General features: G+C 40.8%; 4 protein-coding genes across 5 annotated transcripts; all 4 read left to right on the forward strand.

Moving 5' to 3' along the window:
• Positions 1-5,450: 5,450 nt before the first annotated feature.
• LOC131226022 (uncharacterized) lies at positions 5,451-5,933 on the forward strand. Its single transcript, XM_058221675.1, has one exon. It carries the CDS (start codon positions 5,451-5,453, stop codon positions 5,931-5,933), a length of 483 nt encoding a protein of 160 aa, XP_058077658.1.
• A 6,191-nt stretch (positions 5,934-12,124) lies between these two features.
• LOC131225403 (uncharacterized) lies at positions 12,125-13,356 on the forward strand. Its single transcript, XM_058220930.1, has one exon. It carries the CDS (start codon positions 12,234-12,236, stop codon positions 12,816-12,818), a length of 585 nt encoding a protein of 194 aa, XP_058076913.1. The 5' UTR covers positions 12,125-12,233; the 3' UTR covers positions 12,819-13,356.
• An 8,106-nt stretch (positions 13,357-21,462) lies between these two features.
• LOC131225378 (COP9 signalosome complex subunit 8) lies at positions 21,463-37,379 on the forward strand. 2 transcript variants are annotated; one of them, XM_058220908.1, is made up of 6 exons: positions 21,463-21,645; positions 21,852-21,967; positions 22,125-22,204; positions 32,587-32,772; positions 35,920-36,023; positions 36,826-37,379. In XM_058220908.1, exons 2-6 carry the CDS (start codon positions 21,911-21,913, stop codon positions 36,963-36,965), a joined length of 567 nt encoding a protein of 188 aa, XP_058076891.1. In that variant the 5' UTR covers positions 21,463-21,645; positions 21,852-21,910; the 3' UTR covers positions 36,966-37,379. The 2 variants fall into 2 exon arrangements, with proteins under 2 accessions (XP_058076891.1, XP_058076890.1); XM_058220907.1 differs by having other exon boundaries at positions 21,464-21,645; positions 21,843-21,967.
• Positions 37,380-56,819: 19,440 nt separating this feature from the next.
• LOC131225411 (probable beta-D-xylosidase 2) lies at positions 56,820-71,816 on the forward strand. The gene is made up of 7 exons (XM_058220945.1): positions 56,820-57,254; positions 62,201-62,488; positions 65,768-65,937; positions 66,035-66,132; positions 67,670-68,020; positions 69,170-69,583; positions 70,814-71,816. The coding sequence occupies exons 1-7, from the start codon at positions 56,871-56,873 to the stop codon at positions 71,401-71,403; spliced, it is 2,295 nt and encodes a 764-aa protein (XP_058076928.1). The 5' UTR covers positions 56,820-56,870; the 3' UTR covers positions 71,404-71,816.
• The last annotated feature ends 273 nt before the right edge of the window (positions 71,817-72,089 follow it).

The following is a 72,089-nucleotide window of genomic DNA, read 5'->3' on the forward strand; positions in this document are numbered from 1 at the left end:
ACACATCACGACATCCGAGGCATCATGCAGTTCCATGTACATTCGAAAGCATTCGATGTGTTCCGTTGGGTCGGTTTTGCCTGTGAAAGGTGTAATCTGCAGGAGGCGAAATCTTTCCGGCAGCCAAGCTTGCATCACTTCATCGACGAATGAGAACGCTTTTGTTTCTGTCCTGGTTGAATATGCATCCCAACTATGCTTCATATCCACCATCTCCTCTAGCACTTCTTTTTTAAAGTCCTGAAGGTTAGCTTTCCAAGGCTCGTTACTTTCTGCCACCCCTTTAACCAGAGGCCGGCCGCGCCTCCTCCGATCTATCTCGTGTCGGAGATCAGTGGAAGGTAGCACGACAGTCGCGGAATGAGCGGGTGCTGGCTTGGACGGCCCATAGGGCTGACTCAGCTGCGCCAGCAACCGCGGGGCAGTGGGATGAAAGTCGGTAACTTGTTGCAGAACATTCATCGCCTGTTCTTGTTGAGGCTATTGAGTCTGTTGACAGTGCATCTGTTCCAACATTTGTTTCATAACGTTTATATCGGCTCTGAGTTCCTGGACCTCCCGATCCAACCGTCCATTTCCTCGATTCCGTTGGGTATTCCTAGTTGCGGCAGATGCTGCAGGACGAGCCGCGAAACCTTGTTGATCGTCAGGTTGGTTTTGAGCTCCTTGGGCCCCGTCTGGACCTGATGATCCAGCGTTATCAGCCTCATTTAGTTCGCTAGGACCGATTTTTCTGGTTCTCACCATTAACGCTCACTTGACACTTCTGGATAGGGTCTGGAACACGACTTTTTGTGTCGTTTCCTACAGACGGCACCAAACTGTTGATGCAAAAATCTGGTTCACCCTCTTTATACCTTCGAGTGCCTGCACAAGAAGAAGACAAAGGAGACCCTGACTAGAGCAGGGGACCCTTCGATGCCAAAGTCAGGCTAGGAATCTGGGTCTTATAGTATTGAGGGTTTAGTGAAGAGAGTTTTTGCGTACCTTTTACCCTTGAAGTGTTTTTCATTTGTAGGAGAGGGAGGATCCCGCCGTACTGGGATTCTCTCCCTGATTTCTAGGAGATTTGATTTAGCCGTAATCTACTTACGGATGCTTCCATATCCTGAGATCCTTGGGATCTAAAATCCTTTCTCAAGATTTTTGGAACGGTATTTAAGCTTACACCGTTTCTTCCTCGCTCGGCTCGGCCTTGACCGACTCAAGTAACAGACGAGTCTCGGCTAGCTACAAGGATAAAGCTTTTTGCTTCCTGTCGGACGGAACAGGATCGTCTTATGGCCGACATTTTTCCTTAATCCGATAACTGACACTGTAACTGGCCTTGTATGGGTCGGTTTTATAGTCGGTCAGGTTGCTTTTAGCTTCAGGGCCTCAATCGGCCTCTTTAGACATTGTTACCTCGTTAACCGAGCCAACTTTATGTGTCTTACTTTGCCTATGGGTCCTGACCCTTAAGGTCTCGATTGGGATTCGTTTCTCAGGAATCCGAGCTAAGTCTCTTCTCTAGGCTTTGTCTCGTCTCGGTCCAACACGTTGCCTCGGACTCTCGGGCGGTGCTGATAGAGTTGGTCCATTCCATAACCGAGTCTCCGGACTTGGTGTCCCAATATATGTCATTAGCCACACACGCGCATGCCAAAGTTTCTTAACATGTCAGTTTTCATTGAAACGACAACAAAATTTAGGAAATTTGGAAAATATCCGATTTTAGTTTGAGAAAATAATTTTTCTTGCTTGAAAATTCATTTAAGGATGAATTTTAGTTCATAACAAGTTTATTAGAGAATTTTTGTGAAGGTACCTAAATTTATAGTCTCAAAATCCCACATCTAACTTAATATTTCCAATGGAGAACCTGAATATAGGTTTTTAATTCATCAACTTCGTAGTTCCTTTAGGAATCCAATTAAGTATATGTATCTAATTCATGATAATATCTTAATCGCTTAAAGTTTATAATGGTTCATTCTCTCAGGCCCAGTTAATTTCATTCCCATGCTATGATATCAACTATAATATCCCGAATTTCCGCAGCCCGAGTACATACTCGTGTCCAAAAATTTTGAATGTTAATAATGTATAAATTGGATGCTTTAAAAATCGCACAAATTTTTTTTTTCCATTTAAATCACATCCAGTGCGCCTTTTCGTTTTAAACTAGAGGAACATGATTGTTCGATTAGTCACACTTGTTGGGTTTAAACACAACGAACCAAAACCTTTCGAAAAAGTGCTTAATGCACCACTTCGGGGTCTATATAGGGACTTTCGTTTCATTTTCGAAACACGAAAAAAATCCTCTCATTTTTGTGAAACTCTCTGTTTTATGGTTTACAAATTTTTGTTACTGAGTTCGTCGTTAAGTTAACTCAGCACTTTTCGAGTTAAACTGCACGTGGTTCGAGCCAGCATATAGCGAATGGGTTGCTGGAACCGGGTTATAGTCGTTATATCCTGGAAGTCGATTGTTTTGAAAACTTGTTGCGACATTGTCCAAGGAGAGCAAATTCGATTTCAAGCCACTAACTCACATCATTTTGATTTTAAATAGTATAATTGATTCAACCAAATATTCCAACATTTTATAAACTTAAAATTCTTTAATATGTATTATAATATGCTTCAGCGCTTGAGCCCAGTAAAGACAAAAACGTAATCCCAGTTAATGGATGGTTCCGATCACCAACCATGGTTATGCAAAGGGGCCTCATACAATGACATGTCCCGCAACACACGATGCCAGTCTTAGAAATTTCTAGAAGCAAGTGATGTCACATTTCCTTCAGAACCACGTCTTACATAAGTGACAAAAGGTGACTGGAAGCTGACTGGACATTCAACGCGATTTGTAAGTAGGGCTGCGGAGAGAGTCTCCCTTTTGACTCGACGACTCGTCTCGACTCATTAGACTCGCCCGATTTGGACTCAATGGGTCCGACTCAGAGCAGTCAGGGGTCTATCGGGGCTAACTTCTCATGCCGACCAGCACTGGTCCCAATCATTCATCGGTGCAGGGTTGGGCCAGGTTCGGCTTTAGCCTGCATTTTGAACTATTTGGGCTGGGCCTTTGGGTCATGCTTTTTCAAAAAAAAAAAAAAAATTTATTTGGAGTGGGCCCGGACCATTAATGGTCCCGTATGAAAATCTTCACTTCCACCCACCAACAAACGGACCAACGTGAAAATGTAATGGCCCACCTTTCAATAGTAGTGGCCCACCTTTCAATAGTAGTGGCCCACTTCATAGGTGGACCCACCTGATCCTTTCATGTGTTCGTCTTCGAGGTGGGGTCCACCTTACAGGCCACTAAAATGTGATCACATATCAACAAAGTGGGACCCAGAACGGCTTTATGTGGGGGTAGCGATGGGTGGCTGGCCCACTCAATACGGCTGGCAATGGGTCAACCCAACACCCAAACCACCACCCTTGGCCTAACCCGGTCCATCAAAAATTCATCGAAACCAATGTATCTATATCCAACGCAATGTCTATCAATTTATTTTGGGTTCTGGGCCATGTTAGGCTTACTGAAAAAGTATATTGCCAGGTCAGGTTGGGTTGGGTTCAACCCAAGCTGGGCCCACTTATTTAAAATAGGCCACACTTTTAAACCCACACCTGACTCACCACCCACTACATTAGGTAACACATCCTTCTTTCATGTGGATGTTTGGTTTCAGTCTTGTAAGTGTCTATTGCTGTCTGATATATTTCAGCTTGTGTGGTCCACTTATCAACGGAAGGATCAAGAAGATTCACGAAAGTACGTTCTGGAGCGTAGAGCTGATGAACCAATCCTTTCAGGCTCGGGTTTAGGACTGCCGTGCTAGGCCATACTAGAGCCCATGGTTAGAAAACCTGGCCACTTGTGTTGACTCGTTGTCAGTCTTGAATTGAGTCAGGACTCGCCCGATTGGAGCTGAATCAGCCTGGCTAACAGTGTGGGGCCCACCTTGATGTATGTTTTGTATATCCACACCGTCCATCTCATTTTAGGACTCATCACAAAAGTTAAGAACATCCAAATCTCAAGTGGACCACACCACTAGAAAAAGTTACCAGTGACCATTAAAAATATTTTGTGGGCCAAAAAAGTTTTGAATCAAGCTGATCTTTGTATTTTCCCTTCATCCGGGTCTTCTTAAAATTATTAATAGGTTGGATGGCAAAAAAACATTATGAAAACCTTACTATTGGCCTTTTAGAATTTTTAATGAGGAGGCACTCAAGCACCACTGTTTCCTGTGGTGTGGTCCACCTGAGATCTGGATCTGATTAATTTTTTGGACCATATTCTAAAATGAACTGAAGATATAGATGCACGGCATAGATATACAACACATCATCAAGGTAGGCCTCACAATAAGGGTAACACCCAACACCTAATACGCTCCGAACTGGGTCTCACCTTGAGCTGTACACAAGTCAAGCTTGGCACAGTTTAGCTCAGCCAGTGTTAATTTCAACTCGAACTCAGCTTGGCTCGATCCTTGAGTCTGTCTAGCCAACTTAGCCTGATTTGATCAACAAATAAAACCAGTTCAAACTCAATTCAAGCAAGTGCGGCATTTTTTTTAACATATAAAATGTATCTTCAATTTCACACATAATGCAAAATAATAATAATTTACACATATTGCATCAAACATTCAGCAAGTAACATCAAAATTAAGATATGAGGTCAATATTATGATGTAAATTTTTTTTTTTTTTTAAATGATTTATTTTGTATTCGTTCCTTCTTTGCCACTAGTTGATTCCGTGCAGAATAAACCACCGAAAAAAAAAAACACTTCGTCAAGCTATTTCACTAAACACTTGGTGGGCAACATCAATATCAAAATTACCAAATCACCGCGCTGATTCGATCCCAGTATATTCAAGTTGTTGTTTGATCCAGGTTGAGTCGCGCTCGGGCGAGCTTGAATTCAGCTTGAAATTTTTTTAGAGCTCCCAAACCCAACTCAGCTGGTTGGAATCTAATGTCAAGCAGAGGCCAGTCGAGCTTTCATGAGTCAAGTCGAACAAGCTCACTGACAGCTCTAAATCCCACTCAGACCAGGTCACATCAGACCGTCCACGTCTTAGAACTCTGCTTGAGCATTTATAGAGTTGGGGCCAAGCCAGTTGGGCCAGGCGCAAATCGGGCCCACTGCCATGGTGGGACCCACATCTAAATGCGCGTGAATACCCGACGCAAAAATTCCGCGTTCTGACCACTATTCTACGATCAACCAGAAAACACCAGTCTTTCGGTCATCCGCGCCATTCGCCAACTGTTCCTTCACGCCTATACACCTTTTGACCATCTCCCTATATATACCTTTCCCTTCCCTCACTCCACGCATATACACCTAACATTCAGTGTCTCTTCCTCTCAACAACTTGAAACCATCAAACAACAGAAGCCAAAATCGAGAAAATCATAAGGACTAGTATTGATGGGAAATTACTCTTCCTGCCATTTCAAGGCCCATAAGCCCACAGCGAAATTCGTCGACTCTGATGGGAATCTCCAGCGGTTAGAGATTCCAGTGAAAGCTGCGGAGCTCATGTTAGAATCGCCTGGTCACGTGATCTGTCAGGCCGAGGAGATAAGGCGCACGCGCCGAGTCTCGGCGATGAGAGCCGACGAGGAATTGGAGGCTGGGAAGATTTACCTGCTTTTCCCGGTTGGGAGAGCGAATTGCAAGGCTTCGGATGCAGAGATGGCTAGGATCGATGCCACGTGTCGCCGGATGAGAAAAGGGAAGAGCAGGGGATGTAAGAAGGTGTTCCCGGATGCAGAGCAAGCGAGAGATAGCTCGCTTGAGTGCCACGTGTCAGATGATAGTCGAGAGAGTGATACCGGCTTTCCCGGTCATCAGCTGAGTAATTACCGACCGTGGACTCCCGTGCTCGAGACCATCGATGAAGGAATTTGAGAAGCAATTCATTTTTAATTTTTTTGCTTTTTTTTTTTCATTAAATATTTATTATTTATTTATCTGGGCTTCTTCCCACTGTAAACCGAGTGCGTACTGCGCACAAAGGGACTGAACCCTTCAATGTATAAAATTATAAATTGGATTTTACATTAATTAATTCTATTTTATATCTATATAAAAAAAACTACATCCAATTTCGGTTTGTACAGGTGGGTCCCACGGTTCAATGATCCAAATGGTTTTTCACATCGTGGGCCCCTTGGCATGCGAATATATGATTAAGAAAGAAAACACAGCAGCTAACGAAGTTCCAATTCAACGAATAATAATAATGATGATAGGGCAAAATCCTATCCAGAGTGTATTCCAATCTCAGATCATGGGCCATTGCGTTGAGGCCCATCATATCAATGGTTTGGATCATTGAACCATGGCCCCTGCTTAGACAAACAGAAGCCCGAACACCAAGCCCGCCCGAGCATTGTATAGTACTTGTTCAGGGAAAGATACCATCATTAATCATTTTACCATGAACTGGTCTGGGAGTTGGTAATTCTATGTAAATGGAAATAGAAGTGGAGGTGTTGATGCAAAAATCCGGTCCCATCATTAGATCTTTCGAGTATCTGCACAGGAAGAAGATAAAGGAGACCCTGGCTAGAGCAGGGGATCCTACGATGTCAAAGTCAGATTAGGAATCTGGATCTTATAGTATTGAAGGTTTAGAGGAAAGAGTTTTTGCGTACCTTTCACCCTTGAAGTGTCTCTCATTTATAGGAGAGGGAGGATCCTGCCGTACAGAGATTCTCTCTCTGATTTCTAGGATATTTGATTTAGTCGTAATCTACTTACGGATGCTTCCTGATCCCGAGATCATTGGGATTGAGAATACATTCACAAGATTTTCGAAACGGTATTTAAGCTTATACCATTTCTTTCTCGCTCGGCTCGGCCTTAACCGACTCAAGTAACAGACGAGTCTCGGCTGGCTGCAAGGATAAAGATTTCCGTCTCCTGTCGGACGGAACAGGATCGGCATATGGCCGACGTTCTTCCTTAATCTGATAACCGACACTGTAACCGGCCTTGTATGGGTTGATTTTATGGTCGGTCAAGTTGCTTTTAGCTTTAGAGCCTCAATCAGCCTCTTTAGACATTGCTACCTCGTTAATCGAGCTAACTTTATGTGTCTTACTTTGTCCATGGCTCCTGACTCTTAAGGGCTCGGTTGGGATTCGTTTCCCGGGAATCCGAGCTAAGTCTCTCCTCTAGGCTTTGTCTCGTCTTGGTCCAACACGTTGCCTCGGACTCTCGGGCGATGTCGATAGAGTTGGTCCATTTCATAACCAGGTCTCCGAACTTTGTGTTTTTTCCCCAATATGAGGTAAATGAATTGAGATGAGATGAGTAAATGAAATGTATTTAAAATTTAAATATTTTGTTGGGACAAGAGTAAATAATAGAATTAGAATTTTTCTACATACTCATGTGATGTGAATTGATATCCCAAATCAATTCTAATATCTTAAAATTGTGTAGATATGTGATATGTAATGGATATTGTAATAAACTTATTAAAATCTATAATTTAGCTTTTTTTTAAAAAAGAAGCTTTGGATGGGCTATAAACATAAGGATCATAAACAAACAATTCGCCAATGCTTTTTAACCATCCATTTAGATGGCTAACCTTTAAATGGTTTGAATCATTTTATAGTTGTGATTTTAATGATATAGCTGGTATTTAAATGGTTTTAGAGCATCATTAGCATGTCATGTATACGGTAGACCTATGTAGCACCACCTTTGTTTGGTCGCCTGAATTTTATGCTAAGCTCAAAAGGGCATTTCACTTCATTTACCTCCAATTCTTTTTTCCTAATAGTATTTCGTTTACAAGGTTATTTACTCTTATTTTATTTCATTTGCATTCATATATTTTTATCCAAACACATTTAAAAAACCATTTACCTTCATTTATTTCCAATTCCTTCCATTTACTTTTATCCAAATGGCCTCGTACACTGCTTACCCCTTCCACCCTACCATTATGATGATCTCGGCCCTTCATATAGAAGGTCCCCACCAAAGATAATCCCGCCTATGGATATCCTCACATCTATTGAAATTCGGACGGTTACCTCTTTTTTACCCATGTATATTGAGGATTTCTCATCGATGTGAATTTTGACATACGGCTCTTATATGGGGGGGAAATCAAGATTAATGGCTTAGATCACCTAGTGGTGGGCACAAGGAGTTGCTTTAACATATTCTTGACTATTATTGGGAATATATAGTATGTTAGAGATCTTTAATGATGCTTAGAGTGTTTTTTTCAGAATCATAACTGATAAAATAACAATACAGAAAGCAGTTGAAAGGAATTTAAAAACAAACTAAGCAGCCGAGAGTCATCCAGGAGGATGACTGAGTGGTTGAGTAGAATGTGCTCTAGTTAGTAAGGATGCCCGGAGCGATTACTATGACAAGTGGCAAGGAAGTAGGGGTGTACATCAAGTCGAGTTGGCCTTAGCTCAACTTGGCTCGAACACTGGCTAACCTCAGCTCGAACTTAGCTCAGCTCGATCCTCGAGCTTGACTGGCCAGCTCAGCTCGGTTCGGCCAACAGCTCGGGCTAGCTTAGGCCGAGTTTGAGCCAAGATCAAGCCGAGTTCTCCATTGAGGCATTTCCACAAACACCTGAACTGCAACTTCAAAATCCCACTGTTTTACAAACGGAGGCAATGGTTTTACAAGTGTTTTATCAAACACCTTCTAAGTAACATAAAAAAAAATTAAAAAAATAATAAATAAAGAGAAAAAAAGGTATTTGTTTAATGTACATACCTTGCTTGCCACTAGCCAAACCTTCCTTACCACCAGCCAAACCTTCATTGCCACCAGCCACATTTCGTCGAGTCATTTTATCAAACAGTTGGTGAGCAACATCAATGGCAAAGTAACTGAGTCACCAAACTGGTTCGATCCGAGTTCGATTCGAGCTGGATTCGAGTTGGATTCGATCCGAGTTGAGTCGAGCTGGGGCCTGCTCGAACTCGGCTCGAACTCATTTTTGAGCTCAAAAAATCAGCTCAACTCGGCTCCAACTCAGCTTCGAAACAAGTCGAATCGAGTTTTTTCGAGTCAAGTCAAGCAAGATAACCGAGCTAGCTCGGTTCATGTACACCACTACAAGGAAGTCTTCAGAATGTCACGTAGTGTTGAAACGGTTACAACAACCGTCGAAACATAGAAAGTCTCTACAAAGTCATGCAGTGTTCAAACAGTTACAACAACCATCATAACGTGGGAAGCATCCATATGATAAATTTAAGGCTATAAACAGCAAGAGAATTTAGTAGGAAGATATGGTCTCATACCAACCAAACTAACCCAATTTTATCTTTCAATTCTCCTTTAAGTTATCTATAATTTACATTCCTTAGTGTAATCCTTTCACTTTTACCAGTCAATTACATTTCGTAGCGTAATCCCTTACTTTTATTTATTATTTACATTCCTTAGGGCCTATTTGATTTTCCAAATCGCATGTAAATGCAATGGGAAATAGTAATTATTACTAGTTCACGTGTTTGTAAATGCATTTGCATTTGTCTTAAAAATCGAGTCAAAAAGTTTGGTTTAAATTTATGGGCCCTACCATGATATATATGATATATCTGAACCGTCCATCAGTTTTAGCGTAACATTTAAAGGCATGATCCAAAAACTGAGCCTGATCCAACACTCAGGTAGTCCATACTAAAGGAAACAATGGCGATGATACATTTTTAACGATAGATATTCAATTCCCTAAATCTTGTGGTGTGGCCCACTTGAGCTTTGTATCAGCCTCGTTTTTTTGATCCAGCCATAAATTCAGCTAGCATAATTGATGAACGGTATGGATAAGACAAAGACATCATGGTGGGCCTCACATATATTTCACAGTCTCATTGGATTTAGAGCTAAAAAAAGTAAGTGTCAAATCAAACATCGATAACAATGCCCTAATTACCCAGTGAAGTAATTATTACTCACTTACAATTCGTTTACCAAATGTTTGAAAAATCAAACATGCCCTTAGCGTAATCCATAGTGGTGATCAAGTATTAGTTAAACCTTAGATATAATGCGAATTTATGCTCATACGATAGATTCAATTTAAGGATTAAGCATAGCTTTCCATCTAGGAAGATGTTTTGTAGCTGTTCTTAGTAGCTAATCATAAGAATTTCATTTTTATTGTTCTTTTATCTGAATTGAAATGTCATTTTATACGGAAGGCAAAGGTATAACCCATTCTCAGATAATGAACCCTACTCTCTAACTATAACCTAATTACTTTAAAATACTATGCAAATTGAGGCAACCAATCTTATTCAATTTCAGTAACATACTATGTATCTACCTGTTTTGGCGCCTGAGGTCATAATTGTTCAATTTGAATTAAGTCACGTATTCAATTACGACCGGATATATAAATTGACCACAATACGACCAAGCAGCGCAAGGCAACATGTCAAATGAAACGTGCTTCATAAATCACATCCAAACCTTCCATTTCTAATCACCACCAGTCCACAAATTGGTGGCTATGATAACCCGTACGTGCAGTGTGATTTTTAGGCTAGAGCCTATCATGATAGGGCCCAATGGATGAACTGCCGATATTCCATACACGCGCCAAATATATAATGATGAAATGCTCGAGAGCTACCATTCATATACATATATGTAACTATGTAAGTGATAGCACCAGATACTCTTTTCATGTGCAGTAGGCCAGTAGCCACAAGCCGTGTGATATGCCAAACGAGCCCACTATTTAGTGATATTATAAGCCAATTAATCCCATCTATTTCGTATCCATCATCCGACCGTTAATCCACCACCACCACCATCATTATAGACACATCATCTAAACCGTTAATATTGCAATGCCAGTGATTGGACGGACAAAAATGACCTTTACGATGGTGAAATGCACTGTATCCCTTATGCCGTACTAATCAATGCAGTAAATGAGGGGCCATTTTCCTGCAATCTGGACAAGTCATGTAGTGGGTCGGATCGTGGATGAGCCTGAGTATATTACTTGTTTGCATGACCCGAGCGGCGTATTTATTCCTCTGTACAAACCCCTCTCTCAATTATGGCAAGTTCAGCACAATGCTAAGAGGATTCTGATCTGAATCGTTCATCAGATGGGTCCCATCTCAAATGGTAGTAAACGAATCTGATCTGCCGATCTTAATCCTGGCAGCGGTCACAAATTGAGCAGGAAAAATCCACCAACTGAACCATTGGATTTTGTCTTTTGGATCAGTGGGCCATCTGTAATCAGGCGCATTTGATGAATGGTCTAGATCACCCCTACCCTATCCTAGTTGGACGCGGATTTGCTGCTAAAGCCTTTAGCAGCAAGTTCCTACGCTGGAAACCTATGTGGGGTCCACCGTGATGTTTGTGAGAAATCCACCCCGCCCATCCGTTTTTTGAGCTCATTTTAAGACACGGGGCCAAAAATGGGCCGGATCCAATACTCAAGTGGGCCCAAAACGTGAGGATTGAACTTCTATAGTTGAAATATTCATAGGGACACACAAGTTTTGAATCAGGGTAATATTTGTCTTCTCAGTTCATCCCACTAGGAATGACGTTACGAACGGTATGAATGGCATTTAAACATCACTTCGACCCTGGGAAGGTTCCATCGGTAAGAATTTCCCTATCCACACTTTCCTTTAGTGCAGCCCACTTAAGTCTTGGATCATGCTCACTTTTGATCTCAAGTCCGAAATTGAGTTCAGAAAACGGATGAATGGGGTAGATTTCTCAAAAACATGACGGTGGACCCACCTAAGTTTCCAGTGGAGGAACTTTTATATATTACAAACCATAAAGGAAGTTATTTGATACTCCGGCTGCATCTGACGCTTGATACTCCGTCCAACAAATGTATTAATCTGTAAGGATTAAGGAATCAAAAAGTATAACTTTTTGTTTATGAAACATACGAACTTATACAGGTTTGATTTGAATTACTTGTATTCCATATATCCAATTTATAAGTATTTTATAAGTGCCTGTGTATCATCCATCACACTCCGCCAGAGTATCAAAGGTGAGTCAGATGATAAGGGCTCACAAGATGTTGCGACGCCCACCGCACCCATTCACATGTTGGAGCAGTTTAACAAAAACACAGACTCTTCCACCATTTAATACAATCCATTCAAACCTTACCTTCATTCATTCCTCACCCTTCATTTCAATTCCTCTCTCTCTCTCATGGGCAACTACATTTCACGGCGTACATGCGCGATTGCCGGAAAAGTCATACTCACCGACGGCTCGGTCCACAAGTTCGACGAACCGCTATCGGTGGCGGAGCTAATGCTCGACCACCCACAGCAATTCGTTATCGAATTCCAGTCCATCGTCGCCGGACACAGGCCGGCCCCACTGCCGGCCGACCAGATGCTGGAGATAGACAAGGTCTACTTGATGCTTCCAATGAAGAGAGGGAAGGCGGCGGCATTCTCGGTCGATGAGACACGTCGGATCATGGACTGGGCTAGATTTGCATTGGGTTCCCGGTCATTTTCGACTACTGGCCGGATTCTTACACTTCTCGCGGCAGTATGTCCGATGGCCCGTGGGAAAGGAGAGGAGACTATGTTAAGGAGAAAAGATGGTTTGGTGGAGAAAGAGGAGGAGGGCGAGGGGCCGGAATTTCTGCCGGAGAATTTGGACGGGAGGCCGGAGTTTTCAAGTAGGCAGCTTTCAGGGAAAGGGTGGAAGCCGGCTTTAGATACAATTAAGGAGAAGGGAATTGAGAAGAAGGTTTCTCATTGGCTTTTTCATGTAGGTTAAGCTTAAACTAAGACATGATGTGTGGGGCCCACCAATATGTATGCATGGCATCGAATCCGTTCATCATGCACATCCGTTCATGCTCTCCCATGCATGAATATGGCCTATCTAAAACTAGGGTGGGATAGGGATGCCCGCCATTAAAAGCTATGCAGATGTTGTGTGGGGGCCACCGTATTTTGTATATGAGATCTGATCCGTTCATAAGATGCACCCGGCAGTGGACACCCCGAAAATCAGCCATTCCAAAACTCGGGTGGGTGACACCACCCATTTTAGAGGTTTGAGCTCTGGATCGGCTGATTTTTGGCTGACAAGGAGAACATGATGGGGCGCACGTGATGGATGGATTGGATGTGTAGACATAATAGTGGGCCCCACACATCATGTTGTATAAGCTTAACCTACAAAGCTTTGTAGTGGGTCCGGCCTCGTTTTAAAATGGGAGCCGTTAGGGTCTGCATATTACTGGATTAGTAGAACTTGTATGTATTGCATGATGATAGCTATGTTTGCTATGTATGAATGGATGGTTGAAAAAAAAATCAGTAGTCCATATCTACATGTGGCCCACATGATGAGTGATCAGCTTGATTTTATGGGTGGGACAAATATACCCATGCATGTTTTCATTTTGTACATGTGGGCCTATATTTTTGTGGTCTGGATAATTAATCTGATAGGCATTCTCATGCATGGAGCATATATTGAAAAAGGTGAATAGACACTTCCAACTCACACCATAAACACTATTATGGAAGAATATATGAGGGGAATTCAGATCCTTTCCTTACCATTATCGGAGAAATTATTTTTTCTGCATTGTGATTGGTCTGTGTCATCACTGACATTATTAGCGCTGCAGCATTAAATGCAATGTGTGATGATGTGGCTCAATAAAATTGCAACAAGAAGGATTCTCCTGCTTATGTCAAAGTAGAGGATCAGGATTCATATTAGGGAGGCATAAAGCACTGGTGTATGAATGTATATAAAGGGACTTTAACATTTTTCAAGTGAGATGTCCAAAACCCTTCAATTGGTGGGCCCGCAAATAGACAGACAAGAGAAGGAATAGCAATGGCTGGTGCTCAACTGAAGGAAGGCTGAAGATTGGATTGGTGGTATCTTCAAATGCCTTAATCCAGGTGGGACCAATGAAACCATTGTTCTTCATCACTGATAATGGGCTCCACTGAGCAAATGAATTACCCGATGATATTGCGGTTCGGGTCCACATTTTCTTTTGACAGGGGTGGAAAATGGGTCTTCTTTGGTCTGAGCCAGGATAGGCCCAGACGGCTCCAACACTACTGGTCCCAGGTGCTTTACTGAGCTCAAATCAACCCAGCATATAGGCCCAAGCCCAAGACTGTAAATTTTAGTTGAGCTGCAGTCTGAAAATTTGATCAAATCCATTAGATGAATGTTCCTAATCTATCACTTGAACTAATGGGCCACAAATGCATATAGAAATACACATTTGCAAAAATAAAACCTAAGTCTACATGCAAGACGCGCATAGCCTAACCGGTCATTTGAATGACATATAAGTAGAATAAAACACATGTACACAAGTAGACGGGTGGGGTGAGCTGGGCTAACATTAGCTAAGCCCAAGCTCAAATTAAAATTGATCTGGCAATACTTGCCAATTGACAGGCTGAAGCTAATATTCATTATGTGTAAAATAAGAGATACATAAGTCTAAATATTTTATTTTCATGACCTTATGACAGGGCTAGGAAAGAAAAGATTACCTTATCTTTCTTTCCTTTTCCTTTTTAATTTATCTTCTTTCTTGTATGATATATTTCTAGCTGAATAATTGAATTGAATCTTAATGTGGTGTGAATTGATGTAGATGCAGTTATTGGAACAATCCTGCCTTGTATTCAAAAGAGTAATTGAAATTTTATATTTCAAAATTATCACAGGTACGTGAATTTATTCTAAATCTAAACCAAGTTGCGATTTTCACCCATTAATAGTTATGTTTTGTAGTTAGTATCATGTAGACAACCCACCCTAATTAGGAACAGAAATACTCTCGACTTCAATACTAGCTTTGATCAAGAGTGCAACACGGTTCAGTGTTCGTAAAAACAGTCGATACATAGTGGACAAGGTATGACCCAAGATGATTTTCGGAGGTAATCAATGGCTCGGATCAGCCAATCAGATGATTCGTCCATTTGTTTCTTTGCACAATCATATAGGTTGTGGGACTGCTAAACATGCAATATAGTTGCTCTCGAGAAAACCCTAAAACCCAAAAATGGCTCAAATGGAAAGCCCAAGAAGGCCTTTGATGTGACCCAGAAATGATTAACAATACAGATCCACGAAATCATAGCCTGCTTGGCCTAATCTGGGCCATTCGCCCAAGGTACCAGTAAGCCACAAACTGATTGAACCACATTTCCATGACTCAAACGACACCAATATCATACAGGAATACATATGAGGGATCCCCGTGATATATAAAAAAACAACCACCAGATTAAATTAGTCGTTGCAGGAGGCAAAAGCGAAAGTGGGAGCACTGTAGCTCCGAAACATCCGTTAAACATAACACAGGCTTTAATTTTTAAAGCTCTTAAAATGGCTTCTTTTCTTTTTTTTTTTCAAAAATGACCCTTAAATTCCTCGAATTCCAGTCTCCTTTGCAAAAGCCTTTGCGTCTGACATGTAAAGAAAAAAGAGAGTACTTAAAAACAGCCCGTGACGAACCGTTATTAGGCTCTTTCAGCCTATTTAAGAGTCACAACTGCAAATGGGCTGAAAAGGAGAGTGCGAGAGGAGGTAGAGGTTATGGGATGGTTTAATCTTTGCTAAAGAGCTGCTTGGGGGTGGATTCTCAAGCTTAGTTGCAGTTGCAGCATGTCGTTGCTTACTTGAAGCTATACGTGCTTAAACGTATCTGATTCTCTGTCACTTCATAGAAGTACCCTTTACAAGGCTACTTTATCCAATTGATGTTTGAATCATCTGAAAGCAAAAAAAGATGCTGAAATCAAAAGTATGGTTGGAAATTGGGACACCCAGCCATCCATTTTGACCGAAGAGGATCTCTGGTTTTTCTTTCCCTTCTCACATCTTGAATCAAATCGTACTTCACTATCTACATTTTAAAAGCATCGACAACTTCTACACATGCACATATCTTCACCAAACAATTCTATTGATTTTTAAAATTTTCTTTATTTCACCTATTTAGGATCCCAAAACCCAGCTTAGTATAGCTTGATATGGTAAAATTGGGAGTTCCTATGAATTCCTCTAAAAATCATAAAGTGTCGTAAAGTAGAGACTGTGTAATTCATGGGCAAAAAAGGTTGCCTAATTCCTTATTTTTTTATAACTGAGACTTTTGCTCAAATATTACAGTGTACCAACTACATGAGTCACTCAGTTGAGAAAATCCTGTGATTTATCCTCTAGGCAATTTTATAAGTTTTAGCCAACCATAGAGTCTGAGGCTATATTTTAGCTAGAGACAATTTTAAGTCAATAACACAATTTTTTTTGCACCGGAGCCAAATCCATATGTAATCCAAACTTGACAAGCATCACCCGAACTAAGGAGAGTCAAACCAGAAAGAAATGAGTGAGGGTCAATCCCCCACATTCGCGCGAGGGAGCGTGTTCACAAAATGTTGACTCTATTGAGGATTGCTAGCCACTAGCCAAGGCTCGACTCGAAACATGAGACTTTACGATTTTTTCAAGAATCCTTTCACTTTAGCTGTTCTAGTGAAATATTGGTCCGTTGGCATTCCAGTCTTTACTGACCCCATGTTAACGTACCAATCTACTAACTAACTAACTTTCTAGTCTATACTAGTCCGTTTTACTTTCTTGCTTGCATTTTATATTTTAGTGCAAATTGATCCTTTTATTTTCTCGTGAGCATCCTGCATTCTAGTTGTCACTGGTCCATTTAGTTTATCACAATCTAGTTCGTGGTAGCCTTTTTACCTTTTATATTTCTATATCGTAATATTCCAATGTACACTGGTCCTCTTTTATTTTCCTATCATTTACATTTTAAATGTTCGCCTCCCTTGATTAGGAAAAAAAAAAAAGATAAGACAAAAAGTCATAAGTTGGTCAAAAGAACGAGAGTCGACTTCCTTTAGTCCGTTGTTCTTTGGTAGCTCATGGTAAAGTGATCAGTTGGTAAATGACTAGTCATATGTTCAAATCCTACTTGGAGAGATTTCATAGCTATGGCTTTTCTGACTTAGCAATTTGGTGGATCTGGTGAATTACACTTGCTTCTAAATAGATGTGGGACAAAGGACTCATGGTATATGTTGCCCACCCTTCCTCTACTTTGAGAATCGTGTGAACGGATAATAGGCAGAAGAGAAGGATGTCCCTTTTTTTTCCAAGAGTGGACGAAGGCATAACTTAACAACCTCCCTTTTTTTACTTCAAAGACGGGAAATGCCCTACTCGTCGGTTTGAACTATGGGCAATTATGATGCTTATATAAAAGCTAATCCACCAATCAGTTTAGACATCCTATTTTGATCGTAAATAATAGATCTTAGTATAATGAAAAATTCAAATGAACTATATCATGACTAAAACTTCTAAATTTAATTAGTATATCCTAACTAAGTTTTGGATGGAAATTATTTTTTTGAATTTATATGTTCATCTTTTTAGGTTATGACCCCATGAAGGGGTTGGATGGCATATAAAAATGACTGATAGCCTCCAAAAGGTTTCTATGATGGCATTTTTGTTTCCACTATTTCCAGTTTCGCGGCCCACCTTAGCTTCCTATGTAATTATTTTGTAAAAGTCTTAGAAAATAATTTCTTAGTGGATGAACATAATAGATGTCTATGATGGTGGGACCTTGTAACTCAATGTTGCTTATGCATCTTATCGCTCACAATAGAAAGCTATGTGAGGCTACTATAATGTTTGTGAGAAATTAACCCATCCATTCATTTTGTCAATTTTATGTTATTACATGGGCCCACAAAATAAGGCAAATTGAAATCTTAAGTGGCTATACAACAAAGGAAAAACTAGGTAGGAAAAATGTCAAGTTAAAACCTTTTTAGATCCACCATGATCTTTATATGCTATCCACACCGTTTATAGGGTCATTGATGCAGGACATGAAAAATTAAATATGATATACAAGATTTCAGGTTTAGATCCTATCAATTCAGAAACAATTACACAAATTCCGCGTCCAACATGAAAATCCAAACATTCAATTAAAAAGGGGAATCTATGCGGGTCCAAGCCGACACAGGCTATGACTGGACCAATAAAAATTATAAACCAAACGATGTCAAAGGGAAATAAAATCAACTACTCATACATAAAAATCAGTCTCTAATATAAGGGATTCCCTAATTTCAATTCAAAGAACTCTAAGGTGATAAAAAGAGACAAATCAATTAGGGATCATGTAATATAAGGTTAGGATTCATGAAAAACAGCTATGAGAGGATAAAAGAGGATAAAAACCTGAGCTAAAAGATAATCCGTGTGTGGACAGCAACAACGGGCTAGACGGACGTGCGTGTGATCCCGGCCGCATGTGTGTGGGGCCCACTATTCAGAAAAAGGCTACCTTGGCCCTGGTCGGCCAGGGATGAACTCCAAAACTCTCAAATCTCAACTCGATTCGATGTACGGTTTGTGCGTGGTGCTCCGCCGAAGTTTCAGTTCGTTTGCAGGCCGAAATCTGGAAACCTGCTGTAATGAAGAAATCTGATGTAACAAAAGAACAAATTCGAAGTACGGATGGTGGGGGAAAATGAAAAAAAAGATGATGGAAGATGGGGGTGAATTGGGATCGATGTGGCTTCGCACCACGGTAGTTAGCCCTTCGAAAAGAGAGGGCTTCGCACTCACTTTTGAATTCTTCCACAACTCACGAAGAGAGAAGAAAAATAAAGCAGGAATTTTTTTTATTAACTTCAATGAATGAAAAGAACTACAAGGGGTGCCTATTTATAGGGAGAACCCTATATCCAAAAACTCGCACCATGTGCGACACCTATTACTTGGCAATGAAGTAAATTAAAATAAAAACCAAATAAGAAAATCTAAAGCGTTCACGATGTTCTAAATAATAACAATAAGGAAAAGCTAAAATATAAAACCAATCCGACGAGTGGGCCACGATCATGAGATTCCATGGTTTCTTGACTATCGAGCCACTTTTCTGAACCAAAACTTGACTTCTAGCTAGGAGACCCTCCCTGGACGTCGTCATCGAGCCATATCAATGGTGGGGTCCTCCTATATACGTACGTGCGTAGGGGGCGGCGTGAGTGCGCGTGTGCGCGTGATGTCCCCATCAGTCATTCCTACTTAGATAAATTAAAATATTAGTTTGATCCAAAACTTATGTGGGCCCATGAATGTTTCAACAAAGGACGTTCAATCTTTGTTGTTTCCTATCTTGCAACCCACCTGAGTTTTGGATCTGCCTTAATTTTGGGCCCATGTCATAACGTAATATGGTAGAATGGATGGACAAGGTGGATTTCTTACAAACATCATGGTGGGCCCCACCTATCTTCTTTTAGGGAGTGGATTAGGTGCAGCCTTGACCATGGGGCCCATCTTGATGCATTTACTAAAAATTCACGTTGTCCATCCATTTTTCCATTTCATTTCACAACATAATAAAAAAACAAAGCATACCCAAATCTAAAAAATGGATGATGCTCGAGGAAAAAGTGTTGGCTAACCATTAAAAACTTTTTGTGGGCCACAAAGTTTTAGATCATAGTGTGATTTGGTTTTTCCCCTTCATCTAATTTTTTGTGACCTTATCAAAGGCTTGGATGGAAAATAAAATTTCTAAAATCATTAAGGTGGCGTTAGGTAGTTTTTAACCGTGATTGTTTAATCAATACCGCGTCCTAGGGCATGGTCCACTTGAGATTTGCATCTGCTTCTTCTTTTTTATTTTTTTGCCCTAAAATGATATAAGAAAATGAATGGACAGCATGGATGTACGATACATACCTCAAGGTAGGCCCCATGGTCAAGGCCTCGGAGAGGCCGGCCCGCACCTAAACTCCTCCCCTTCTTTTCCACAATACAAATTGGCTAATGATGCCATTAGCTGCCGGTGGGTATTGCTCAGTGCTTTATGGGCCCCATGGTAATGCTGTCCATCCATTTATCCAGAACATTTTATGTTATGAAACAAAAAATGAGTTAGATCCAACTCTCAAGTGGACCACATTACATGAAAAAATGTTGATTCAATGCCCACTATTAAAAAATCTTGGGGCTAAGAAAGTTTTGGATCACGTTGATATTGTTTTTTCCCTTCACTTGTCTTTGTATGACCTAATCAACATGCTAGACATCAAATAAACAATACAATGGGCCATAGATCCAAATCTCAAGTGGACTAAATTATAGGGGATGCTGTTGATTGAACACTCACCGTTAAAATTTCCTTGGGCTACAAGTTTTGGATCATGTTGACATTGTTTTTTTTTTTTTCCCTTTATTGGGGTTTGTATGACCTGGCCAATAAATTGGATGTCAAATGACAATTGTAAACGGCCCAAAGATGTTTTGAAAGGTGGACATGCAATAAGTACTGTTTTTGAAATTTAAATTTCTTTTAGGGGCATTTGGCTCAAAGTATTAGATGGTGTAATTCTATCTAGCATTTGGAGAGGATAGAAAGGGTTGAGATTAGGTGAGATATAATTGCATTTGGTCCCATGCAGAATTTTCATAGATTTTGAAATCCACTACACATGCGGAGCCCACATTGATATGTGTTTATCCATGCCATCCATCCATATACACCATTTATGCATAACATTATGATTATATATGTGTACAAGTGAATGGCTTCAGTTGTGAATTTGGTCAATTGATTACAATTACATGGTCCAACAAACATGATTTTACTTAATTAGGTGTTTTTCCGTTGCAAAATTTTTATCTCAAACATGAGATTGGATGACTACAATAGCACAGTATTTTCAGCCATACAATCAATGCACATCAATGATGTTAATTTCATCTAATACAATTCAATACCATCCAATACCTAGAACCAAACATGAACATATACATAGTGGTAGGTTCAGAGAGCGCTGAGTCACTAACCAAACATGGTCCCCTTTCGCATGCAGTCCCTCCTTTTCTCGAACGTGGATTAGCCATTGGCGGCTTTCGTAGTTATCTCTCTATCGAAGAGACATCACCAAGTTACGTGGGGCCAACATGATGTATGCTGATTGAACGCCCAAATCTCAAATGATCAGGCAATGTTGATTGTATGCTCACCATTAAAAACTTCTGTGGGCCACAAAAGTTTTGGATCAAGCAAATATTTAACTTTTCCCTTCATCCAGGTAGGTACGACCTAATCAACATGTTAGGATGTAAAATAAACATTACAGTGGGCCCTAGGAGGTTTTTAATGGTGTACATTTAATCACTACTGTTTTCCCATGGTGTGGTCTACCTGAGTTTTATATCTGCCTCATTTTTTGCAGGAAGATCTAAAATGATCTTTAAAAATGGATGGACGGCGTGGATAAAACGCATACATCATGGTGGGGCCCACAGAGAACCGACCACTAGCCACCTCTGCGTCACCAGGCAAACCGCGTGACTTTTCTTCACTCTCTCAAAGAAAGGAAGTCGGGGAAAGGAGTCAGGAACCCTAGCTTCTTCCTGCAAGAAACCCTTCTCGTTCTCTTGAATTCGCCGGATTCTCATTCTCTAAACCCACGTACGTCTCTCTCTGCACCGTCCATCTGGTGGGCCTTACCCTCAATCGGCCACAGTTCAAGATAGCACAAAGGTGCGTTTCCCGAACGTTGGCCTGTAAGTCACTTCTCATCCCCAGCCCCATGAAATTCTCTGGAAGTTATGCCTGTAAGTGATGTGTTCTATGATTACCTACGAAATATGATTTATGCAGGTGTATTTCTTCCCCCAAACACCACCTGTAAGTCACTAACAAGCGCCACTCTTGTTTTTTTTTTTTTTTTTTGGTAGCTTTTGCAGAGGAGAAAGAGAAGAAACAAGAAGGAAATACAATAGATTTCTCTGTCTTGAGAGAGGCCATGGCCTCAAAATCCTATGACAAGATCGCTGATTTATGCGACGATCTCCTCCTCCAGGCATCTCTCTCTCTCTCTCTCTCTCTCTCTCTCTCTCTCTCTCTCTCTCTCTTTCAACTCTATGCATTTCCTTCACTTTGATTTTTTATTTTATTTTATTTTTTTTTTTTGAGCGAAGAAAAATAGTGTAATGCAAGGGTTTTGGATTTGGAATCAGGTTGCGGCGGAGGGCGTCGTCTTCCAAGAAGAATGGCCCTACGCAATCCATCTTTTAGGTCACATCTACGTTAATGACATGTAAGTCCTTGAATTTCCGTTCTTTGATTTAGGGTTTCTATCCCATTCTTTCACTGTCTTCTGCTTTAGGCATTCTCTCAAGACATTTCTATTGTCTATGTGGCTTTTGCATATGATCATCATGACTGTTGATTTGGTGGGCCACTTAATTAGGTTTTCAAAGAAAGAAAACTAGTTGTAAGAGATAAGATTAGTGTATCAGATTGCTGGAGGAATCTTTCCACACAAACTAGTGACAGTCACATGCAAGAGCACATGCAGAAAACAATTATAAATCCCCCCTTAATCTGCTACCGAGATAAAGTCCACCTTTTACTGGTGCCTTGTATGAAGAAAAGCTTATTCAGCAACTATATTCTCATTCAAAATCATCCAAAAATGTCTTTCCAATGTATCTCTAGTATGTATAATGGCTGGAGCAAGTGGATATTTTTTGTTGGAGTATTTCAAGACAGAGGAAAAAAAACTCTAACAAAAGGAGCCAAAAGCAAAGTGTCTCTTTCACTCTTCAAGTTGGATAGGAAAAAGGTTTGTGAAGGGGTTATAAAGTTTTCCTTGAATTAGGCTTTGAAAATGTGCTACATTATTCTCTAGCCCGTAAACACGCACGAGGCCAGCTTGGGGGGAAAAACTGGTAAAAAAACTAGTGAGTCTTGATGGGCTTGGTTTTTGCAAAAAATTCTTTTGTTTTAATCAATCCCTTTTAATTGTTTTCTTTTTCATTTTCTTTTAATTGTTGGATATGGCCCCCTTTCTAAGACCTATTTCATTAGGAGACACATATTTCCTTGAATTTGGGCTCATCTTAGCTTCCTGTATTCGTGTCATGGTGGGATCTGGACCCTCTTGCTCTTCCTTTTTTGAAATCTTCTTCTCCTTTTCCAATCTTCTCTTTGGGCGTACGAAGCAGGTGCATTGGTAGTTTTAGTGTTGGGTGGTGTAGTGTGTAAGCTACATTTCGAGAAGGGCGGTGTAGTGTGTAAGCAAGATTTCGAGAAGGTTTATGACCACATCGATCGAAACTTCTTGGACTACATGCTTGGTAGATTGGGATGTGGGGTGAAATGGCGGGGTGGATCAGATCTTACGTTCAACCGCCTTTTTTTTATGTCTTAGTCAACAGATCTCCTAAAGGGTACTTCAAAGTCTCTTGTGGTCTGAGGCAACATGACCCTTTGTCGCCTTATTTGTATTAATAGAGGAGGCTCTCAGCAGGATACTATGTAAAGGAGTAGATAACGGTCCGTTTAACAGGTTCAAAGCTGCAAGTGAGGGGACTCAGATATGTCATCTTCTGTATGCAGATGACACTTTGCTTTTTTGCAAGGTTAGCGAACAGGCATTGGATAATCTATGGAACCTATCAGTTTGCTTTGAAGCAGTTGCAGGCTGAAGATTAACATTGCTAAATCAGAACTTCTTGGGATTAACATGGGGTATGTCGAGCTTCGCAGATTAGCAGATATTTTCGGTTGCAAGGAGAGCACTTTTCCTTCTACTTACGTAGGCCTTCCTTTATGCATTGGGAAGCTGCGTAAACAACTGTGGGACAGGGTGATCGAGAGGATCGAGAGGAAGTTAGCCTCATGGAAGTGTCACTATCTATCTTTGGGAGGTTGACTTACACTTATCAAGGCGGCTATGGCTAATACACCTATGTATTTCATGTCTCTATTCAAGTGTCCTAAGGCAGTGGTCAACGGGCTTGAAAAGATTAGAAGGGAGTTTCTTTGGAAATGAGCTTGTGAAGGAAGGAAGTTCCATTTGCTTAGATGGGAAGAGGGTTGCAAGTTGTATAAGGAGGGCAACGCCGGCATTAAACCTCTAGGTGTCATGAATTCCGCTTTGCTTGGAAAATGGATTCGGAGATTCGGGACACAGAGGGGAAGGTTGTGGAAGGAGTTGATCGCTTATAGATATGAGACCTACAAGGGAGGGTGGTTCACCAAGCACTCATCTCTTTATAGAGCCTCTGCCATATGGAAAGCAGTGACGTCTACTGAACCCATTGTTTGTCACGATGTTGCCTTCTTGGTGGTAAATGGCCGTTGGGTTCACTTTTGGGAGGATATTTGGTGTGGAGACCGAGCTCTTGTAGACTAGTTTCCTAGCATTGCTCGCATAGCCATCAATAGATCCATTCTGGTGGCAGATTGCTTCTCCTTGTCTAGGGGTTCAGTGGTTTGGGCTTGGGGATGTACATCGAGTTGAGTCGAGTCGAGTTGAGGTGTGCCAAGCTTGGCTTGACTCGTTCGTGCTCTCCTTGAGGTCGAGCTCGAGCTTACCATTGGAGCTTGGCTTTTTTGCCAAACCTTTCGAGGCGAGCTAGTGGATCAAGTCGAGGTGAGCTTACCTCGATTCGAGTCAAGCCTACTCCCACCTCAAACCAACACCCAACCCATCTGCCAGCACCCACCCAACCCAACCTAGCACCCACACTCGACCCAACCGACCCAACCTGCACCTGACCCAACCCCCAAATCAAATATTCAATTATATTTATAAATATTAGATAGATGTACCTTGTTGTGGCTGCTGAGAGATAAAGATAGAGATAGAGAGAGAGAGCTCAGGCGAGTGGCCTAGTGTACGGCTGAGATGAGTCAGGCAGACGCTGAGAGAGAGAGAGAGAGAGAGAGAGAGAGAGGAGCTTGGGCGCGACAGATTGGGTAAGGAAGGGAAAAATGGTAAGAAAGGGACAGACAGGTAAGGTAGGGTCTTAACTTTTAACTTTTATTATTTTTAAATATTTTATATATATATATATATATATATATATATATATGTTCGAGTTTAGCCAAACTCGAGCTTCGATTCGAGCCGAGTTCGAGTTGAGCTGAGTCAAGCTCTACTATGCTTGACCTCGGCTTATTTTCAAAACGAGCTGGGTCATATGAAGCTTGTCTTGCCTCAAGTTGTCGTTCAAGCCAAGTCAAGTTGAGCTAGATCGAGCCAACCCGAGCAAGCTTTTCAAGCTAGCTTGGCTCGTGTAGAACTCTATTTGGGCCCCTCGTTGCAAAAATCTCTCGGAAAGTGAAGAGGGAGATTTTTTAGAGCCCTTGAAAACCCTTCGAAAGTCACTTTAGCCAACTAAGTGGGGGACTCGATGATTTGGGTTAAGAGTTCCAATGTCTTATATTCGGTAATGAAAACCCTTTCGAAAGTCACTTTGGTTGACCAAGAGAAGGACTTAATGATTTGGGTTAAGAGTTCTAGAGCTGTACTTGTACATGAGCCAAGCTAGCTTGAAAAGATCGTTTGGCTTGGCTCTATCTAGCTCGGCTTGAATGACAACTCAAGATGAGGTGAGCCAAGCTAAGCATCATATGGCCCAGCTCGTTTTGAAAACGAGCCAAGGTTGAGTATAGTGGAGCTTGACTCGACTAAACTCGAACTCAACTCGGATTGAAGCTCGAGCTTGGCTCGACTCGAATATATATTACATTATATATATAAATATCTATATATATTATATTTAAAAATAATAAAACTTTAAACTTAAAATCCTACCCTACCCGCCTGTCCCTTTCTTACCCTTTTTCCATTCCTTACCTAACCTGCCACACCCGAGCTCATCTTTCTCTCTCTTGCGCTTGAACTTTACAGTTAATCTCTCTCTCTCTCTCTCTCTCTCTCTCTCGCTTGAGCTCGACTCAGTGTCTGCCTGACTCGTCTCAGCCTTACGGCTTGCACTCGGCCACTTGCTTGAGCTCTCTCTCTCTCTCTCTTTCTCTCAACACCCACAACAAGGTACTTCTATCTAATTATATATATATATATATATATATATATATATATATATATATATATATATATAAATTGAATATTTGATTTGGGTGTTGGGTGGAGATGGGGTGGGTCGGGTGTGGGTGCTGGCGAATGGGTTGGGTGTTGGTTGAAGTGGGAGCAGGCTCGATTCGACTCGAGGTAAGCTTGCCTCGACCCGTTCCACTAGCTCACCTCAAAAGGTTTGGCAAACAAGCCAGGCTCAGTCAAGCCAAGCTTGGCCCACCTCGACTCGACTCAACTCGGCTCAATGTATAGCCCTAAAGAGTTCCAATGGCTTATTTTTGGTAAAACCGCTTGTCTGCTTGATCGAGGCTTCCAACCCTGGCTCGCTGGCGCCTTTGTATCACTAGTGGTCTTACGGGGCTCCTCCTCGTGTCTCAACTTTTGTGTAGTTGGTGGGAAGAAAAATGATACTCACCATTGATAATTTGCAGAGAAGGGCCTTTATCGTCCCTAACATTTGTTTGATGTGTATGGAGGATGAAGAGTCAATCGAGACCACCTTTTCATCCATTGCTCCGTTGCGGCTTAGGTGCGAAATCATTTTCTCGCTTTGTTTAGCACGGCTTGGGTGATGCCGAGATGCGTGGAGGAATTGCATTGGGCATGGCATGGTGGTGGAGTTGGCAGGGTGGGGAAATCCAAGTGGAGGCTCACTCTTATGGTAGTGATGTGGTCAATTTGGGGGGGCTAGGAACTAGCATTGCTTCGAGGCAGCAGAGGTGATCTCTAGAATTGAAATGATGTTGGGGGATTGGGTTATCCTTGTCAAGTTAGCTTAGACTAATTTTGTTGGGTGTTTTGTCTTTTTGTTTTGTTCGCTTTTTTTCTTTTTTTTGCCTTGTGCAAGTTTTCTAATAAAAGATCGTCATCTCTAAAAAAAAGCAGAAAAAAATAATAATACAAAGGCCCAACGGGCACCAACAGCCAACTAAGGGCAAGAAATTACCCGTTTCCAATTGGAAACCAACACCTTGACCCTTTCCGTAATATAAAGGAATTACAAAGGCCCAATGAATGAGTCAACCAAATATTGCTTGCTAATCGGCACTAATTTCCTATTCAACCATGCAACTTGTGAAGGTTCCTTTTTGTTTGAAGCTACAATAGACATGACCATTCCGTGTGACATGAAATTTATCTTAGAACCATTATAAATGATCTTAATAGTCTTCCTTCAAAACACACCTGTGTATGGAAAACACTGGTAGTCAGTCAATTCTTGTATGCTTGTCCATGAGCAATCAGGATGTGTTGAACCATGTGTGAGAGATAAGTTCTTTTATTTTATACCATCTGTACCTTTATCTGTCTTCCTTGGTACTCTCATTTTTCTTATTCTCATCCTCTTGACTCTTTGAGGGGCATGCCACAGTGGTCGAGGAATCTAGAGCATACAAAGGAAACATGCCCCTTACCTCCACATTTAAAACATATAACATTACCTTTTTGTAGTGTCTCTCCCGTTTCTGATGTTTCCTTGGGACCTGGAGTCCACATGGCTTTTTATTTCTCAACATTGGTGATCATAGGACGCGTGGTCTTTCCTCGACCTGTGGTTGCCGTTTGAAGTGGTGTGCTATCAATAATATGGGTGGCTGATATGACTTGATGTTGCACCTGATGGCCACGTACTTATGATATTCCTGAGCTTGTAGGAAAATGTGATAAGCGTCATCAATACTTACTGGTTTCATTGTCACCATCTCCTTCTGGATCTCCAGTTTTAATCCATTGCAATATTGGACAACTTGTTGTAAAGCTGTCTTGAATAAGTCATATTGAACCGTCAAATTGTAGTATTTTCTGTGTATGTTTCTTCAACATTCATGTTCTCTTGCCTTTCAAAGAAAGAAAAAAAATAAATCATTTTCTCTTGCCTTTCAAATAAAGAAAGAAAAAATCATGTTCTCTTGCCTTGATGAAAGGAGATCTTGAAACTTGACAATTTCGTTATCTGAGGGCACGAATCACCTTTTCAACCTGGCCTTCATTTTCTCTCATGTCAAAACAGGAGGTCTGCTATGTCTCAATTTGGTTCCAATCAAAGTCCTCCAATTCAATGTGGATCCCTTTAAGTTTCAAAGCTGCAAATCGTAGCTTGGCTTTGTTAGTCATCTAGCACCCACTTAAAATAAATTTCCAGTATTTGTAGCCAATCATGGAAAGCACATGGCTCAAGGTTCCTAGCCTAATCTTGAACTTTAACCTTAATGTGCCCTGTTGGGTCTTCTATGCAAGGATAATCATGACGAATGGCCATGGGTGCCCATGGTCCTTGCTGAGGGAATTGTGGCTGCTGATATCCTTCGTAGGCTCCCATATTCATATCCATAATTGGCATCATCTTGAACCAGTGTTTGAAACTTGGGTTTCCTTGGCAAAGGAGTCCCAACTCACATTCTTCACTGTTTCCCTTGTGTACTCGAGTGTCATAATTATTCCCCTGCTGTTTTCATCTAGTATTGACAATCATCCATTTATATCACTAATCTGCTTACCAAATAGTTTTTTCAGTTGTCGTATGGCTTTCATGATATCATCTTGGTTTTCACCTTTAAAAAAAAGGAAAAAGAAAAATCACTTTGGTTTTCACTGGCCATCTTAGGACCATAAGAAGTCCGGCTCCTAGTTGGCAAAAGCAATTGGTAGTTGGTGGGGCTAAAGGATTGTCTAAAGGACAATAAAGAGATAACTAAGGGCCTGTTATATGGGCAGGTTGTGGCCTGTAAATGGCCTGATTTAGGCTAGAGTCAAGGGTTGAAGTGATGTCAGAATCTGAAGTTTTCTGGGGCTGAATTTAGGACACTGGATCAAGGTTAACTGCAGGCTGTTTGTAGGATATTTGAGGATGGAATATGGGCAGGTTTTGGCCTAAAGGTTTGGGTGCACTATGGGGTATTTTGGAATTGTTTACAAAATATGGTTTATAGCTTTTCGTTTTTTTATTATTATTTTTTTTTTTGAAGGGCTGAGTGTTGAAGAAAGGAACAAAGTATGGTTGAAACTTGGATAGTAAGGTCGTTGTGGATGGGTAAGACTGATGGGGTGGCTAGGGCTTCTTGTGGGAAAAGATGATGGTTAAGGTTTTGATGGACTTCAGGTTTTTGGGGAAAGAAGAAGTGGGGATGAGGGATGAGAAAGGGAGAAAATAAACTCCATCTTCCTAAGGATGGAACTTGCTTCGATACCAAATAATGCAAACTAGGTTTACAAAGAGAAAAATAGTTGACATACCAGATTGTTGGAGAAATCTTACCACAAAAACCAGTGACATCCACAGACAAGATCCTGCAAGAACACATGTATAAATTTGCTGCCTGGCTACCATATGGAGAAAACCTTCTGCAACTATATTCTCAATTTTTTTTAAATTTTTTTTTTTTTTAATGTACTATATTCTCATTCAGAATCATTTAAGAAGTTTTTCCCCCCACTTACAGCCATATATCTATATTTATAAACAGGTCTTTATAATTTCTTATTTGGAAACAACTCGCCCCCAACAAATGAAGAAAGACTTTCAGGAGTAGGACTCTATCAAATCAAATAGCAACAAATAAGGAATGTTTTTTGCATAAGCATGCTATTTTTGCATAAAAATACTGGACACGTGTGGCCAAGTGGATCCCCCTACAGATCCCCTCACACGAGTGGTCGGAGATTTGGTTGCATCCATAGGCCATCTTAGCAAGAGACGAGGGGATTGGACTGGGTGACCATCCAATCAGTGGCATAGAAGAAGGAATGGATAGCTCAAAGCGATCAACTGGAAAGAAAGAAAGAAAAAAGCAAAAGAGAAAAAAAAGAAAAGAAAAACTCTCCACCACTCTTAAGTCCCAATCCGCAAGGTTGCCCCACCCATTGTTCGAAATATCGGTATTGCGCAATATATCGTACCCTTGGGATAAAGATACGTATCGGTTATCGCACGAGATATATCGTTTGTATTGCGTACTTTATCTCACTTTTTGGGAAACATAGGGAAACATTGGGAAAATGTTTGAATTTTTCAATGAAACTTTAGGGATTATTAAAAATGACCTTAATACATACTTTTAAATCATAAAATTTCAAAAACAAAAAAGTACACATAATAGGTTTCCTTTGTATAGGGTCCTAAGTTATGCGCTGTCTGATTGAACTAAAGCAACTATATTCAAATATGTTGCATAACATTTATGAATGCATCAAGACATGTATATCCACACCGTCCATCTGTTTTGACACCTTAATTTATGGCACCATACCAAAAATGAAGCATATCCAATTATCAAGTGGACCATGCCATAGGAAACAATATTGATTGAAGGCCCTACCATTAAAACCTTCTTAGGGTTCACCTTAGTGTTTTCATGGTGTTTATTTACCATCCAATCTGTTATAAGTTCACATAAGCTTGGATGAAATGAAAAAACAAATATCAGATTGATCCAGAACTTAGTGTCCCTTTAATTGTTAATCACAACTTTTTTCCTTTGGTATGGTCCACCTGATAATTGGATGTGCTTCGTTTTTTGGATAATACGCTAAAATGATTTGGAAAAACGGATGAACGACGTGGATACATAATACATACATTAAGGTGGGCCCTGCAGCCGCACTGTCTTGGGTGAATATTGGGTCTCACCTTATCTGCTCTCCTATTCCTGACTTTGATATCTATACTTTTTTATAGGTATTGGCTCAAAAAATGAGGCAGATTGTGTGGGCCCCATGCATTGTATCCATGCCGTCCATTCATTTTTTTGGATCATTTTAAAGCCTGAGAAAAAAATGGGGTAGATCCAGAGATCAAGTGGACCACATCAGAGGATGTACGTAATATGGTGGTACCCTGACTGTGGGGCCACGTCGACGTAATATGGTGTATATACACCATCAATTCATGTTGGCATATTATTTTAGGGAATTGGCCAAAAAATGAGGCGGACCACACCACACGAAAAAGTGGTCATTGAGTGGCCATCGTTAAAAAATTTTTAGGGGCTACAAAAGTTTTGGATCAAGCTAATATTTATGTTTTCCCTTCATTTAGGTCCGTCAGACCTTATGAACAGACTAGATGACAAATAAACATCACAATGGGCCCTACGAAAGCTTCAACGGTGGATATCATTGCCACTGCGACTTCTTGTCATGCGGTCCACTTGAGCCTTATATTTAACTACATTTTAGGCTTATACCCTAAAATGACCTATCAAAATGGATGGACAGTGTGGAGAAAACACATTCATCATGGTGGGCCATATAGAGCCTCTGACAGGACCATCCGTTCAATCTGCGTCTGACGCAGATTTCCTGCAGAAGGCTTTCGCAGGAAGTTCTTATGCTTGGATGCTAGGTGGGGCCCACTATGATGTTTGTGAGAAATCCACCCCGTCCATCCATTTTATGAGCTCATTTTAGGAGATGCGACCGAAAATGAGGTGGATCCAAAACTCAAATGGGCCGTACGAGAGGGAAAACTAGGGAAAGAGTTTCCTACCGTTGAAACTTTCCTGGGATCCACCTTGATGTTTATATGCCATCCAAACCGTTTATGAGGTTATTCCCACTGAGATGAAGTGAAAACATAAAAACTTATCCTAATTCTAAACTTATGTGGCCAAAAAAATGTTTCAACGATGGTCACCAAATCCCTACTGTTTCCTCTCGTGCAGCCCACTTGAGTTTTGGATCCACCTCATTTTCGGTCGCATGTCCTGAAATGAGCTTGCAAAACAGATGGACATGGCAGATTTCTCACAAACATCACAATGGGCCCCACCTATCATCCCAACGCATGTACTTCATGTGCGAATATCTTTCGCACGAAATCCACTTTCGATTGCACGATAAAAAAAAGGCTCGGAAGCCCTATTTCAAAGCAGAGAGGGTTTCGGCCCCTAAAACCCTAATTTCTCTACCAAATCTCCGGATTTCTCCGGATTTTTTTCGCATCATCTTCCGAAATCAATTCCCTATGAACAACACACTTCAATTCAAATGGCCCACTAAATGCAGCTTCCGATCAGCGCAAACTCTTCTACAGGTACGGAAATCCACATTGTTGAAAGTTTCTCTCTTTTTTTTTTTCCGATTTTTTTTGGATATTTACATACAATTAAAAAAAAAATCGGTATCTTCTGACGGGTTTCGTATCGCTAGGTTGCGATACCGATAATATCGGCCAATATATGGGCCGATAGTATCGATATTGCGAACACTAGCCCCACCCAATCAAGAATCCCAGTGAGCACAATTTCTTTAGGTGTACAATGAGCATGGAACTACATAGAACTATGATGTGGTTCTCATAATTACACCTCTGTTTTGTTTCGGATGTGCAAAGGGAATTCATATAAGCAGAGATTCAAAAGGCAATTCATGGGACATTTGTCGGAGATCTGGCACACTCATCCTGTGGATTGCTGCTGTTTGTAGTTGTGCTGCAAATTGCCTCTTTAATCTCTCCTCATGAGAATTGCCTTTGCTTTTGTTTGGAATATAGACAAGTTCCTGAACTTGATATGTAGCATTGGTTTATGGGTTTTGATAGATGGTTGGATTTTCATTTTTTTTTTTTCTAAAAAAATTTTATTTTCTGGCAGTAACAGCGCCCGGTTTTTGTGGAAATCCATACCTTCAGTGATTAAAGAAAACAAGCCAGAGATTGTTGCGGCTTGGAAAATAGGTCAGCACCTTTGGACGCATGACTATGCGGGCGTTCATGAGGCTATTCGTGGGTTTGATTGGAGCCCAGAAGTTCAAGGGCTTGTAACGGCATTCTCAGGCAAGTAATTTTCCGCTCTTTAGGCACATGCTGAGTTTTTGGTTGCTGAAAATTTCCAATGGTTTTCCTTCTTATCGGTATGCTCTTTTATTTTTTGCTTGAATATCACTTAAATTTATTGAAAGAAAGGGGAGAGAGACAAAAAGCCAAGTGTACAAGGCTTCGAGTGTGACGATTAGGAATCATCTCAATACGAGGCCAAGGCCACCCCTACTTCCACGAGGTCCCTGAAATGCCAACATATAGAACTAATCTCCACGGCCAACTTTCAATTATTCCCTGAACCATCCCATAAGTATCCTCACTTGAGGAGGCTCTGTTACAGAACATTCTATTGTTTCTCTCTTTCCATACTGTCCAAAGGCATGCAGTCATAACAAGGTGCTAGATACCCCTTTTCTCTCCCCCGGTGTGGCCCTTCCATATCTCAAAGAATTCCTGAATTTATGCTGGCAAATACCCTTTTACATGAGGATTACTGGTGAGAGGTATTTAAGTAGGGCCAATTTAGACCTTTCACATAGGTTTTTTTTTTTGTCTATGCTATATAATCCCTCTATTGGAAGTATAACTCTATAATTGAATTGTTGAATGGTGTTATTTTTCTCTTCTTTGAGAATTCTCTTGAAAGCAATGTGTTGCTTGAAAGCTTGCTTCGCCTAATTTCTTTGGTCCACTTCCTATTCAAGGCTGCATAAAGTGGTGTTAGAGCAAGTTCCTTGGGAAAATCTTCCTTGATCTTTTCTTATCCATCCTCTTCTCTCTTTCTGTTTTATTTCTTCCCTCCCATTCCCATCTCAAAATCCATCCCCAAATCCGAAATCCAACAAAACCAGATACATGATACATCTCATTCATCATCATGATGGAAGTTATGGCAGAAGTTTGACAATGGCTGCCAACCTGACACTACCCTCCTTTATGCCAGCTTGGCACCGGCAATGAGAGCACAAAACTGCCACAGGTGCAGTGTAATAGACTGTTACATAGGTTGATTACAACCAAGTGCTGTATAATAGTTTTATGCGTAGTTTGATTACAATCAACGATTTAAAATTTTATACCTCTCATTCCATCTCAAAATCCATCCAAAACCCCAAATCCAACAAAACCTTATAACTATCATTCACATATTGAATTTGAAATACATCACCAAAACCCTAACCTTCTCTCCCCCAAACCCAACAAATCCCTAACCCTATCACTTCCCCTCTTTCCTATGTGAATGAGAGAGAGGGAGGGAGGGATGAAAATAGAATGAGAGTGAATGTAGAGAGAGAAATGTAGAATCAGAGTGCTTGATTGATCTTTGTAAACTTCTCTTCTCAATTGATCTTTGTAGAGGATTTGTAGAGACTAGGATTTAGGCTTGGAAGTTGGAAGTAGGAATTCATGAGACAGATTATAAGGATTAAGGAGTAAAAGAGAGTAAGAGAGAGTTTGGAATGATTCAATGTTGACACTGACCATGATGTGGTGAGTATCATAAAATGGGATAGGGAAAAACAATAATCGCACGTCAGATTCATACGATGTGTTGTGTTAGTGTCTTGATAGTAATCTAGTTCCATTGGGGGTACAATTGTTACATCATTCAGGGGCTCAGGGCTTGACTAAAGAGTGGATTAGATCAATTGAAATGTAGAATCAGAGTGCTTGATTGATCTTTGTAAACTTCTCTTCTCGATTGATCTTTGTAGAGGATTTGTAGAGACTAGGATTTAGGCTTGGAAGTTGGAAGTAGGAATTCATGAGACAGATTATAAGGATTAAGGAGTAAAAGAGAGTAAGAGAGAGTTTGGAATGATTCAATGTTGACACTGACCATGATGTGGTGAGTATCATAAAATGGGATAGGGAAAAACAATAATCGCACGTCAGATTCATACGATGTGTTTTGTTAGTGTCTGGATAGCAATCTAGTTCCATTGGGGGTACAATTGTTACATCATTCAGGGCTTGACTAAAGAGTGGATTAGATCAATTGCAATATATTGCTATATTGGTGATGTTATGCAATGATATACGATGTCTCGTGCGACACGATGGATTTGAGACAATACATCTGTACATCATATCACTGACCTGCGATAAATGATATATCGGCGATATTGAAAACATAGATTATGGTGTAACGGTCCACTTTGTGGTGAGAATACTGTGTCGGCCTATCTGATGATTTTATTGATCTGACAGGCTTAGATTGACCCCAAATTGGCCTGAAATTCATGCAAGCTATGGAATTCATCCCAGAAATACACATCCCCAAGCATTTGACAACATTCCCCCATATAATCTTAAGAAAAAAATTGGAATTAAATTCAGATCAATAGCATCCCTGGTTTAGGGGATCACTGGAATGCCCCCAAATTGGCCTGAAATTCATATAATCTATGACACTCCTTCACTAGGGATCGACATCATTCCCCCCAAGTAATTATAAGAAAAAATTAGAATTAAATTCGGATGGATAGTGTTGCTGATTTAGGGAACCACTTGAAGGCCCCCGAATCAGCCCCAAATTCATGTAATCTATTAATCCCACTAATGCATATCCATAACCAATTCACACCATTTCCCTGAAGGAATTTTAAGAAAAAATCGAAATTAAATTCGGATGAATAATACTGCTGATTTGGGGACTACTTGAACGGTACCAAATTGGCCTGAAATTCATGCTATTTATGCACTCATTCCATTAATAATAGCGCTTTCACATTGCAGAATATATTATAATGAATTGAGTTGCTTTTGGACTCATGGACAACTCAGTTAACTGAACTGGAAATTCCAGTAGGTGCTTAGGTCTGGCTCACATTTCTGGGCCACTGTGTGTAAGGTCATGCAGATAATCATATGCATCCCAATGTTGGCCTTCTATTTGATACCCATTTGTTTTCAAAGTTGCTGATGGGATGGATAGGATTTTCTAGTTTGAGGCAATTCTATAAAATCATGTTTGCATCTCAATCTACTTTTGGGTATGTTTGGTTGCACTAATATCAGATATTTCATGATTAATGTCTAATTTGGGGCAAAATTTCATGATATTTGAGGCAACCAAAGGCACCTTTATACTAATTAAGCTTTTGAGAAGAAGTATGCTTTTGTTTCCTTGATGAATTTTGCATGGCTACAAATGTGCAGAGAGCTATACCAAGAGGATGTTCAAGCTGCTTTTGTCTGCTTATTCGACCATAAGCATCGCTGATACGGCTCACTTCCTTGGAATGAGCGAGGAGGATGCCACAAATTGTATGCTTCTAAACCCATGCTATTAGTCTGTAGCGACAAGGTTTTGAAACAATCTCTATAACTGCAGTTATTAATTGAGGGGGAATAATATAATTCGATGCACATAATCCAATGTGTTATTGACGTGCCATTGGTTTGGACATTTCAGCAGGGCACATGACGTCAACTGTTGGGTGAGCCTCCTGAAATGTACAAGTTCCAGTGCACATACGACACCTCTGTTTATCTTGCTATATACCATTCCCTTGTTAAGATCAGTACCAAAATGCCGTTGCATTGGCGAGGATGACCTGACTCGCTGATTGTGAACTGCTGTGGAATAACTTTTTCATATGTAAAGAGGAAAAAGAAAATAGCAGCAAGTGGTAAAATGCGATGCTGTATTGGAAGAAACAGGTTTCTGTTTTTGAGCTAGCAACAGTATGTGGGGGGCCATCTTTCAGTAACAGAAGCCATTGATTTTGTGCTCCCCAAGATGTGATGGACCACACCCTGACTTCACCCCTATGCGATCATCCTACCCATCCAATTGAAAATGGGCATTTGCAGCCGATGCTCTAGCTCTGCCAAGTTGGAAGGATAGAATCATCTGATGGGGGAGAGTTTTTCTGGGCAGCTCTCATACTTAGTTGGCCCAACTATATGAATGATTTGGACCAACGAATGGTGTGCTCTCCTCATCTGTAGTTGGTTGGGCCAAGTGAATGCTTGATAAAACATTCCATGCTTCCTCATGGGTAATTTTTCCCTTCATTTTATACGTCATTGCTTACTTGGCCAAGGGCATCACTATCACATGCAGATGCATTGCAGCATGGCTGGAGTGTGGACCCTGCTTCTCAAATGCTGACTGTGAAGAGGCAGCTGGTTCTCACGGAGCAGAAACTAGATCACAGCAAACTACAGCGCTTAACCGAATATGTCTTCCACCTAGAGCATTGATCTCTTCCTCTAATACCCCATAATTTAGTTATTGACAGTGCATCAGGTTATCTTTCATCATCTTTTTCTTTTCTTTTTTCCTTTCTTGTTCATGAACAGAATGGGAAGAAAGTGCATAGAAATTTACAATTTCTGCTCAGGGTTGAACTTGAAGAGCTGTCTCTGCTGTAATGCAGCTCCATCTGTCTGAAACTGTGAATGGAAGCAGGATTTTCAGTTTGCACATATCTCACCGTTCAAAGACAGTGGACGGGAATCCAGCATTTAAGTGTTTTCACTTTTGGACCAGATAGGACAGTTTCAGAAGAGAAGTGTGATATACCCAGCATTCATATTTGTACAATATACATGGGTTTTCAGCTCTGATAGTGGGGCCCATGGTTAGGTAATCCAGAACATGGGTCATTTGTGTCACAGTTTTTGGTACTATGCCGCAAAAGATCTCACTGGGACAATTGTAACCTTTTGATTTGCGGCCCAAGTCGGGCAAATTAGGAAGAGGAATACAACATTCCTCAGCATCCCATTACAACTGCTCCATGTGGTGTGGCCCATCTAAGTTGTGAATCTAGCTGATTTTTGTCCTCAAGTATAGAACTTAATGGATGGAGTGGATTCTACATTTATAACATGGTGGGGCCCCTAGAATTGGGTGTTTTAAGCGGTGAGTAAAACTGATGCTGTTGAGGATTCTGGTCCCACTTTTTCCTATCTCAATCTCCTTCAGTACACAGTGCATGGCATGGGCCATACCCCTGGTACCTTAAAATTTCTCTGTTAAAAACCTCAAACTTGGCTTGGTTGTCCAACCGGATTGGGGCAACTCGACTGAGTCTTGGGCAGCTCCAGTCTTGTTGAGTCTCAATTGAGTCAGTTCCCAGTGATTCATTTTGACTTGGCTGAGTTTTGCAGCTATGGGGTTCACACATCTCATCTGATTAACAAGGTAAGAAGAAGAAAATAACTGAATGAAATTCTGTTGAAGTTGGCAGTTGAGTTGATGTTTAGATAGGTATGAAGTTCAGAACGAGTTACCCAAGCAATCTAAAGGGTCTGTTTGGGCGTTGGAATTAATTGATATATATATATATATATATATATATATATATATATATATATATATATATATGCATTTGGGAATTATGTTGTACCCTTAGTTGGGCCAATCACACAGGATAAATAACTGGTTAAAAAAAGGAAGATAAATATACATGTGTAGGGTCACTCAATTAACCCACTCGCGTGAACCCTGTATGGTCTCACGCAATATTCTCATAAGATGTTAATGCCTACGGGCGTATTTAAATCTAGGATTCACCAAGGGGCCTTGTTTTCCCTATTTATCTTTTTTTTTTTTAATGACTATATGCTCGTAAAGTCCCAACTTAAAAATTTCAAGGAAAACCCCATTAGAAATAATCAATTAAGTAGACCAAGTAGTTTAGAAAATGATAGAAAAAGATAAATTAGCCAAGAAGAGAAATCACCTAAGGTAAACCCAAACTAAAGAAATAAAACAAGGATTCCGGAAAGAGGAAAAGATTGGACCTACCCCAAAATTGAGATGGCATGTCAGGTAAGTTAGACTCACATAGGGTATTTTATTTTTATTTTTTTTAATTTTTAATATTTTTATTGCTTTATACCTTATATTTCACCTCATGCATGCATATTTGGAATAACGATATTTTATGAGTAACTCTTCATTTTTTTAATATGATTTTAGAACACATCACCTTAAGTTTTGAAATTGTTTTTCTAAAAAAGCATTTCATATGAATAGTAAAAAAATTGATGGCCTGATCATGCATCATGAGAAATATATTGTGATCACCAGACAACTCAGGGATTAAGGAGTCCTCAAACGTAGAGGGGACTGAGGAGCCTTGGGGTGGGAATCTCCATTGCCTATTGGTACCCTTAGGGTCTTTGCTGATTATGTGATCAAGTGGGGTAAGAGCTTGACCAGCTCATGAACAAATGATCACTCACGGATCTAGACCGGGCAGTTGCACACGCTTCAATGGATGCTAATCATACTAACTTTATGGTTTGGATAATCCACTCATTATAAAAATTTTCAAGATACCTTTTGAAGAGTGTAGTAGATCTAATGGATGGCCCAGATAAATGATACATAAACCTACTGAGTCCAAATACAAATAGGTGCAAGGAAATGATTCCGTACACATAGCCCACTGTATCATTTCTCTTCTACCCAACCTCTCCAATAGCTACCACCTACTCAATGCCCAAAAATAGATTTCTTTTAAAATAAGAAGCCCAAACATAAAAGTTATATCAAAGTAGAATGGACCTTTAGGATCATCTAGTGTTGAAAATGGCCCACTCCTAATAGTGCTCAGACCAGGCACCCACCATCCAAAATTTCAATGCACCCAACCTAGCCCATTTTCCAGCTTTGATTATAGGGTCTTGAGACTCAGCAAGTGCAGAACTTGTTACATATAGGCTCACTGTTTGATGATCCAGGCCGTTGATGTGATGGTCCCCACGGTTGATGAGGGAGCTCTCACAAAATACCCTCCACCCATTTTCTGTTCAATTCAGATGGTGCGGTTAATCTGAAAGATCTTTTTGGCCCCAGATATGAAGGGTCCAGATGGGCATATCCATTCTAAAAGTGCCCAAAATCTTCTCACTGTCAATTCAAACTCGGATCATGTGCTAAACAAGTTTTAGTTTGTAATTCCCAAACTACACACCGAAAGATGCTCAGATGGGCCATGTCCCAAAAATCATGGCAATCCAATCATCTTAGCCATCCGATGACCGGCCCACAGGTGGGCGGCTAGAGAACCTTGCTCATAAAATGATCACTCATCTACAGTCGATGAGTGATAATCACATCTACCGTTGTGATTGCCTCATTGATTGTCTTTGACCCATGGCCCATTCACGAGTGGCCCAGTTATGGAAGCCAGCCATGCTTGTGGTTTCCACCCATGACATATATGTGATATCTAAACCTTAAAATAAGAAAATTTCTAATATAATATTAGTTAGGATTAGCTGTACATGATCTAATAATAAACTTTAAGATCTAAGTTACAGATTTGCTATATATTTTACAAATGCATGGTAATAGGAACCATTAGTCGAAAACCCATATTGTCAAAAACTGAAATGGAATACAGCACAGGTAGCAATGTACGATGGTCTTTGCTCAAGGCTTAGTGGTAGAGCTTGTAGTTTCAACGCTGAGGTTATGGTATGAGTTATCATGTGGTGTGTGTTAAAAACAAAAGTAGCAATATATAATTATGACTAAAAGTGGGGCTGTCAACATGAGCCAAAATTCTAATATCATTGAAAAAGGTCTTTAGAAAGGGTGTGAAGTGCGGAAGTGACGCAGGGATGAATGTGATGAGGTCGATCACCATCTTCCTTAAAGGATCACTACTCCGAATCCATAGAGCTTTTTTGGACTTCTCACGGAGACTTTTCGAATCCACGAGGAAAAAAGTAAGAAAACTATAAATAAATTCTATAAAATTCGTAATTTGATTAATGAATGAAATAAACAAGTTCACAACCCTTTAAATAAGAATATTAAGCAATGGAAGAAATTTTAAAATCAAACTATAACTAAAACTCCTAGAATTTGCAACTTACTATTTATAGATTGTCGTGATTTCTACCAGTGCGCAAGGTTTTCGGCCAAAAATAGTGTCTTATTTGGCTTCATCAAGTTGTTCTTCTAATTATTCTAAGCACTTTTCACGTTGAGTGCCCAACAGATGAAGAGTTATAATCAAACTAAAACTTACTATTTATACTTAATATTTATCGTAAAAATGGAATTAAAATAGGGAAACAACCATCAATCTGATAATATTTCGCAAATCCAACTTGCACAACCTGGCATAGCGGGTTTGAGTGTCTAAAATAGCTTGTCCTACCCCAAAATCATATATTTTATGTTAGATAACTCATTCCATATTGTGAGACACGCTCGATTTAATGTTTGACGGTCTGGATTACTTCTGTCGTCCACGGGGTCTTTTCTAATCCATCTAGGCCATGAAACTCTCTGCGACTCCTCTACATCAGGAAGGCTATTTACAGAAGGGTTCATTAATCCACATTTAAACATTTTGACGCCTTTTAAGTATACATTTAAAATTCATTTATTCAATTTATAATCTCTATAATTGTTGCATAGATGATCCGTTATTCCGCATTGAGTCTTATAGTTCTAGGCCTCTAAACTTGGCTGGAGGGCTAAGCATGGGCTTGATTTCTAGGTTTGGTGGCTGGTGTTAATCACAACCAAGCCCAATAATAAATCGAACCAATGGGTAATTTGTAGGTCACTGTCTATATAATAAAATAAAATAGTAAAAATAAAAAATCAATGATTTGAAGATAGTGATGAGCTATCTCATTCAATGTATTTAATATGAGCTGTTCTAAAATTATGTCCCCCCATTATATGAAGAACAAATACCCAACAAATTCCAAGGAGCAGTCTTGGGAAGGGCGCAGATAAAATGGAAAATAATGATCATTTTGTGTACCTGTGGGGCACATAAAATCATATCCCAATGCTGGAAGTGGATTCAGCCCAAGTTCTATCAGACTGTGATGTGGCATTATTTCATTGGCCCGCCAGACATGATTGAATGATGTGGCATCGTTTCATGGACTGTGAAACATGATCAACCTGATAATCTTTTGATAGTTGGTGGGCCCCTCTGACAAACGTCTAACAGACCAATGGAGTGGCACCATGTCACAAATAACACCCTGGCCTGACCAAATCCTCTCCCGTATTATAATATGGTCAGGCACATTGATTGTATGCTGCTATTCAGGCTTTCAGTTCGTACAAGTGAGGCCCACTATTCATTAATCAAAGGGTTGATGTTATTGTTATTTGTGTGAGTGATCAATGCACAAAAATCTCCAACATGGGAAGATCCTGATCCTCATTAATGTAACCAATTATATATATATATATATGGGAAATAGTACTATGAGGTCAACCTCATAGAACTTCCCCTGATGTCAAGATGTGTGGACCCCATCGTGATGTGTGTGTGATGTGTGTCGAAGTCTACCCCATCTGTCAGATGCACCGTTCCATGGTGGGCCACGGACTTGTAAATCAAGTCAATCCATGACTTGGGTGGGCCACACCACATACGACAGTTGAGAGGGGTTACCCTCCCATTAAAACATTCATAATCATTTATTGTGCCCACCTAGAAGTGGTTCATTAATCCAGCCCATTCATTGTGTGTGTCCCACTTGGATAAGGTGTCAGATCAAGTTTCAACTACATCCAATACTCAGGTAGGCCCCACCAAGTGCTTTTATATGTTTTAGGCACGTCTTCACATGGTTCTAGATGGTATGGCCCGCCTGAGTTCCATATACGGCTGATTTTTGGGATATCCCATAACCTGAAGGGGACCCATCAAGTTTTTACCGTGTTGATGTTCAACACATCAGTGTAATGAATGTAAACTATGCATATTCTTATGTTATGGTTTGATTTTTATTTTTGTTTTGTTTTGTTTTTGTTTTTCAAGATTGTCGTGCATGCGGTGGAGAAGAGATCTTTCTACCAATTGGAATGGATCCAATTTAGTTAAGAATTAGGTTAGAATTTTAGACCTAAACCCAACCCATAAAACTTGGGTCATGTATAAGTCAGATCCAGTTAAAAATATTAGACTTCTCTGCATGATGTCTTGGATTCTAATGACCTGACTCGGACGTGTTCACCATTTCTGAGAATGGTAACACATCCATCTTATACGTGGCCCGCATGCATAGGTATACATGCAGACAATACAAGTTATACCTCACATTATGGATAGAGCTTAACTTGAAAATTACATTAATTGATAGAGCAATCCTAACCATCCAATTGGAGGTTATCAAATGAATGGTTACAAAGTAAGCTAGCAAGTGGTTGAAATTCAACACACAAAATCATATGGTTATTACCAATTGCTTTGTGTGATTTTTACGTTATTCCATATAAATAATAAGATCAACAATTTGAACGGTCTTGATCTTGGCACGTACATGCCACTTGTAATGGATGAATCTACACCATCCATGTTGACATTTCAAAGGATTCCACCCTTCATTCATGTTACTTCAAGTTTAAATTTTCTATGCAATTCACCCTTAAAAATTGAAACGTACGATACGTAGCCATAATAGCTAATTAGGTATGATTCAATGTCATACACAAAGTTTGTACCATACGATTCTATCTTTCAGTTTGTACAAGTGGGCCCCACTTGGGGGGATCATGCCCCTAAAATTTCCAACCATTCCATTCATGGACAACAAATAGACGGTCAAAAAAGAAGGTATAGCATCAGGCCATGCTCAACAAAAAAAAAAAAAAGGCCCAATATTCAACGGCGTTGGTGTGTTCGGGCCATCCACTCCGTTGACCATCAGATCAATGGTTTGGATTACCGAACCATGGCCCCCATGGTTCAGTTGAACGGACTGAAGACTCCCAATTACTGTACAAACTCTAGGCCCGTGCATTATTGAATTACAGGAGAGTAATGACAGGAGAGTTATAACTTCCAAGTTCCAGGTAGTTGGAAAACCTGATAACAAAGCATATTGATTGCAGGGTTGGTAAGGCCAGAAAGGCAGTGGGCCCAGAGTGATATCCACCTTTTATTACCACTAATGATATAAAGTGATATAACCTAATGTTGTTGATATCACATTCTACCAGAAAAGAGAGATGGATTTATTGCATTGTCAACTAATAAATTATAGTATTGAATTATCATGTTTGATATTGTGGCCCATCCAAAGTAGGATTATGATGGGGATCAGCATTTCATGTAAGTCGATGACAAGAAATAGGTGGTCCAAATGTGTGTGTGTGTGTGTGTATATATATATATATATATAGAGAGAGAGAGAGAGAGAGAGAGAGAGAGAGAGAGAGAGAGATGCAGTCGAGAGAGAGATGCAGTCGAGCTCATGGGAACTTCCCATGAGGTCGAGCTGTGTGGGCCCCACCGTGATGCGTGTCGAACATCTACCCCATAAGTCAGTTGCACCATTCCATGGTGGGTCTTGGGCTTAAAAATTAAGTCAATCCATGACTTGTGTGGGCCACACCACATACAAAAGCTGAGAGGGGTGACCCTCCTATTAAAACATCCATAATCATTTGTTGTGCCCACTGAGACATGGTTCAAAAATCCAGCCCATCCATTATGTGTGTTCCACTTGGATGAGGGGTCAGACCAAGTTTCAGACGCATCCAAATTTTAGGTGGGCCCCAACAAGTGCTTTTATATGTTTTAGGCATGTCTTCACATGATTTTAGATGGTATTGCCCACCTGATTTTCATATACAACTGATTTTTGGGATATCTCATAATTTAAAGGGGACTCATCAAATGCACGGGGGGCTCACACGGCTCGACCTCACAGGAAGTTCTTATGAGCTCAACTGCATAGAACCATTTCCATATATATATATATATATATATATATATATATATATAGAGAGAGAGAGAGAGAGAGAGAGAGAGAGAGAGAGAGAGAGAGAGAGAGAGAGAGAGAGAGAGAGAGTCTTGCTCACCTGCGCACCTATGCACGTGCGCACTTTTGCACACGTGTCATGGCTGTCTAATCTAAACGGTCCATGTCATGCAGAATCCCATGAAATCCAAAGTTATAAATTTTTACCTTGATCTAAAATTCTGGCGGGCCATAGTAAAGAGAAATGCAAATCAAGAGAGGAAACTATTTTCATTTTTCATGTCCCACCAAAGTTTTGGATCAAAGTAAAAATTGAGCCCAGGGAGTTTCATGAGGTGCCTCTTCACGCCGACTGTTCAAATTTTGGAGTCACATCACGTATGACATGGTGGTTTGACCTGTCCAACTAAAAAGGGCTGTAAGATGCATGGGTGCACATGGATCATTGGACGTTTGTGTAACAAAGTAGTTTAGCGTCGTTGTCCTTTAGGTCCGGTTGGGATAGTAAGTTGCTCATACTCATGCCAAAAATAAATTATCTTAGTTTTTTTACTTAGTAAGAAAATAAGTATGTTTGGCTTTAGTCATTAGGGCAAACAAAAGAAAAACATTTTGTTATTGCGATCGCAAGTCAATCATGGCTTACTCCACTCTCTCATATTGTTGCAAAAATATTGATTTTAATAAAAATATTTTAATAATAAAATATAATATAATATAAAAAGTTATTTTTAAAAAAAAACACTTTTCTACGGGTTTTTGGAATAGTCCCACATGGAAAAGAGAAGAGAAAAACCTTTTTGGAATAGTCCCATATAAGGTATAGTACGTTGAAGTTCATGGCTAAGAATGGTTTAATCTCATAGACAGATAATGAAATCAAAAAATGTGAAGTGTGCATAAGATCCAAAATGACAAAGAAACCTTTTCCAAGTGTTGAAAGATCGTCTCTAATATTGGATCTTGTGCACAGTGACATCTGTGAGTTAAACAGCATTCTTACTTGTGGAGGTAAACGGTACTTCATAACCTTTATAGATGATTGCTCTAGATATGTGTATGTGTACCTATTAAAAAGTAAAGATGAAGCATTAAGCATGTTTAAAATATATAAAACAGAAGTGGAGAATTAACTGAATAAGAAAATAAAAATTCTCCGTAACGATAGAGGAGGAGAATACTTCTCCAATAAATTCGATAACTTCTGTGAAGAACATGGACTGATACATCAATGTACAGCGCCATATACACCTCAATAAAACGAAATTGCTGAAAGAAAGAATAGAACATTAGTAGAAATGGTCAACTCAATACTGATAAGAGCAAAGTTGCCACTAAGTCTATGGGGAGAGGCACTGCTTGCAGCATGCCATATAATAAACAGAATTCCGTCTAAAAAATATAAAATATCTCCATATGAAACATGGAGAGGTAGAAAATCTAACCTAGGATATCTAAAAGTGTGAGGGTGTCTTGCATATTGCAGAACCCCTGATCCAAAAAGAACTAAATTAGGACCAAGAGCTATTAAGTGCGCCTTCGTAGGGTATGTACAAAATAGTAAAGCTTATAGACTTCTAGACATAGAGTCTAATACAATAATAGAATCAAGAGATGTGGAATTCTTTGAGAACTCACTATCCTTGGAGTCAAAGGATAATGAAATCCAAACTCCTAATAGAGAACCAGATAGCACAGCTCCACAGATAGTGGAAGCTCCTATTGAGCCTCGTAGGAGTCAAAGAACAAGAATAGAGAAGAGTCTTGGAGATGACTATATAGACTCACAACGTGTCATTTTTCATCTTGTAGAAGGAGATAGAGAAAATGTTATAAGAAAAAGCACGGGCACGGGCACGGGCACGAGCTCGGGCTTGGTCTCGATCTCGGACTCGGACTCGGTCTCGGTCTCGGTCACGGGCACGGGCTCGGGCTCGGTGCGAGGGCGTGGGCATGTGAGGCAGTGTGGTTGTAGAGGTGCTAGTGGCGCACTTTGCACTTCGCACGTCCGCATCGTGTCGCAGAGGGTCGCTCCTTCGCGACCTTGAGCGAACCGGAGCGAGACGTGTGCGAGTCGTGGTGCGACTAAGTGGCTATGGCGGGTGGCTGGTTAGTAGAGAGACTAAAGGACTAAGAGAGAAATCTCTCAGTATAAATAGAGGGATTGAAAAGAGCTGTTACAGCAGAAATTGTAATAGCTGAGCCATTAGTGCAGGGTCCAGCTATAACTGCTGCATGACTAGCCCAACAGCTAGAAAACGGCTTGCTGTTGTCTCACAACAGTCAGCATGCAGCAACTTGATGGTCCATGCACAACAGTCAAAAAACGGCCATAAAACGGCTAGTTTTCCAACAGCTAGAAATGGCTTAATGGAATTTAAGTCTCTGGACCATAACCCCCTAGCTATCCTAGTCTATAAAAGGAGGACCTGGATGGGTTTCCTATCCATCTAAACTCACTCCAGCAAACCCATACGAACTGAGATTGTCAGCCCCTCTCCACTCAAATATTCTAGTGTTTTCTAGCAACATAGCAAGGCTTAAACCTTAGCTTGAAGAACAGACCAGCGGTGTGGTCTAGAACGGTTCAACTGAACCAGTAGCTGAAGATTTGAACTGACCAGTGCAGAAGTTTTTCTCTTCTTTCTTATTCTTTTGGGAATTTTCCTTTATATTGTAATACTGCCAGAAAGCGTGTAATTGAGTTCCATTTGGTGGGCCTTCGTGTTTGCTGAACGCAGACTCACACCAGGCTCGTCATATCCTAGAAGCTATTTGCCTGTAACCTAACAGCATACTCAATTCACTTGAGTAGGGGCAAATAACGCTTTAAGGACAGCGTTTCAGACGTGCTTCAGCCTGTCCTGATTTCTGATTAATTTTGCACTTTTCAGTTTCCATATTATACAGAAGTACATTAATCTGTATAATTTTCAACACATAAAAGTTTATGGGTTAAGTTAGGGGAAGAGAATTTTCTTTGAAACGAAGAAAAGCCTTTAGATGGTTAGAACTGGTTGGAACTACTTGTTAGCTTCTCCTCTCTTTCGTCTCTCTTATGCCTCTCTCTCGCAACTTATGAACAATAAAAAAGCTAATTTTTTAAAACTAAAATGATTATATGCTTTTAACTAAAAAAGTTACTTATAACTAATCATAAAACAAACTTAAGTTATTTATTTACTGCTATTAGTAGAAAAAGTAATTTATTTGATGGTATCCAAACAGGCCCTTAACATGCACTTGCCCAAAAATCAAGCGTCCCATAATTCATGCTGACATTGCCAGCTGCGAGTGGCTACTAGGACGCTCTGTAGGCCCTACAATAATGTATGTGGGCCCTACTATAATGTATGTGTTTTATCCATAGTCCATTCAATTCATGAGCTCATTTTAGGATATGAGCTAAAAAAAATAGGCTGCTCCGAATCTCAAGTGGGTCACACCATAGGAAATAGTAGTGATTGACTGCCTACCATTAGAAACTTTCAAAGGGCTCATTGAAATGTTTATTTGCTATCTAACCTGTTGACAAGGTCACACAAAATGATGAAGAGAAAACACAAATATCAGCTTGATCAAAAATTTATATGGCCTCCAAAAAGTTTTTAATAGAGGGTGTTTGATATCAACCATTTCATGTATATGGTCTACCCGAGAACTTGATGCACCTCATTTTTAACTAATACCCTAAAATTAACTAGAAAAACAAATAGAGAGCATGGATAAAACACATACATCGTTATGGGGCACACAAAACACTGCCTTAGCAATGATAGTGCAGCATGCAATCTGCATCCAAAATCAAGATTGGACGTCATATAGCTATAATCTCATACAAATGCCATACTGATGAGGGGTGCAACTTGGGCAGAATGGGTCAGACTCATATGTCAATCCATACCCAACCTAACCTCAACCCACAACCCAACCTGAGTTCCACTTCCACCCAAGTTCCAACACAAATTCCTCTGTGCTAGCTCCACCCACCTCTTGATCAGACCCGATCAAAATATCCACTGAACCAGGACCTTAACAGCCAGACCTGAACTTGGATTGGGTCAATCAGGTTTAAGTCACAGGTTGACACGAACCCAAGTTGCAGCCCATGCCCGGGCCCATCTTTTCAATGGTCCAATAGGCTTTGTAAACTCGATGCTCTTACCTTACCCACACGTCTCTTAAAGAGAGGAAAGAGATTACTCCTTCAAAAAGATAAAAAAAAGCGGCGACAAAACATTTTTTAAAAAAAGAGCAAAAATGAGAAAAAGCTTGAAGACAGTTGCCACGTAGGATGCATTTTTTAAAGCTTATTTGAGTATGCACACGTGTGTTTTCACACAAGCGTGTGTGATCGTAGCTGCAGAAACATCTTCCTAAGCGAATCCATGTATACCAAGTTGAAGAATTGTAACATTATGGCCATACCGGTCCGTTCCAAAGTGGGCCCCACAAGATGGACATCATACTTAGAGGAAATGGGACCCACCCAACCAACCTTCCACATGATTTGGACAGTTGGATGTGGATTCCAGACGGAAATAATAAATAAAGGTCTGATTTGCAAATGAATTTGTAGTTATCATCTTTGAGAAGGTAGTTAGGAAGGATGCCATAATGAATTGAAAGGCCACCGAATTTTCCAACCGAATTCCCAGATGGAACGTATCAGATCCTTTTGGATGATGGACCAATCAAACTCGGGCCCACTAGATAGGTCTTGAGTCGAGTGGTGACTCAGCTGAGTTAAGGTGACTTGTGACGTTGAACAGGATCTGTCTAACTGAGTCTGAGTCAACTCAGACGAGTCTGCTAACTCTCCTCTTTCTTCTCCTTGCATCATTTGAAGTCCCATGGATAACAAAGCATGTCCTATGTTTAATCTGGGCCATTGATCTGTTGAAACTCACCATGGATGGAGAATAACTCAAATTCCTCAGGAATTGAAGATCCCAACCAAAGATGTAAGGATCCTTTTCAGCTGAAGGTGGACATTTGTATTTTTTTCTCAACCATCCATCTGTAGAACACCTATTCATGAAAACTTTGAAGTGTAGATCATCCACGTGGGACCCAACAAACCAAAGGTCTGGATTAGTGAGGGAGCTAGCGGATTAGGTGCGGTCAGGCCTTACTCAACAAGGTGCAGCCCTAGCCGCGGGCCCACCTTGATTATATGCATAGTATACCCACGCCATCTATCCGTTTTTCTAGATTATTTTAGGACATGACACCGAAAATGAATCAGATCTAAATATCAGGTGGACCACACTACAGGAAACAGTTGCGATTGAACGCACACCATAAAAAGCTTTTTGTGAACCACAAAGGTTATGTATCAAGATTATATTTATTTTTTACGTTCCATCCAGGTCCATGTGACCTAATCAACAGGTTGGATGTAAAATCAACAGGCCCTAAGAATTTTTTAATGGTGGGTGATCAATCACCACTGTTTCCTGTAGTGTGGTCCACCTGAGATTCGTATCTACTTCATTTTTTGGCTCATGCCGTAAAATGAGGGAGGAAAATAGATGGATGGCGTAGATATACCACACCTACATCAAGGTGGTCCACGAGATCAGGGTAAGTCTTGTTGGGCGAGGCCGGGCGATTGTATTAATGAACCATCGCCCCACCTGTTACGGTTGAAAAAAGGGAGCGGATTAGGTGTTCCCCTGCCCTAACCCAATACGGTGCGGCCCTGACCATATAACCCTCCTTGATTTATTTACTGTATATCCAAGCCGTCCATCCATTTTTCCAGATCATTTTAGGGCGTTAGAAAAGCAGATCCAAAGCTCAGGTGGACCATACCATAGGAAACAGTGATGATTAAATAGCCACCACTAAAAATTTCTAGGTCCCAACATAATCTTTATTTTCCATCCAAGCTGTTTATAAGGTCACAAAGACCAGAGTGAAGGGAAAAAAAACAAATATCAGCTTGATCCGAAACTTTTGTGGCTCATAAAATGTTTTTAATGGATGATCACTGCTTTTTCATGTGGTGTGGTCCACCTAAGATTTAGATCTATTTCATGTTTTGGGCTACTGCCTTAAAATGATCTAGAAAAACGGATGGACAGCGTGGATATACAATACATACACAAAGGAAGGCCTCACAGTCAAGGCCGCACCGTGTTAGGTGCGGCAAGGGCGGCACCTAATCCACTCCATTGAAAGACAGTGTACGAAAACTTGAGGCCCACATCACATAAATCATAAAATCAAGTACCTTATCTTCGGATCCCAATGCAGACAGTGCCCAATGGGCAATGAGTAAACAGAAGGTAGAGAAAGAAAGGAGAAATGAATGCTGGCCGTTAATGTTCCAAAGGAAGTCTCAAAAAGCTATAAAGCTAGGTAGTTGTTGGTGGATCGATGACGAAGCTAGTTTTAAATAAAAGTCAGCTCCTCAAATGCCCTTCAAGTTCGTACAAAATTTCCCAAGGAGGGTTCTTGGCACGGGTATAGGTGTATGGTCATCCAGACTATCCTTTGGGGCCAAACTCGCTTTGATCAGACAATCTTAGCCGTCTAATCATTGAGCATTTTTTTTCTTATTGGATGTGAACCATTAATTGATCATTATGAGAGTTAAGGTTAGGATGATTTGATTAGTGTGATTTTTATTCATTATTGATGGCAAAAAAATAAGGAAAATTTGAGCCTAAGGTGGGCCACAAATGTGAGGATGACAAACAAGCAACTAATTGAATTGTTTTGAGGCAGCACTTCCTGAGGATATTTTTACTACATCTCTCTTTCCTCCACTCAATCATAACAAAATTGTTTTGAGGTAGCACTTCCTGAGGACACTTGTGCTACACCTGTCTCTCTTTCCTACACTCAATCGCAACAAAAATACAAGAATTAGGAGTGCAAAAAATGAAAAAAAATAAAAACGGTGTATTTCAATACATTTGATTTCATCTAAGTACATGAATTGCATTAAATCCTCTTAAATTTCCTCAAATACAAAATACTAAGCAATTTGGAAGGACTTATTTCAAACATGAGATTAAATTGTATCAAATTACATTAGATGGAATTAATAATACTATTATACATTGATTGCATGTATAGAAATACTATGGTATTTTGATCATTTAATCCCACCGTTAGATTAAGTTCTTCCTTTAAAGAAAAGGATGTATTAAATGAATCTATGTTTGGTGGGCTAATGAATTGTAATTAATGAATCAAATTTCGCAACTAATGTTGGTCACCTGCACTCTGTGCAACTTGAATGTCATGCGTAAAAGGGGCGCGCGCGCACACACACACACACACATATATATATAGACTATGCGGAACAACTAAGAGTCTCACAAGATTTATTGTTCCACTGCATGATACAATACCTAAGTTAATCCAATCTCATCCATCATTTCCAAATGAAAATTGAAATTTACATGCCAGCAAATGCAATTCCATACCACCTAATACCATGGATTCTAAGAAAGCTTAATCTAAGTAGACAATGTAAGATTAAACTTTTAATTCTATCAAATATCAAACAGGCACTTGACATGGAACCATTCTAATTTGACCACCAATGGTTAGAATCTGTAGAACTTAAAAAACATGAAAAAACCATTTCTCAACTGTTCCATCAATCCAGTGTACTTGTGGATTGCGTACTAACACTGCCAGTAGCGAATCGTTTGTGCTATGTGGGCCCCACCGTGATATATGTGCCCTATATGAGGGGGATAGGGATCTCAGGTGAACCACACCATATAAAATAGTGGTGATTGAACGCCCATGGTTAAAAACTTCCCGAAGGCTAAAGAAGTTTTTGAATACACTGATATTATAGTGTTACCTTCATCAAGGTCTTCGTGATCTAAACAAAAGGTTGGATGGCAAATAAACCTTAAAGTGGGCCCTAGGAATTTTTTAATGGTAAGCATTGAATTTCCACCCTTTTCTTATGGTGTGGTCCACTTAAGACTCAAATATTCCTAATTCTTAGGCTCAAGCCATAAAATAGTTATTCAAAATGAATGGACGGCTTGGATAAACGATATACATTATTGTAGGGCCCACAAAGCACAGTTTAGTAGCACTCTTGCTACTAACAGTGTACGTATGCATTCCACGTCTAATGACGGGACGAACGGAAAATGCCGTGCCTGGCAGATTAGCTCCTGGGGAGGTAAATCCAAATTCTACAACTGATGGACCATTGGCTGTGCAATGGGTACACGTGAAGTCATCCACCTGGTGGGCCCTATGATAGATGATCCACATGGTGTGACGATCATCTCGATCAGATGTTCCGTGCTATTCCGTAGATGGGAGTTTCTTTGTTGTATATGGACCATTGACCCTCACATGTATTTTTACCGTCTGTTTCAGATCAGACGGATGGCATTCCTCTTTTTTATTTTAATTTTTTTCGTCTGGTAAACCACTCGGGCGCGGATTAGGTTCTACCCCCGCCTGTTCAGAGCCCGGGACAGGCAGAGGCTCCGATTGCCAATGAGGGGGCATCGTGATTTATAAGTTTTATCCACACTGTAGATTCATATTTCCCTATCATTCTAGATTATGAAGCCAAAAATAACGAATGTCCAATTTCCCAATGGACCACACAGTGTGAATTAAATTCCTACCGTTGAAAATTTCCTAGGGACCATCAAGGTTTTGGATCAAGACAATATTTGTTTTTAGCTTCATCCAAATGTATATTACCATATTAACGGGTTTGATGGAAAATAATTGACATAATAGATCCTAAGAAGGTTTCAATGGTAAGAGTCCTTAGTAACGCTGTTTCCTATGGTTTGGTCCACTTGAGCCTTAGATTTTTCTTATTTTTGGTTTTTCCATCTAAAATGATATGAAAATATAGATGGACGGTGTAGATAAAACTCATAAATTAAGGTGGTCCGTCATTGGCCCTCGGAGCCTCTCCCTGTCCCGGAACAGGCGGGGGTGGTACCTAATCCCTTCCCACCCCCATTGAACGTAAATGCCACGCGTTAGAATTAAAGTGGTACGCGTTTTATCTTTTTACGCGGATTGGGTACTACCCGGGCAGGTCTGTGGGCGGGAGGAACGTGATGTTTCTGTACATCCGAGCCGTTAATCCCTTTTCTTGGATTATTTTAAAGCATTAAGACAAAAATGAGGAAGATCTAACGATCAAGTGGACCACATCAAATAATAAGCTTGGTTGCGTTAAAATACATGAAGCATTAAATGCAAGAGTCATCTGTGGTGTGGTTTATTTGAACGTTGGATCTGCATAATTTTTGTTTTGATGCCTTAAAATAATCTTAAAAAAGACATAGACAACTTAGATGTAAAGATACATCTTGGTGGGCCGGCCAATGACCTGCCCGTTCGGAGCTTGGTTCGGGCGGGGGTAGTACGCAATCCGCGACGCGGATTTCCCGCTAAAGCCTTTCGCAGAAGTTCCTGCGCAAGTATGGTAGGTGGGGCATCTTGATGTTTTTGAGAAATCCATTCCGTTCATCCGAATTTGGAGCTCAATTTAGGATTTACAACTGAAAATTAAGTATATCCAACACTCAAATGAGGAAACAGTGGGAATTCAAAAAGAACCGCTGAAGCATTCTCATTTCCCTAAAGTTTTTGCATCAGGCTATATTTTTTATGTTTTGACTTCATCCCATTAGGAATGACTTTATAAACGGTTTGAATAGTATATAAACACCAAGGTGGAGCCTAAGAAGGTCTCAATGGTAGGAATTTCTTTTTTCGATGTTCCCTCTCGTGTGACACACTTGAGTTTTTTATCCACCTAATTTTCGATCGAACGTTCTAAATTGATCTCTCAAAATGGATGGACGTAATGGATTTCTCACATAAGTTGCAGTAGGCCCCACCCATAATCCTTGCAGAGGAGCTTACTGGGAAAGGCTTGCGCAGGAAATCCGCGCCGGAGTTATTGATACACTAGCAGAGTGGGACCCTTGATACGCAGGCACTTGGATACCTTGTACTTGGAAAATATTAAATTAAACTGACTAAATTATGGAGCCCACTGATTCTAAATCAGTGTGCCCGGATTGTTAGGGGGCTTTAATAACACTGAGTTTGGCTGGGCCGTGACTGTGGGCTCACCTAGATGTATGTGTTGTATATGCACGCTGCCTATTAATCTTGCCAAACTCATGCTTAGGACATGGCTCAAAAAATAAAGTAATTCCAATTCTCAGCAATGATTGAATTCTGGCCATTAAAAACTTTTTCGAGGCTTATAAAAGTTTTGGATGCAATTGATATTTGTGTTATGCCATGTGTGACCTTAACAACAGGTTCGGTGGGATATAAACATTACAGTGGGCCTTAGAACGTTTTTAATGGTGGACATTGGATCACTACTATTTCATATAATGTTGTCTGCCTAAGATTTGGAAATGTTTCATTTTTGTGCCAATTACCTAAAATGACTTGAAAAATTAAATGGACAACATATGGATATACAATAAATACATCCAGGTGTGATGAATATGCTCCCCCCAAGGTGATATTGGTTAAAAAAGCTAAGTCTTCTAACCGGTGGACTCCTGTATGCTCTAGCATGACCATAGGATATTTTTCATTTTAACAGTCCAAAAATTTATTCACCAATTTAAAAATTAAATTTTAATATAAGAATTTGTTTTCATACAAGATACATTTAATATGTGAAAAATCTCTACCAACGTATCAGTCTTTTATCATTTAACTAAGGAAGGTAGTAAGAGAGTGGGCCATAGCCGAAAAATGATTCTGATCTCAGGATCTGACATTGTCCGATGGATAGCCGTAATGTGTGGTTAAGAAATGGTCTATTGAAATTACACAAGTGAATGATAACTGATTTAACGGAAGGTTTTCTAACCGTTATGAGTTTAGCATGCCCCATTTCTAATGGGGCCCACAACTTTGACGGTGTGGATTTAGTTACATACATACCACGTGTGTATTGGCTTGGTAGATGTGTATGTATGATTCCTCATCGCTCCGCTCTTCCCACGGCGAAAGGTTTTTCATACTCTGGCTGAAGGTGGTTGATGATACTCTGGCACTACGAAATTATTTGCACACTGTATACGTTTATAATTCAATTCAAATCAAACTGTCCAAATTACTAGTCTCAGTTAAATTAAAATTATTTGATTCACGGACCATCGGATTGGTGGACATTTATTGGACGGTTAAAATGAAAAATATCCCATCTTCCTTCAGGCAACAAGTGTCCACAAATCAAAGGTAAGGATTGTTCAATCAATGTTAGCTGAGACCGTGACTAACAAAAGTAGCATTAATTTTGTTGGTTTTCTTTTGAGTTGAAATCAGCGACGTGTACCATTTCTTGAGTGCCTGCGTATCAACTGTCTTACACTGCCATAGTATCAAATAACTTCCCTTTCTCAAAGGGTTGTCGTCCTTTAACTGGTAATTCTGTAATTTTTATGTCAACACAGGGCATATTATTTACCCACTTCCATATAAATGACAGAGTCGCCACCTCCGGATACGGTAGAGCCGGAAGAACGGAGTATGGTAGTATCATCTCTTTCCAAATAAATGTGGAACCTTTATCCACCAATCTGAACTGTCCAACTGGTGGGCCTAGTTACAGTTGGAGGATGTTATAAAATTTTTACTTAAAGAAGACCAAATCAATCACTTATCTTTACTTTCTAGAAATTAATGTATACCATTGACTGTTTTTCTTTGTTACCGTCGATTTAAAATCACTTTTAGAAGGATAGGATCATCCGATCTTTACACATCTTGAATTAATTTTCATCCATAATATATAACAAAAGATGGACGATCCTAATTAAAAGATGAACCTACCACGTGTAAATCGTCAATACGGGTCGACCATATTCCAGATTATCTTAATCTACGGTATTATCTCCCCTACTCGCTGTTCCCCACAGTCTAAACTTCTGCTCTGCTGTCGCCAATCAGTTCGTGTGCTGTCTGTCTCGTGATCTATCCGACGCTCGGGCCGAGCGGTTGTACGGTAGGTTCGGGTTCTGGTGTGGGGAGCCCACAGTTCAGTGGTCCATCGAATCATATTTTATGGCCGTATTGTGGATGGCCCATGAACCAAGGTTCCAAATTAGAATAATCCTGACCGTCAAACAGGTAGTCAGCTTTTAAAAAAAAAAAAAAAAAAGAGAGAGAGAGAAAAGAAACAGACTAAACATCATGAAGTTGGGATCTTCCAGTATGGGCCATCCAAGGAGAAGCCTGCATTTTCAATGGTTTAGATCATTCCTTCTATCTCTCTCTCCCCATAAAACAGCCTTTTAATCCGACGTGGAAATCGAATCACCAAAACGGACTCTCTCCCTTCCGCATTTCTTATTTAAAGTCCCATTTCTCTTTCTCTTCAGCACTCCCGTCTCGTTTTTTACTAAAATGGCCAAACTAACCTTCTTCTCCCTGCTCATTTTCCTTCTCTTTTCTCCATCGCTCTCCCATCCCCACCGCCCGTTTGCTTGTGGCGGAGAGGAGAGGAGCCTCCCATTCTGCAGCACATCCCTGCCGATTTCGGAGCGTGTGAAAGATCTGATCGGACGGCTGACGTTGCCCGAAAAGATCCGGATGCTCGTGAACAACGCTTCGCCCGTCCGGAGGCTCGGGATCCGACGGTACGAATGGTGGTCCGAGGCCCTCCATGGGGTATCCAATGTGGGACCCGGCACTAGATTTGGCGGGAAGTTCCCCGGGGCCACCAGCTTCCCGCAGGTCATATCAACGGCTGCCTCCTTCAATGCGTCTCTCTGGGAAGAAATCGGACGGGTAAGATAAATCCAAAACATCACAAATTTGAGATTACAGATGAAGGGTAGTTTTGTCATTTAGTAGAATAGCAATCTAAGCGTGATCTTTCACTGAGAAGAGCGTAGCGCTGCTCTGCACGTAATCTCTCGTAGGCCTTTTTGTTTTTGCGAGGGTAGCCGATCAAGGGCATTTTGGTCATTTCCAATATTGCTCATCTGCATATCCGCTTCTGTTATTGCCGGACGCATGTACCTTTCGGCCCTCATACTAGCTTCTAGGGTGGACCATGGTGCGTAGTACGCACACCTGGTCATGTTGCTTACGTGGACAGTAGACGGAGAAGTCGGAGAGCCAGACGCATGTTTTGTAGGGAACGCATAAACTTCAAGCGCCCAAACATATATGCGCTACACATCCCAACCTGTTAGGTGTTTGTGTAATCCAGGACGTCAATAGGGTGGTCCATGAATTGAATGTCTCATGCGGCCAAAATCAACGCTATCCACTCATCACCAAAATACATGCACGGTGACCGTCCATTTCTTTGTGCATGTGTGGATGAATGGACCAGCATTGCCTTTGCGTTGAGTAACATTCACAGTGGATAATCTGATAAACGCCCTGCATCTCCGCACATGTGCGAATTTGACACGTGTGGGGCTTGAAGATGGGCGTCTGAGATTGGCATTACTTACTTTAGAACAGGCTCACCTTTCACACCAACAATAGAAAGAGAAACTGCGTTTGATGGATGAGGATTGGATTCTTCCGCAACACCAACAATAGAAAGTGTTGCATTTGTTGGCCTACCGTGTTGCATTTGTAAAATTCACTCATCGATTGGGAGACTACCATATTTGTACCGTACGTACCGAATATAATCTCCGATTAAAAATCTAAAACTCAGATGGTCCACACCAAGGGGGAATTGAAAAATTGCTCCAAAGTTCATATGGTGTGGCCCACTTGAATTTGGTAACTTTTCTTCATCCCAATGAGCTAGTTTGATAAAAGATACATGCCGTGATGGCCCCACATACAATCTTATCTTTGGCATCCTATTCCAATTGTTTCATATATTAGTAGTTGATTTAGCTAATTCTTTTACCTCATGGCTCACGTAACATCAAACTTATGTGACACATTTTGCTGTACATATACATCATAGCATAGTGGGCCCAACATTTTGATGTAGTACGTGACACATATACATTCATAGCATGGTTGGACTAAAAGAAGGTGAAATATAAATTAGCTATAACCTTTGATGCGGGTATTGTTATAGGAACTATAAAGTGGGTCGCATTTGTCCGGTTCATCGGAAAGCCAATGTTTTAAGCTCAAAAATGAAAATTTGAAGAAAAAAAATATTATTTTTAATAATTCTGAATTTTTTAATATTTTAATATTTTGGAGTTATATATATATATATATATATATAAAAGAAGTAACTCCTAATCTTGTTAGACTCTCGTTGCGAAATTTTATTTGAAATTTCTACTTTTAGAAATTAGTCTTTAGAAGAATTTTATTAAAATTAAGATTTTTATTAGAGTTAAAATTTTACTATTTTAGAATATACACATTAGACAAATATCAATTAAGTTATTTTCAGTTATATTAAAATTATTTTATATTTTCTTCCCTTGTGTATTCCAAAAATATTTGTGAGGAGTCTAGAGGCGCTCATTACACTTGGGTTGTACTATGGCAACAAATTCTGTTGATGAAATCTAAGTCTACTTTTATGGGTCTCAACTAAGTTATTTAATAATCATGACTGTGGCCCTAACCGTTATTGTCCATATTGTTAAGCAGTGGGCCATAACAGCCGTTGAAAAATGAAAAACCACAACAGCCCTGTAACAAACTATTATGACTACTCTTACCTTAGAAGTGAGATTAATAAAATCATATTTATTGGATTATGACTATCTGATTGGTGAACATTTATTGGACGGTTGAAAATGAAAACCATCCCCGGCTATATTTTAATAAACAAGCATTCATCAATCAAACGGTCAGAATTGTTCAACCAGTATTATTTTGGGACTAAGCTTGCAACAGTGATTTCCTCAATTTAATTAGTTTAATGTGGAGTTGATGCATACATGTATAATTTATGAATACTTGCGTGTCAAGCATCTACTCCGCCAGAGTATCAAATAACTCCTGAAATTAGAAAAGGGTGACATAGCGAAGAGGTTACAACACAGCTCAATGGAATGGGCCCCTCTTAAATGAATGACAGCGTGGATATTCTTGCATGACCTTTGTACGTACGCTGGGAGGCAACTGCTTACGTGCGTGAGATCCATCCAATCAAATTGGCTGATTCAACACTTAGGTGGGCCACCCCAAAGGGAAGTATGGCTGAATGCTTCCATGCTGTTGAGGCAAGTTAGATGAATGGATTGGATTAAAAGTATAGATACCACTGTGGGCCCGTCCAGACGATAATACCCTCGTGATTTTGTTCACGTTTTTCTGGCTATATTATTGGGAATATCTAGCTGAAAATAAATATGTAAAAGGAATTATTAGAAAATTTTAAATAATTTTGAAAACATGAAATATATAAGTATACAATGAATTATTTTAATTTCTAACTAAATTTTCATTAAAATGGTGATGAGATAAAATATGAAAGGTTTTGAAAATATCATGATATTATTTCGATAATATGGTTTAATAAAATTTTCTCGAAGATATCGCGATATTTTCAAAATCTCGGCATTACTGTCATCAGTGTTGAAAGATGGGATCGAACTGGACAACGAACATCTGAAACGCAGGTTGACCTCGTATGTTCGTTTAACACCATTTCTATGACTGTTCTTCTCGCGGTGTATCCAGACCGTCAAAATTGCTTTGATTGATGATTGAAAGGAAAGCAGCAAGTAGTCCAACTTGGAAGAGAAAAATTGGATGGTTGATATTCTCTTCTCAGTATATTTTTTCAGTTATGCTCCGTACAAAGTAGGGTCAGAATTTGGACGGTCTGTATTTTTTAATATATAGATCATATTTTTTATTAGTCTCTTTATCATTGTGGTTCACACCTGATGGACGGGTAGGATGGAATATGAAAAACACGGTGGGCTCCTGGAAGGTTTCCATCGTGGACATCCCCATCCCCACGGGTTCCTGTGGTGGGCGCACCTGAGTTTTGGATGGAGTGAGTACCACTGAAAATCACAGTAGGCCCACTAAGCTCGATTGTACACGCTCTTCCCACAACAGGTGGTGGATTCCGGTCCGTCTACTTGAATTCTACTCATGACACACGTGCCAAAAGGCGGCATCCATGTGACAAATCCGAGCCGCTCATAGATAGGCTCTACTGCCTCTGTGACAAAAAATCTGTCTACCCGCTCGATTTTAGAACTTTGCTCAGCTCACACGCATCTCGACACGCCCCCATAAACAGGCTGGCCCCACCATGTGCGGAAAGAATGACGGCTTGAAACTGATTTTCGTGCTTTTTGGGCTAGATAATGTGCTTGGTCAAGCCCACCTATGAAAGGCTCGGATGTCGTACACGTAAGAGGATAGCACGTGTGGTTACGAGAATTCCACGGGTATGGCGCGGGCATGGATAAGTTGGTTGTCTGGGGCAGACGTCTCGTCCTCGCACGTGTTTGATGTCAAGTGGGTCACACGTGCTAGAGATGGATGAATGGTTAGATAGAAGCGGCCAAATTTCTATATTCAATGCACACCCGTGGCCTTTCTGACGAGCTGATGAGCTTGAAGTTCGTGCCCGGGCCTGTTCTCTTGGACGCTGACAGGTTGTGTAGCGAGACTTGCTACTGAAGTGACGTCACCAAGTTTTGTGGGGCCACTGTGATGTATGTGTTGTATCCACACCGTCCATCCATTTGGATATATCATTTTAGGGCATGATCCAAAGAATGAGGCTTTAGTAGACCCCACCACAGAAAACAGTGAGGAGAGTGATTCCTACCGTTGAAACCTTCCTAAAGCCCAACATGATGTTTATTTAAAATCCAAACCGTTCACAAGTTAACACAGACATGAAATAAGGTAAAACACAAGTATCAGCTTGATCGAAAACTTTTAAGGGCCTTAGAAGTTTTTAATGGTGGGCGTCACTCTCTCACTCTTTTCTGTGGTGTGGTCCACTGGAGACTTCTACTTGACTCATTCTTTGTCTATTCCCTAAAATGATCTGTCCAAATGGATGGACGGAGTGGATACAAAGCATACATCATCATGGGGCCCACAGAACTCAGTGACGTCACTTCAGTAGCGAGTCTCGCTTCTCCACCTGTCAGTAGCTAATCTTGGCGAGGATTAGGTGTTACCCGGATAACAGAAAGTGGGTGTTACCCTTACCGTAGGGCCCACCTTGATCATATATTGTATATCCACTCCATCTAAACGTTTTTACAGCTTATTTTATTACAACAGTACCAAAAATTAAGCATACCCAATCCAAATTGGACCACACCACGAGAAACGGTGATGATTGAATGTTTACCATTAAAAAATTCCGAATGCCCACTGCAAGTAGATCCGTAATGTTAATTTTCCATCCAACTCGTTGATAATGTCAAAAAGAACTGGATGAAGGGAAAATACAAAGATTAGCTTGATCCAAAACTTTCGTGGCCTATAAAAAGCTTTTAATGGCCATTCACCACTTTTCCCAGTGGTGTGGTCCAGCAAAGATTTATATGCACTTAAGTTTCATTTTAACGTCCTTAAATGAGCTTGAAAAACGGATGGACGATGTGGATATGAAACACATTCTTCAAGGTGGTCCCCACACGGTAAGGGTAACACCAGTAAGCTGCTACCCGGGTAACAGCGAATCCGCTGCACTGTTGTTGTTCTCACGTGATGGATGGTTGCCGTACTGAGGTTGGTATCGGTCGCTCGCTGCGCATTTTAGCATTGGCATCGGTTAACTTGGTTTTTGACTTTTATGTGTTGGGCAGGTGGTGTCAGATGAAGCCCGGGCGATGTATAACAGAGGTTGGGGTGGGCTGACGTATTGGAGCCCGAATGTCAACATATTCCGCGACCCGAGGTGGGGGCGGGGACAGGAGACTCCCGGTGAGGACCCAGTTCTAGCCGGTAAATACGCTTCCAGCTATGTAAGGGGACTACAGCAGCCGTACGGGAAAGACGGTAACCGGTTGAAGGTGGCGGCTTGCTGTAAGCATTACACTGCCTATGACCTCGATAACTGGAAGGGCACCGATCGATTCCATTTCAACGCGAAGGTACACCCACATACTGTTGTTACACGTGGCAGTATCTGAACTGTTGGTCTAATGGACACTATAAATGTTATTAGCACACACTCGTACGTGCCAATATGGAAGGTACATGCCACATCCGGTCGTGCGGCCATTGACATGCCCTGCCTGTAAAATTAGAATGGTCCCCACGTCTGGTATAAAATGGACGGTTAGATAAAAAAAGATAGCAACGGTTTATATTCCACTAACATGTGCGTACCACCTCCAGCGTTGGCCAGCGTCTTCAAACCGGTCCCCACCAAATTTCCCATACAGAATGAAAGTATAATAACATTTCGTTTCCTAAAATCGTCAAGGTGGGTGGAAAGTACGGCAAGCAGTTCAAGTTGGGGACGGGTTGGTGCTCAACCCTACCCAACGCAAGGTTTCCGTACCTCAACCCTAACTCAACCCAACCCAACCCAAGCCCGGGTTGAGAATTCTCAACCCAAGCCCAATGCGAGCATGCTCTGTCAGGTTGGACAGTGGATACTTGCTAATATTTTCATTTTTATATTTCAATACATGTCTTATTTTTAATATCTATAATTTTATTAATTATATACATAGTTATTTATTGTGAGAAATTTTATTTTTTCTAAACAAATAAACTAAAATATAAGACAATTACTAATTAAAAGTCATAATGTATAGCACAATTTATTTGGGAGTGAGAAATCTTATTAGCTTGAGTCATTGGAGTTGATGTGGACCATCGAGAACGGCATTGGAATTTCATATGGCTTTAGCACAAATGATCCACACTCAATTATAATTTATAAGTAACTTATGTATTTATCGGGTTGGGTCGGACAACCCAAGACTTCAACCCGAGCCTGACCCAAGTTTTATTTGGTTGGTGTTTGTATAGCCCAAGCTCGAGACCAAACTCAAGACATCCTGCCCAAGCCCAACCCAATGTCAAGTCGGTCATGGGTCGGTCGGGTTGAACCTGCCCAACTTTCAGCCCTATCAAGTAGTGGGGCCCACGTGGATGTGAAACGACTGTGCTTATTTGCTATACCCGTTATTTCGCTGGTTGAAAGTAAAACAGAATAATGGCAATACGTAGTACCCCTCCCACAGCTCTAACTTCGTGGAATTTCAAGGCCCCGTTTGGCCGGGTGAATTGAAAGGGATTGAATGGTATTAGGGTGGATGGCATGGATTTCTAGGTAATGATGGTGTTGTCAGTTGATTGTCTTGAGATCTATGGGATTGCTATATCCCTGGATTGCAATATCCAGTCTGTTTGGCACGCCCGGCCAATCCCGGGATTAAACCTTCCCATCCCTTCCAATCCCTCCAACCAAACACGTCTCAGGCAAATTTGAATGGATTAAGGTGGATTGGATGGGATTTAAAGGTAATGATGGTGTTGTAAGTGGATTGTCTTAAGACCCATGGGATTGGGATCAGATCACCTACTCTGTTTGGCACGCCCGGCCAATCCCGGGATTTAACTTTCAATCCCTTCCAATACCATCCAATCCCTTACAATCCGACCGGCCAAACGGGCCCTTAATGTGTTATATAGATGTCATGCATCCTTTCTGCAATATTATATCATGTCTTCAAAATTGAAGAAGATCCAAAGCTCAAGTGAACCACGCCACAAAAAGCATGGGAACAGTGACACCCATCATTGAAACCGTAGATGAAGGAAAAACACAAATACTAGTTTAATCCAACACTTTTGTAGACGTGAAGAAGTTTTCAATGGCAGACATTCAATCCCCAGGATGTGGTCCATTTCTGTGTAAGATCTACTTAATTTTTGGCTTCATTCCATAAAATGATCACACAAGATGGAGGGATGGTATGGATACAACACATACATCATGGTGGAGCCCACACAACCATAACACATCAACACACTTTCGCCCTTCCATGTGATGCGATGATTCGGAAGTATCATCATGATATGAGATTATTAATGTCCTGTCAAAGATAGCATGTAATGATATGAGTTTTTACACCACATTTATGTAATAATCCATGATCCATAGAAACTAGATGATTCTAACCTTTTAAATCAAATTTGCGGTCGGCCGTTTTCATACAGTAAAAACAAGAGAGAAATTACTTCCTTTGCATTTGTCTTCTGCATTTCATTTCATGCGTTTAGATTTGCATTTGCATGCATAATGTTTAAATCCAACCCAAATTATTTATGATGCTCCATAACATATGTTTATACAAATGTGTGGTATTCAATTCATGTTCCACTCCATACCAAAAATCACGGTATTTCAAAACTTAAGGTTTTCATGGACGGGAATTTAGAGGTTTTAGTTCGAGTGGCCCACTTGAGTGTTGAATCAAACTAATTTTCAGGATTAAGGCATAATAAAGGGTATTATACCTGATGGATGGAATGGATTCCATACACGTTAAGTTGAGAGAAAGTAATCCCAAAAAATAGTTAATGATGGTACACTAGCATTGTCCTTTTCAACGGTGCACTTTGAGCCTTCCTAGTGATCGGAACCAAATTTGAGGAGACTAAGAAATAAAGAGTTTGGTGAGGCATTGATGCCATGAGATTTAATTGTATAGTGTGTCACTATTAGAGATGGGGTCACGCAAAGCATGCTTGAAAGTGGTTATTTATCTCACCCAACAACTTCCATACATACTTTGCCTTGACTCTATCTTTAAGAGTGGCATTGCTGTCTAATTAAATCCTTCCCAATCATGTTTGTGCCAAGCTTAATATAAGCATGACCACTGCGCGATCCACCAATCAACCATACTGCAAAGATAAAACCCATGTATCAATGTGGGACTATGGATTCAATCAACTTTGGTTTCTACCAAAATTTTCGAAATCTCTTATTGAGACTGGATGATATGATAACCAGATGGATCTAATCCTTCCCATTGATTCCAAGCACGAGATGTATCCCATTCGAGCAAATGCAATTCTAGTGTAGGAAAGCCCCTTGGACGGTCTAGATTTTTTTTTTCCACCAAAACTAGTAGACCATTGGCATTTACATGAAATGGTGTGGACAACTGACCCACTCAGGCTGTAAAGCTGCAGAATCTCATGCTTCCATCGCTTATGAACTACTCAATCCCAGAAATAATTTATTTTATTTTCTCCCAGTGTATACCTTTTCAGCCTTTCATTGTCGGCCATTCATCTCTCATTCCATTCCTTTTAATAATTACATTATTATCATTTGTCCTCTCCTCCTTTTTCACCCATCACGCACGTGCCGATGCCTGTCGTGTGGCTATGCGCACGTGTGGCAGGTCAGCAAGCAGGACCTGGAGGACACGTACGACGTCCCGTTCAAGGCGTGTGTGGAGGAAGGGAAGGTGGCGAGCGTCATGTGCTCTTACAATCAGGTCAACGGAATTCCCACGTGCGCTGATGGGCGTCTCCTCCGGAATACCATACGAGGGGCGTGGGGCCTTAACGGGTAAGTCAGATTCCGTCGCTGATGTGTCAGATTCGAGTCACGTGCGTCCCGTGTGTAGAGACTCATGTAGACCCTCTCTTTTGGTGGACCATTGCAGATATATCGTCTCGGACTGTGATTCGGTTGGCGTCCTTTATGATTTTCAACACTACACGTCTACGCCGGAAGATGCAGCTGCAGATGCTATAAAAGCAGGTGCGTTTATATTTCTCACTCGAAGGACCGTCCATTGGACGGGCCCCACATACTAACGGTTGGGATTTGAACTGAACATGAATTACTAGTTGCGTTGATAGCACCTATTTCTGAATTTCTGGCCTGACTGGTAAAGTTGAGTTATATGATACTCAGGCAGCCTACGACGCTTGAAACGCAGGCACTTAAAATTTTTACACGTGGCAGGAATCTAGTTTTATTTACTTATATGCCACGTATGCAATATCTGAATAATTTTTAACCGCCTGTGTATCATCAATCACACCGGAACCGTGCCTCAGTCAGGTCCACTCAATGCCTAGACCAGGTCAATTCCATGGGATTTGTGGTATGGGCTATTGTGGGCCCAGATCCAGCCCGTCCGATGGGTGCATCCTTAGATGTTACTCCACGTGGCAAAAAAAATCAGCCGATCGGGAAGCTGACATGCGCTACATGAACGGTTGAATGGGGATCCAGCCACTAATCTGTCACAGATTTATTGTGGGGCCCACCGTGGTGTTTGTATATCCGATTCAATCTATACATCAGATATGATTTCAGGATGAAGGGGCAACCTTAAAATGAGGAAAATTTTAAGGTCCTTGGTGAACATGACAGGGCACACGATGGACGGTTTGGATGTGATGCACACATCATCTGGGCCCCACAATTGCGCGGTACGATCCCAGGGTGCGGTGTTACCTGTACCATGCGAGTGCACCTCATTAAAACATGCCTTGCCGATGGGGACGCGGTTTGGCTAGTTACGCTGGCACCAGCCAGTTGGCTAGTGGTCGGTGCTATGTGGACCACACCATTAAAAATGTGTTTTATCAACTCCGTCCATCCATTTCGAAAGATGATTTTAGATAGATCTAAATCTCAGGTGGACCACACCATGGGAAATCAGTAGTGATTGAATGTCCACCATTAAAAACCTCCTTGCTCACTGTAATGGTTATTGGACATCTAACCTGTTGAGTGATCATACAGACTTGGATGAAGGGAAAAAATATATATATCAGCTTGATCCAAAAATTTTGTGGCCCTCAATAAGTTTTTAATGGTGGACGATTCAATCAACACTGTGCAGTCCACTTGAGATTTGGATCGACCTCATTTTTTGGGCTCATACCATAAAATGATCTGGAAGAATGGTTGGACGGCATGGATGAAACGCATACATCATGGTGGGCCCCACAAAGCACCGACCACTAGCCATTGGCTAGTGGCAGGGTCAGTAGCCAATCCGTTTCCTACGGATGGTGCATTTTCATGGGCCCCACCAATGTGTAACGAAGATCGCTAATTCATGCTGCGGTTGCGATGTATCAATCTCCCTGTATCTTACATGGTTTGAAGACCAGATCAAGTCTCTGAGTCGACTCAACTTTTTTACTATTTCTCATCAACCGTCCATTCCACGCATTCCCCACCTGCCGGTTAGGACATCAGTCCTCTATGAATAATGTTCTATGACCCATCTAAAGTGGCCCCCAGCATTTTGACGGTTTAACTGAATTCTAATTTTCAGGTCTGGATTTGGACTGTGGGCCCTTTTTAGCGGTGCATACAGGTAAGGCACTACGCAGCGGCAAATTGAGTGAGGTGGATGTGAATGGAGCCCTCACGAACACACTCACGGTCCAGATGAGGTTAGGGATGTTCGACGGTGATCTGTCCACGCAGCCATTCGATCACCTGGGCCCACGTGACGTTTGCACACAGCCCCACCAGGAGCTAGCTCTTGAAGCAGCCAGGCAGGGAATTGTCTTGCTTAAGAATCACAGGCACGCGTTGCCCCTCTCTCCTGGACGTATCCGCACCGTTGCTGTGATCGGGCCCAATTCTAATGTTACAGCTACCATGATCGGGAACTATGCTGGTAAGCCATTTCAAAATGATGCAACGACGTACCAAAAATTCCATCAGTGGTTAATCTATTAGTGGGACATTTCAAGCCAGCCAATGTTATGTTGATTTAGGCTTGGAATGATTCACCAATAGGTGGGCCAGGTTCGGCACTCCCGAGTTCAAGATATGATTGGTGTAAAATGCCCAATATTCCACAAACAGTGTATGTGTGGGTCCGCCTGATTAGTGGATCACACACGTGTGCCATGTCGACACATATGGGTTCAGTTCACATGCATCTGTCGATGTAGTATTGATGTGGTAAAAGGCTACCACTGGGTTGTGAGTAGGGTTGTACATTGATCCGAGTTGAGTCAAGTCGAGGTGGTTCAAGCTTGGCTTGACTTGACTAGTTTGTACTCTCACTAAGCTCGAGCTTGTCATTGGAGTTTGGCTGATTTGTCAAACCTTTCTATCAAGCTCGAGGCAAGCTAGTGGATCAAGTCAAGACAAGTTTCGAGTTGAGTCAAGCCTGCTCCTAACCCGACCCAACTGGCACCCCACCTAACTTCCAAATCAAATATTCAATTGTATATGTATATTAGATAGACCAATAGAGGCACCCTATAATTGGTGCTGAAAGATAGAGCACAAGCAATTGGCCGGGTGTAGCTCATATGACTAAGATGAGTTGGGTAGACACTAAGTTGAGTTATGTTGATTGGCCGAGTAGAGAAAGAGAGAGAGAGAAGCTTGAGCATCGAGGGTTGGGTAAGTAAGGGAAAATGTAAGAAAGGGATGGACAAGTAGGATAAGGTTTTAGTTTAATGTTTTAAATTAATTAATTAATTAATTAATTAATTATATAATGGGGCTGAGCTTGAGCTTCAAGTTGAGCCAAGCTGAGTTCCAGTCAAAATCTATTACGATTGAATTCAGCTCATCTTCAAAACAAGTTGGGTCAAATGAAGCTTGGCTTGCCTTGAATGTCATTCAAGCCAAGTCAAGCTGAGCTGGAACGAGCCAAGATGAGCAAGCTTTTCGAGCTATCTTGGCTTGTGTATAGCCGTAGTTGTGAGTAGCAAAATCAAAATTCTAGCATACCCAAATCAAGATTAGGCCCAATATTTATGGGCCATTATCCGACCATCTAACATCTCAATTTTATTTCCTCTACCAGGTATTCCATGCGAATATACAACACCTCTTCAAGGGATTGCAATGTATGCAAAGACCATTCACCAACCTGGGTGCGACAGCATTGCTTGCGACAGCGATAGGCTATTCGGCGCTGCAACGGACGCGGCCCGTCAAGCAGACGCCACGGTCCTATTCATGGGGCTTGACCAGTCGATAGAGGCTGAGACTCTGGACAGGGAATCACTACTACTCCCAGGGCGCCAACAAGAGCTTGTAACTAAGGTGACTATGGCTTCCAAAGGCCCCACTGTGTTGGTCCTAATGTGTGGTGGGCCCATCGATGTGTCCTTTGCAAAGACACATCATAGGATTCCCTCCATCTTCTGGGTAGGGTACCCTGGCCAAGCTGGTGGAAGAGCAATCGCAGACGTCATTTTTGGAGAATTCAATCCAGGTATAACTAGATCTGAGTAATCGGATCCTCAGTTCACCGGTGTTAAATAAACGGGCCGGGCTATCCATTGGACTTTATGGAATGCAAGCCCAGTTAAGCCCATATAATTATATGGGCCTAAAACTTGCACCCAGATAAAAAAAACCGTTCTGGCCCAAAATTGGTAAACTCCTAAGATTTATTTCATACTCTGGTAGAGTGTGATGGTTGATACGCAGGCACTAAGCGAGTTGTTCCTATTTCACCCCGACCCTGGTGAATGTCAAGGCTCAACGAGCCTATCCGAGTCGCTGAGTCTAAAACCATGACTCGGAAACTATACACGTGGCAAAGTAACTAATATTAAATCGCTCAAAAATGTATAACCAGTTGTAGATAGGTTTCACCCAAAAGTCAGGTTGTTTGAACAATCTTAGCCTCTGATTAGTGGGGATTTGTTAGTTGCATTTGGACCATCGATCAGGTTTCATTTTCAACCGTTCATTAAATGTCTACAAATCACCATGTTATGTGGCCCGACCATGATGTATGTGTTGTATCTACACCGTCCATCCATTTGGATAGATCATTTTAGGACATGAGCCAAAGAACGAATCATATCCAAACCTTAAGTGGACCCCACTATAGAAAAGAGTGGCGATTGAACGCCTGCCATCAAAAACTTTTTGGAGGCCACAGAGGTTTTCGATCAAGCTGAAATTTGTGTTTTCCCTTCGTCCATGTCTACGTGAACTTATGAATAGGTTGGATCTCAAATAAACATCGTGGTGGGCCTTGGAAGGTTTCAACGGTGCGCGTCACTGTCCCCACTGTTTTCTATGGTGGGGTCTACTTGAGGTTGGATCTGCCTCGTTCTTTGCCCCATTCCATAAAATGATCTCTCCAAATGGATGGACGGTATGGATTGAACATATACATGTTCTGTAACTCCCTCTATATTACGATTTTTTTAAAAAAATCAGATTATTTCAACAAAATCCTGAGCGTTGGATATTTTTATTTTAATAATCAAATACATGTCCAGAAATCCTACAGTTAGATGATAAATAAAAGTATTACTTTTGGTTGATAATTCATCTAAACTGGGACCCACAATTTGGACAGATTGATTTCGGTTACTTTTATGACACGTGTATAATTCCTCGGTGCATGTGTATCATCCATCACCTCTCCCAGAGTATCAAAGTTTGCCTCTTACAAATAATAACCGGTGCATACGTGTGCACGCAGGAGGTAGGTTGCCGGTGACATGGTATCCACACGAATTCACATCAACGGTGCCGATGACAAGCATGGGCATGCGATCGGACCCATCAAAGGGCTATCCTGGTAGGACCTACAGGTTTTACAACGGCGAGGTCGTGTATCCGTTCGGACATGGTCTGACCTACACCAAATTCGTTCACACGCTCGCCCAAGCTCCTACCATGGTGTCGGTCCCACTCGTTGGCCATCGGGTCCCACTTCACAATGCCACGATCTCGGGTCCAGCGGTTCGGGTCACACATGCACGGTGCAGCGGGCTCGCAGTTGGCGTACACGTGGACGTGAAGAACGTTGGTAGCAAGGACGGGGCCCACACCCTCCTCATCTACTCCGTCCCTCCAGCTGGACAGTGGGCCCCACGCAAGCAGCTAGTGGCGTTCCAGAAGGTGCACGTGCCATCCAAGTCACAGACCCGGATCCGGTTCAGCATACACGTGTGCAAGCATCTGAGCGTGGTCGACAGCTACGGGATTCGGAGAATTCCCATCGGCGAGCATAGTCTTCAGATCGGCGATCTGACCCACTCGATCTCGCTCCATGCTGAAACCGTCTGACCGAACCATAGGGGAAAAGACAATTATACCCACGTGCCTTTTTCAAAATTACCAGCATAACCTTGAATTTACCCAATAAAATTAAAAACCTTTCACAGATTTTTTTTGGCAAAAGTGACCAAAATATCGCTAAATCAAAACCCAATCTCAATCATACGGTTATGGTTTATCCATTTAAAAGAAGGCTATTAGGTGTGTGCTAGAGGGTATTTTTGTCTTTTCAACAATGCCTGTATTGTTGGTAATTGGTAATTGTTAGTGTGAGAAAGAAGAAATTTTTGTAGAATTATGATTTGTTGCTCTTGAAAGATAAAAGAGCAAATTTCAAATTTGGATAAAATAGTGATTTTTAAAGCCCAAATGGAAATTAAGGGCTCTTAATAAAAGTTTATATTTCACATATTTTTGTCTCATATCCTTTCTTAATTTCACGTAGAGATTTGTACGGCTGTGATGAGACTAAAGTGGGCCAATATTCTTGAAGCATGTTTAAACAATGTGAATCCAAGGTATGCTGTAAGGTGGGTAAATGTGTTTGTGTATTTTCATTGAAGGAGGAATAACCCTCTTATAGAAAAAATACAGTACTAAAATGAGAAAAATTCTAATACTCTCTCTTGAGTTAGAGAGTGAAGGTTATGATCACCAACTTGAAATCACTTTGAGAAATGAATTTTTTTCCTCAA

This window comes from Magnolia sinica, chromosome 14 (genome assembly GCF_029962835.1).
Source record: "Magnolia sinica isolate HGM2019 chromosome 14, MsV1, whole genome shotgun sequence".
In the NCBI taxonomy this organism is placed as follows: domain Eukaryota; kingdom Viridiplantae; phylum Streptophyta; class Magnoliopsida; order Magnoliales; family Magnoliaceae; genus Magnolia; species Magnolia sinica.

What these genes read in the sequence shown, in the direction of transcription:
- LOC131226022 (XM_058221675.1), top strand. Translation starts at nt 5,451, where the DNA reads ATGGGAAATTACTCTTCCTGCCATTTCAAGGCCCATAAGCCCACAGCG.
- LOC131225403 (XM_058220930.1), top strand. Translation starts at nt 12,234, where the DNA reads ATGGGCAACTACATTTCACGGCGTACATGCGCGATTGCCGGAAAAGTC.
- LOC131225378 (XM_058220908.1), top strand. Translation starts at nt 21,911, where the DNA reads ATGGCCTCAAAATCCTATGACAAGATCGCTGATTTATGCGACGATCTC. An exon ending in CACATCTACGTTAATGACAT is followed by an intron (nt 22,205 to 32,586) that starts GTAAGTCCTTGA and finishes ATTTTCTGGCAG; the next exon opens with TAACAGCGCCCGGTTTTTGT. An exon ending in CGAGGAGGATGCCACAAATT is followed by an intron (nt 36,024 to 36,825) that starts GTATGCTTCTAA and finishes TATCACATGCAG; the next exon opens with ATGCATTGCAGCATGGCTGG.
- LOC131225411 (XM_058220945.1), top strand. Translation starts at nt 56,871, where the DNA reads ATGGCCAAACTAACCTTCTTCTCCCTGCTCATTTTCCTTCTCTTTTCT. An exon ending in TCTGGGAAGAAATCGGACGG is followed by an intron (nt 57,255 to 62,200) that starts GTAAGATAAATC and finishes TGTGTTGGGCAG; the next exon opens with GTGGTGTCAGATGAAGCCCG. An exon ending in GATTCCATTTCAACGCGAAG is followed by an intron (nt 62,489 to 65,767) that starts GTACACCCACAT and finishes CACGTGTGGCAG; the next exon opens with GTCAGCAAGCAGGACCTGGA.